The sequence below is a fragment of the Silene latifolia genome, chromosome Y, assembly GCF_048544455.1.
Source record: "Silene latifolia isolate original U9 population chromosome Y, ASM4854445v1, whole genome shotgun sequence".
Classification (NCBI taxonomy): domain Eukaryota; kingdom Viridiplantae; phylum Streptophyta; class Magnoliopsida; order Caryophyllales; family Caryophyllaceae; genus Silene; species Silene latifolia.
The window spans coordinates 185,580,656-185,652,744 of NC_133538.1; the positions used below are offsets into that span (position 1 = coordinate 185,580,656).

Here is a 72,089-nt window from a genome sequence, read left to right on the forward strand (position 1 = left end):
CGGAAATGAATTACAAAAATGAATTACATGTATTTTTGTTAATATTATTGTACCACAAAATCATAACATAATTTTTTAAAAGTACGGGGTACACATTTTTTTTTTCAAAAAACAATAATAACGGCATATGTACTTGGAATATAAAACTCGGCATCTGAACTATCAGCCGCGCACACCGAAATTGGTAGGTGACAATGATAGGTACAATAAAAATGCAAAAACAAATATACATCAAAAAACATTAATTCTGACCCAAATACATACCCGTGCAATTTTGCACGGATTTAAAACTAGTTACTTCTCTAAAATTACAAAAAGTACAATTAATTTCATAGGTACGGTAATTAATTTATTACTTTATGCTCCACTTACCAACTTTTTTATTTGTTTTGTATTGTTGATGGTCTTTCTTACTAATTGTTCCTTCCATGTAATCATTGACTTTCAATATCTTATTTTCATAATCGGGTAACCTCACTTTTCCTCAGTCTAGCTCCAAATCTTAATTAGTCTTTAATAATTCCGATGTCGATTATAGTCTATCTTTAGATTCTAAGGTGTTGTTTGGCCTAGTTTATGTGAAATAGCTTTTACTTTCTAGAATGAATTTTTTCATAAATTATTTTTTGAAAAAGTTGTGGTTGTTTGGCCTAACTTTTGTAAAACTATTTCCACAAACTTTATTTGTTTTTGAGTATATGTATGTTTTTTTGAGCTTATTAAAATTTATAAGTTAGATTTTTTTTTCCGTCAAAACTCAAATTTTACAAAACTTATATGTAATGTTTTTGAGTATTATTGCAATTTTTTAGAGTTTAATGTTTAAGTAAATAAACTCAAAAAATATATGTTAAAACTCAAATTTTTTAAAACAAAACTCAAAAAAATTATTATAATGCTCAGAAACTATGAATTGATGGTAATACATCAGATATATAATCCACTTACTGACTATAAATTGGTTTATGTTTAATGGTTGGTTGGTTTAAACCATCCACGTAAAGGTTAATAATTGAAGACAATGTAACACTATCACATATGGGAGATAATAAAATAAGAAGTGTGTAGAAGGCGGATTTACTAATTCCTATCATACTAGTTTTATACTCGCGCAAAATATTGCACGGATTTACTCATTTAGTATTTTATTTGCAATACGTAACTAAATGAATAAAATGGAAAAAAAGATGCAAAAAAAATAAAAAAAATAATACTCACTCTAATTCTTAAGAAATGCTTCCTTTTTTTCGCTCTATGGTATAAAATTGCTCCATCTATTACATGGAAACCAGCTAAATTTTTTGAAAATGGAATACATTATATAAAATTCTATTATAAAATGGGAGAAACTCATGGTCATAAAAAAAAATCGTTTGGATAAAATATTAAAGAGCACCTATCGCCTCAATTATATATGCTCTAAGGTTGTGGCGGTCAGCTTATGTAGAATTGGCAAACGGCCATGTTTTGGTCAATTTCAGCCAATTTATCGTCACAAATGAGAATTTGTGTTATTTAAGAATAATGATCATTGTCTAACAAAAAAGATTCGAGTCGGGTTATATTGGCTGTCTCAGTTCAGATTACGACTCAAATCTTGTCCTGAGTTCATGTACGACAACTTCATTCATTTGTCACGTCTGTGGGCAAGGATCGGATTATTCAGGTGGGGTTATTTTTGTCACATCTTATCTATATAAATTCAGAAGACAATACTCATTGTACAACGCGCCACGTCATAAATGCATTTTCTTTCTTTCTTTTTTCCGGAAAATCCAGGTTATGGTGGGACCCATGAGTGTGCAACGTATTTAATTATTCAGATATCCGTCTTTTCGAATATGCGCTAAATTCCATGTCGCAACAGATTATATAAAATAATCTTATGGAATACTTCTTCGAATTAATATTATGATAAAATTTTATACATTCCGTGTAAAGAAAATGCATAACATTTACGCAGAATTAATTACAAATGCGAGTAAATGTGATTAAATTACATAATTTTTAAAACAAAATTACACAATAAAATTACATAATTTCAGGAAGGAATTACAGTTATATACGGGATCGAACCTACAACGGAAATGAATTACAAAAATGAATTACATTTATTTTTGTTAATATTATTGTACCACAAATTCACAACATAATTTTTTAAAACTACAGGGTACAAATTTTTATTTTCAAAAAACAATAATGACGGCATATGTACTTGGAATATAAAACTCGGCATCTTAATTATCAGCCGCGCACACCGAAATTGGTAGGTGACAATGATAGGAAACCGAGTTAATACAGTCTTCAACAAGCATTTAAAACTATTTTTAATTATTTTTTTACTCTAAAAAAACAAATAAATAAATTTTATTTTAATTTACAAGTGATTAAAAAAAATTTAGTAAAATTTTTTTAATAAATTTTTTAATAAATAATTAACAATTGTTATAAAAAATATTGTTTAAATAATAAAAACACGATAAGGTAAGTCGAATAAATTAAATAACTTAAATACTTTTTAAAACTAGATAGTACGATGTTGTTGAGCGCTTAGTGAGAGATCTATAATTCTATATGCGGAATATGGTGAAACTCTTATTGATGTTAATCCGTCTGTAACTGGAAATGAACATTTACCCGGTAGTTGTGGTTTTAACGCATCTATTTACGTGGAGAATGTTCATTTCCAGTTAGATCACTGATCACTGATATAAAACAATTAGATAATTACAATAGAAATGTAAAAATAAAATATTTATCAAAAAACATTCATACCGTCCTAAATACAAACCCGTGCAATTTTGCACGGGTTTAAAACTAGTTTATGTTTACATTATACCTATGCTACTGGGAGATTTAGTTATCATAATCCAAATCCAAACAACAAATTTATTTTATATTTATCAATCCATGTGAAACAAAATTAGTAATTAAACAATTACTCAATAAAGATAAATTAGCTATTTCACAAATTCTTATTTAAGATTGGTATATCCGTATTAAACTTATGACGGGTCAAATAATTAGGGAAAAACGACAAATTTATCTTATATGCATATATGAGATTATACTAAACTCGTCCTAATGTTAAGACAGATTAACTGTAACTAATTAACTATACTATCATAACACTTATTATTATGTCACCATAATTATTTGCCCAACTAAATGGGCTAATTCCTACTAAAAAAGAATTAGCCCATGAGAATAAAACCGACTTAGCCTAGCTATACAATATACCTCGTTAAATAATCATTAAATTTAGGGTAATGTTAACGCCACTACCATTTTTGTTATTTTCACTCTATTTATGAGAGAGTGAATAGTAAAATTCAACTTAAATGTTCCTCTAAAAATTCTCCAATTATTATTAGTATAATTCACAATCAGACGCCTTCTCTACCTACCTCGATCCGATTCAACCTCAGAAAAAATTTGTGGATTTCAATTCGTCTTTATTAGAATATTTCATCCGTTATTATTGTTTTCTGTATGTCAAAATCTATTCTTTTTTAGATTTTTTTGATTTTAGTATTTCTAGTTGTAAAATATTTTGTTTTGTGATTTCCATCGTTATTTTTTTTAGTTTTTAGCAATACTAGTTGTTGCTCCGCGCCCTACCGGGCGCGATGCCTCAATTCGGCAAATCGTGTAGATGTCCTCATTAGAAAGCTTAATCATATAAGTCGATATTGTCTCTCAGCTTGCCCAAAACATGTATAGGACAAAGTATGTACTACATATAGGATGCGCCTAAAATCAAGCTTTAATGTTACGTGCTAGAAGGAATGCTATGTGAAAAATCAAACTCCAATATGTGTTATTACATCACCGCCTAAACTACAGCACACACCTTAAGAGAAGTTGAGTGTCATGTTAAAAAAACAAAGATTAACAACTTAGCAAAGAATCACATGTTAAAAGAAATCAAATCAAAATAAAAAAGAAAGAGTTTTTTCTATCATGTGCCTAATGGACATATGTTAAGGTGCTAATTAAGGAACGATTTTCAACAATTTATCATGAGAACTTGAAATATGAAAGGAAAAACTATGTAGCGAACTTGTAAGATTCTTTAGCTACATTAACTTCGGATTTCAAATTTTCAATAAATTTGTTATAACTCCGACGACACCGACTCATGTAGCAGAATAATATACAATGGTGTATTTAAGCATCCAATGAATCGATTAGTACAACTAAACCTAAAGTATTAAACATTTAGTACTACAAAACCATATCAAAATTCACGAAGCTAAAGACCTTGCTATATAGCAGACCATATAATGGGATGAGGCTCCATAGCTAGTTGTGTAGATGATAAGGACTAAAAGCTTGCAAGTGTGGTGCTTCCGCGAGACCCTCCTTGCCCAAGTAAGTTCTTCTAAAGAGTCGCCAACAATGACTTCATATAGCCTGAAAAAACCCAATACATACATGCATATGCTGAGACTTTATTACAAGGAAAAAAAATATGGCTACCTATTATATAAACAAAGAGACATAAATCTACCTAATGTAAGTTACCTTGAAAAAAGTTGTTATTGCATGAGCTAATTCATATTAGTCATTAAATGTTTGACAATACTTAGACAAGTTAGTATGAACTCTTTTAATGCAATATAATGTTTGTTCATGCAACTACAAAAGTGAGAATGCAAACTCTATGACTAAGTGAGAATGCAAACTCTACGAAGTAATCCAGATTTTACCTTATATCAAGAAAATATTATCAGATGCATATATACCCTATATAAAGAAATGCAACCAGACCACGATTAAAAAGCGAGGCAATTGGATTAGCGAAGTGCTTATGTTTTTTTTTTCTCTCTTTTTAAAATATCCCCAAACTATATGAATCACACCTAAAGCATGCTCAAATCAGTAATTGTTAGTAACTTTAATAACAGGTGTTTCTACATTTTGTCCTTCAAAATCATGGCCATGAACAACCGAACGGTTAGCAAGACTTCCTCTTGCGTATTACAAAAAACAGCATTACCCTAGTGACTTCAGAGCAGGAGTACCCTCACCCTCATAATAACAACAACAACAAGAGCACCATTTACTATAGTGACTCAAGGGGGCTCTCGCATATTACAAAGGGTAGTAAGAAGCTACACCCTAAGTACTGCTTCAGGACAATACCACACACAAGCTAACACAAATAAACAGTAAATGAGATTTGAGAAAAGATACAGCTAGAAATTACTTACACAGGGCGTTAAGTAGCTTAAACCAATCTCAGAGAATCGACCTTTGCTAACGCACGTGAAGGCGCTAGAAATTAGAGAATTTGAAAAGTTGATCATGGTAAAGAATTTTTCGATTTTAAGGAACACATCCCTTACATGATATAACAAATAAAAGGATATATATGAAGGTTTCAGTTAAAGACACTTTAAAGTTTATGTCTTTAAGCTGATGGCTATTATTTGAGAAAAATGAGTTAACACCAAGATAAAAGACCAATACTAATGAAAAAATTTTAGTTAAAGGGATTCAACTTTAACAATAATCTAGTAAGTACCCCAACCTACATCACCGTTATGTTTTTTGTTAAGTGTAAATGTTTTGCCTAAAGCTAATAAAACCGATTCTCTGCTATGTCTTCCTCACGTCTCTTGTGGTTCTCTAACCTTTCTTGAAAATATCTTCACCACCTGTTTTCCTCTAATTTCCCCTCCATTTGTGCACCCAATGACACATTAATCATACATTAATACAAAACTCGCACAAATTTAGATCACTTTTACAACAGAAATAACCATCATTTTTTGTACAAAAAATCTACTTTAACAAACTTTCCAATGATATCATAAGTCGCTAGATAATCAATACAACTGCAACTAATTGCTTCAAATGCCTTTCCTATTTTAGCTAACATATTAATGACTTAAATAATAGCGCCCTTGAGTACCCTCATGGTCCGCTTCCTAGTTCCCATGATGGTTAGTATAGCAATTTAAAGTTCAGTATACAAGTGTAGTATGTAGTATGTGATGTGCGTTCATAAACACAAAACATACATGATACGATCTCATATGAGACCAAATTGTCCATAAAATGTGTTACATACGTTCAGCGATTTAGAATTGACTATACTAATGCAATGACAAAGAAGTGAAGGACAACCCATACCTTCAGACTCCACCATTCCTTAATGGATCTACCGAAGAGAACATAAAGCAACACGCCAACAAAAAGTTTAACTGTCCGTCAAAACTTCTATAACCAGTAATTTGTTTAATGTGATTTCTCTAAGAACATTGACTCATTGAGTCATAGAGACATCAACAATCCCATGTCACGCCTATATATACACAAAATTTTCTTGTTTCAAAATATACAAGCTACCAACAAAACACAACTGCCACCAAAAGTTTCTTCTGAAGTTTTTGAAAATTCCGAACAATAACATACCTATCAAGAATGCAAGCTAACGAGAAACAACAATGACCATCCACAATGAGATGACAGAAAAAGAGTCAACAGCATGACAAAAGGCCAAACCCTATCCGCAACAAAGCTAAAGTAAAGGGTGATATCCTATTTCTGATCATCTATCAGCTCACTATTTCAGCTCACAGATGAAAACTTTTGTAGATACCCGTATCCGTCGATATTGGAATTTATAGAAAACCCGACAAACACCCGATGATGTTAGGACACATGTATTCATTAGTTGTCATTGTCATTATTTGGAGCTCGTTTCACGGCGTAGAATGGGCGTAGTCGATGAAGTATTTTATTAATTTAAATGATATTTAAATTAATGTTTTTTTAAAGTGAATTCATTTTATTGTTTTTATTTTCTTAAGTTATTTTATTGAAAATAAAATAGATATTTGATTTGAAAAATCATTCTTAAGTTACTTGATTTGAAAAATCAATTTAAATCGTTTTATAAATCGTATTTGAAGAACTCGATTTTTACGACAATTTTATACGCGATTTTGAGCTCGTTTTCTACTTGATTTGGGCACAATTTTCGAAGCAAACTCGAACCAACTCCTGACCCATAACCCAACCCATCACTCATACTCATAACCAGGCCCTAACCCCGCGCAAACCCGCATCCGTAGCTCCTTATTTTCGAGCCCCAAACAGCCCACACAACCAGTCCATACCCTTTCCCGTGTTCAGCATTGCCAAGCCCCAAACCCGCTCCAAACACCACTTAAACCCGTGCTCATTAACCCTAAACCATACCCTAGTATCCTACCCATATTACCTTAGCTTAACCACCAAGAAACACCCCTCCTAAATCCTACACCAGCTTACGAAAGCTGCTGGACAGCAGCAGCGAAACAAAGCAGCCCGACTGCTTGTTGCTCTCTTTTACCCTACTTTAACTCCCTATAAATACCTCCCCTCTGCCATACTTTCATTGCTCTAAATTCTCCATACATACTACCGTCACTCAACAGCATTACTCTCCAAAAACAAACCCTAATTGCCTCTCAAAACTCTCGACAAAACCGAGACATCCAAACTGAGAAACAGTTTGTGTCTCTCTCGAAATACCATTCGTTTCCCCTTCAAATCTCCTTTAAAATTCGAGTTTCTTGTTCCTAATTAACTATATAATATCCATCTACATCTTAGACAAAGATTCACGAGCCAAATTGACCTTGAGAGTACACGAATCCCTTCGAAAAACAGAGTGTCATACACTCTGTTTTCGCGGCCTTTCCTGTCTGTCCATTTCTGTTTGTGCTCGTTTTTCGTGACCAATAACTCAGAACGAGCGTGTTTTGTTTTAAGATATTTATTCTAATCTCTTTCTAATTTTTAAAACATCTTTTAAATCTAATTTTTACCGTGAAACGAGTGAGAAATTGCAGTTTGAAAGTTGCTGTCCAGATTTACAAAAAACGTGTTGTTGCTTTGTTCCTTCGTCGACGACGGCCTCTCGAGATAAAATCTACGATCGATTACGACCCAAGACAGTGTCAAAGATACATGTAGGTTGAGGGTGCATAAAATCCTCCTCTTCTCCCTTTTATTTCGTTCTTTTTTATGTTTGTTTTTTATTGTTCGTTTTTACATTGTTTATCGTTTTGCATCGTTTGATACCGTTAACTGTGAAACTAGTATAGCCTGAGTATGAGTTAAAGTACCACCATGAACACCCGTGTTGACTTGAGTCGGTAAAGAAATCTGCCACATCGGTCGGTCGTATCCCCCTTCTCATTTACATATCCTCGTGTTCAAGGTAGGACATTAATAAAACGAATTCTAACTTTGTTCCTCGCTTTTGACCCCTCGCTTGTTTCGCTCAATTCGACCTGCCCTAGGATCCTTCGCATGTTAGTTCGACCTCTGATTGTTAACATATGACTCATTTAGACGACATTAGATCATTTTAATAACCTAATTAGACATGTTAGGTGGCATCGACATAGCCTTAAAAATCGATTAACAATTCTATAACCTAATTGAATGCATCTCTCTTTTCACATGTTTTCTCGCTAGTAAAATAGTGCGTGATTAACACCTTCTTATTAACACTCGACGAGTTAATTTAACTAGCGAACTTGACCTAATTGGACCCTTTATTAGGCCGTGTAGAATGCACATTCGCGCGATATCTTCTCAATCGATCAACGTCGTTTCTAACTTGTTTTCTAACTCGTTTTCTAACTCGTTTCGCAATCATTTGATCTAACTAATGAACCTAACCTAGGAACTAGGGTGGCCGTGGCTTGGCCGTGAGGGTGGCCGTGTCTTTTGTCTTTCTTGCTTCGTTTTTTTATATATCGTTTGTTCTTTGTTGTTTTGTAGCTTGTAATTTATAGTTTGTTCATCGAGTTGTAATTTTCAAGTTTGTTTTACTTTTATCGAGTCAAAACCCCTTCAAAAACCTTAGTCTCATTTGGTTAGACGGTTGTGCTCCAATTCATGTAAGAGCGTAGTAAATCGCATGTTGTTTAAAGCGACATGGCCCGATTTATGCTAATGCATGCTTTGGTGTGTGACCTAATGTCTAATTCAATAAGATTAAGCGAAAGCACGCATTACGAGGAGTAACCCAAGGCCGTGAGTTATGTAAACCGTGGGCCACCCCTTTGTGCACGTTTTCCTAGGCTGAATGGCCATGTGTCGTGTATGGTGTCGTATATAGCAATTGTATTTAGATCGAGTTGTATCTCTAATTTCTCGTTGTGTCGGCATGAAATGCCTGGGTTGTAATAGGGTAGATCCCAACGGCTCCCCCATTCCCATCAAGCCTTGTTTGCTTTGTTTTGTATGTTGTTAGATCAATCAACCCACATGCTAAATTCCAACTTTGACAAAGTTAGTTTAGTTGCATCTAAATCGACATAGAAACCTCACATGTTAGGGTTTTAAAACGACGTTTGCATATCATACATCGTAGTAGCTAGGACCTTGTTTGAAATCCGATACTTGACTTAGTAGAGGCTGTTATTGACGGGCGGGGTTAGGTGTCCTTATGGGCTTCTTAACACGTACCCTCACCCCTTACTCAAAATATATGGTTTGTGGATCCGTCTAAATACCATTGGATTACGAGAGTCATTCAAATCGAGTGATATAGGGTACAAGTCTTTTTCTTTAATCACTCGTAATCGATTGGCTTTATGCTTTTCGATGAAAGGTGTAAAGTTGACTTGAACGGTTCCAAGTTCCCATAAAAATTGGTGGCGACTCTAATTTGTCTTAATTCGATTCGAAAGAACCTCGAGTCGATAATGCCTCCTGTGGATCCCGCGGATATGATTCCGCGGGCGTTGTCCTGATTTGGCGACTCACTGGGATAAGAGGAGTAGTTACACTTTGTTTCTAGGGTCTTTTCCTCCGAGGTGAAACTTGAAAAGAAAGTATTGGAAAGTAAAACATTACTCGTAGTGCTAAGATTCATGCATAAACCCTTAAGGACTTTCCCGGGCCGTCCCAGCGCTTCTTTGTGACGCGTGGGGGGCGACGTCCCACTATGCCAGGTGCTTGCACATTGCTTGCTTCCGCTCCGCCTCGTCGTGGTTCTTGAGGGTGAGGATGCTCTTCTAGGTACTCTACCTAAAGGCCCTTGTTCTATTAGACCCGAAAGGATGGAGGGTATAGACCTTCTTATAGAATACTTGCCGTGACTTAGAAATGTCTAGGAGCATACATCCTTATAACATGAGAATGACAATGTGCAAGGTGATTTCCCGAGTCTTTTTTTCAAATTTTCTATGTCATTTTCAAAACCGAACTTTTGAACAACTTACTTTCAAAATAGCATGGTTTTAAAAACGCGGAATGCTGCCCAAGTAGGACTAGATTTTTTCGCCCCAAAATGAGCTTTTATAGCCGGCATGCTGCCCATTTTAAATCTCATTTTCAAATCGATTATCCATTTTTTCAAATTCAATCCAAAATGCCTCTCGAACCTTAACTAAGCATGAAATGCGTCGAGTCGTGTCCAGGTCCAAGCCGTGTTTGGCTAGGCGTGTTTCGTCCTAGGTATCTAGAACACGACCTTGTTGGGTCACCCAAGCTCACCTCTTGGGCTTCGAGTCATGTGGGTCGACCAATTGGTCTAGGATAGTCCACAGAAACGTCCAAGCTAGGCCATTTAGGGCGTTTCACTTAAACCTATGGGCTATGTTGGTCCAATCACGGGTTTAGTCACACCGAGTCCAGTTTAGAATCGAGTTATGATGGTTTGGGTCGTGTCGTTTTGTCGAGTCCAAAACGAATCGAGGTCTAAATCCAACCGTGATTCGAACCTTTTGGTTAGTCAGTCATAAGTCGAGTCTTTGTTTGAGTCAAGTTGGTGTCGTGTCCTTAAGTGTGCAGGGGCTCTTACATTTGAATATTGACTCAGTTCGGGGTTTTCTTGTAGAAAGGCCGCCAAAAACCCGACTTCAAGCAATGTAAGACGCTGTTAACAAACTCACTGAGGCCGTGAACCTCAAGAGGGCCAGAATGGATGTGATCGAATCCAAGCTGGGTGAAGATTCCTACACCCCACCTCTGACTGATCTGGAGAAACGGTTCAAATTCATTGAAGACCGTCTGAAACTCTCCCAGGGGAAGAACATCCACTATGAAAATGCTAGGGCCTACGCCCCAGTTCAGGATAAGTTGCCCACGAACATGGTACTCACTGATATCCCAAAGTTTAAGGGCACAGAAGATCCAGTCCACCATGCTAAGGCCTATAAGGGGTACTTGGCACTGAAGGGAGTACCTGCTGACATGCTCTCTGAAATTTTCGCCCACTCTCTGGATGAACACCCGAAGGCGTGGTTCTACAATCTGGACCTTAAGAACTTCCCCACATTCGAAGATATCACGGTGGAGTTCGTAAGCACTATCTTTGACAATGTCGAGATTCAAACCAATATAAGAACATTAGAGGTTATGACACAGAAAGACAAAGAAGGCTTTACTGAATTCCTTGCAAGATGGCGCGCTGAAAGCGTGAAATTAGCCAAGAAGCCTGATGAAGTGGAAATGGTAGATAAGTTCGTAAAGAATCTATGACCTGTTTACCGTAATGCTCTGAAATACCAGAATTTTGGTTCTTTCAAAGAATTGATAAGAATCGGGATAAAGGTAGAAGATGATGTCATAAGGGCAGAGGCTGAAAAGCCGAAAGGGTACCAAGGGGCCTCATCTTCTAAGACCAAGGCCCCAGCAATGACCCATCTTGATGAAGCCATCAATCTCTTAGAAGGGCAATCGAAGAAGTTGCAACGCCAAGCTCCGAGGGCATTCACCGATATCGGATGCACTTATACATACGCTCTCCAAAGGCTCATAGCCCAAGGAAAGCTGAAGCCTATTGGTCCAACTCCGGACCCACCCACTGAGCAACAAGGTAAATGGTATAAACCAAATGCCTATTGTGCCTTTCATCAAGAGAAAGGCCATGATACTGAAAGGTGTTATCGACTGAAGCACGAAATTCAAGACATGATTGAGAGTGGAACACTCCCGATCCCATCTGTTAAACCCAATAACATCACCAATCCATTTGGCGATCATGCTAACTTTGTTTCTGTTGAAGACAATGTCGATTACTCCCATCTTATCCGCCCATGTCACTTTAAAAGGGTGTTTATCGGGAAAATATTTTTGGATTGCTCTGAATTCTTTCCAAACCCGAAGAATGAAATTCAAGTCGGGAGTCTTGCTCTAGAATATACTCCTCTTATTAACGAAGTTAATAGAAGACAATTCGATTCACCAACCTTCATCACTGGTGTAGATCCTCAAAGGACTACCTCAGGATGGAGGCAGACCATCAAAGGGATCAAGGAGCAGAGCCGAGCATCTAAGCTGACAGCTGAACAAGAGAAAGCTCAAGACCAGATTTGAAAATTATGAGTCGAGATCTGTTTTCTTATCTTAGTTGAGTCGAGTCTAGGACTTTCTTTTCTTGAATTTGAGTCGTTCGTCCGCGATGACCTAGGATATGTCCTATGAATCGTTCCATCGAGTCTGTTAAGCATGTGTCATTCCAATAAAAGTTGCAGTTTCATTTCCAAATATGTCTTGTTTCCAATCCTCAATCATTCCGAAAGATGATAAAATGCACAACACACTCAAAGGCATACCTAGGGTAGAAATATGTCCCGTTTGAAAATGGAAGGTACACTAGGATCCCGTGTTTGATTCCTTTACCTGTTCCATGTCTGGTGGTAGAAAACCTCCATCTGAACCAATGTTTGTGACAAGCTTTTAGATGATTTTATGACGAACCCGGACTAGCTCCTTGTTTCCCCTATCGATGATGGAAGGCAAGCTTTTTCCCCATAAAATCATTTCCTCTCGAAGAGAGAAGAAACCAACCCATTCTAACAAGGAATTGTTCGTTCTGACCCAAATTAGTTGGCGAAGCCATGTTTTCAAGGTGTATTCATTTGTGACTAGGAGAATGAGTAGAAAACTTTTTTTTTTCAAAAAGAATGAAAAAATGAGAAAAAGAGAAAACTTGGAAAAATGAAAAAAATGAAAAAAATGAAAAAATGAAAAAAGAAAAGTGATGAAAAAAAAGGAAAAAAGATGTTGACGTCATTGCAGAACGCTTTTGGTTGAATGTCGAAGTTACGGAAGCCAGAAGTCAAGTCAAGTACCCATAGTTGAAGTTCAATGGGCGAAGCCCAAAAGCTTAAGTAGTAACCTCTTTACCCTCTAAGTCCTTCCCGAGACGATTCAAAGGGATAGTCGGGAATTTTGAGAATTATTCCGCTTGTATTGTTACACCCAGCCTTTAGGGTCCAGACATGGAAATTTGAACCCACATCATTTTTCAACCCATTTGCACTCGTGGTTCATCAAACCCGAGACACCCATTCCAACCACATCAGCAGCCATAGCCCTTGGCCTTAGCACCACAAAACAAACCTTCAGAATGATGGTTAACCATTCCAACTTGTTATTACTAAGCTCCACATCCCAAAAGATCCATGCCTTTTACACCTAACCCCAAACACGAGATTTAACGGTACTTTACAGTCTAGAATGGGATATGACATGATACCTTAGGTGAAACCTTCGAGTGTGTACACACAATCAAAATGCAATGTTTATGCACCATGATCGAACTACGTCGGATTTGATTTCGCTCCATGCGAATACGTAGGCAGTCCTTCTGAACAAAGGATTCAATCCACTCATCAACCAAGTTGTCATCTTGTCGGTTTCTTACGGGTCTTAACCAAGTCCAAATGAAGCCACCTTTGTTTGAGTCGGTCTTAGCACTCGATGTAGGCTAGGATAAGGATATAGGTTCGGATGAATAGTATCAAGTCTCAGAATGAGCTTTATCTAATGGTTTAGGCAAAGATGCTGAGTCACATAGATGTGGGTTTGTGTTGGGAACAGAAAATATGAAAAACCCGCTGAAAAGAAAGAAGGCGTGGAAGAAAACTAGTAAAAGCCCGCTGAAAAGAAAGAAGGCGGTGGCAAGAAATGATGAAAACTCGCTGAAAAGAAAGGAGGCGAGGAGAAGAGTGACGTAATGTTCCCAACAAGAGTGATGTGTGATGTCCAATTGTTCTCATAAAATAAGTATGTGTTTAGTGTCTGGGCGAAGCCAACGTTGTTGCTCCGTGAGTTTAATCCACCTTGTCAATGGCAAGTGATCTTGATTCCCATATGCCCTCGGGAGCACACCCATGCCATACGATATCTCCTTCCCAAGCCGACGACCTTGTGATTCCCATTTGCCATCTTTTGGCGCCGGAATGGCCAATTTACATTTCTACCCTCAACAAGTCAATAATTGAATTTAAACTCGTGCACACTTACGGTTTTATTTCCCTTTTTGTTTTACGGTAGCGGGCTACGCCCACGTTTGTTTACGGGTCATACAGAGTGTCTGAGTCGTATTTCCTGCTCACCTATCAAGGTTCGATTTCAAAATGCCATATTTTTCAGAATTCCGAAATTTCAAAATTTTTTTGCAAATTATGGATAGATGATCCGAGTAGTGGAATCTTTTCGGGTCGATGACCCCAATCTTTCAAAATTCAAAATTTCAAATTCAATTTTTGAAGGGTCGATGGCCCAACATCAAAGTGATGTCAAATTCAAAATTTGTGTCGATGGCCCAATTATTCAAAATTTTCGACATGTTCAGGTTTCGGGTCGATGACGCAGTCTTTCAAATTCAATTTTCGGGTCGATGACCAATCTTTCAAATGATCCAATTTTAAGATCGATGATCCAAATGTGCTTATGTGATGATTATTGCTAGTACGTTTTTGTGTTTCAAATGTAGCAGGATATGCTTCAACTGGGGGCTCTAATGTCTTCGACTTTAGAGCCATTGCAAACTGGGGGCTCTGAAGCCGTAGGCTTCAGAGACCATTATCAAGATGTAAAGGATGACATCCACCAAGAATTCAATTCAATACAAGAGTGTGAAATGGAAGAATTCCGTAGCTGAAAGCAAATGATGAAAGCGGCGGCAACCTCCTTGGTAAGTCCCGTCCCATTTGGGCACCTGCCAGCAGATGATAAGCTTTGGGCAAGTGTCAACAGATGATGAATTTTGGACAAACGCCAGCAGATGATAAACTTTGGGCATGTGTCAGCAGTTGTCGAACTACGACGCGGGTTTGATTCCGTCAGAAACGGATACTTAGGCGCCCGAGGATAAGGCTCAACCCACCATATATGCAATTTATGGGTCGACGACCAATGATGACAATTTGACGCAACAGAAGCAAGAGTTAATCCCCGACGAAGTTTCAGGTATGATCTCTTCTTATGGCTTGCGAGCTTATATACGCAAGTCTAATGGACTATAAACGACCCGCGGAATCCTCAGGTCGAGAGAGACCTGGGGTATACTTTGACTTTCGCCTTGTCCATGCCTCAGTCAAAGTGGGGGCTGTGTAGATACTCGTATCCGTCGATATTGGAATTTATAGAAAACCCGAAAAACACCCGATGATGATAGGACACATGTATTCATTAGTTGTCATTGTCATTATTTGGAGATCGTTTCACGGCGTAGAATGGACGTAGTCGATGAAGTATTTTATTAATTTAAATGATATTTAAATTAATGTTTTTTTAAAGTGAATTCATTTTATTGTTTTTATTTTCCTAAGTTATTTTATTGAAAATAAAATAGATATTTTATTTGAAAAATCATTCTTAAGTTACTTGATTTGAAAAATCAATTTAAATCGTTTTATAAATCGTATTTGAAGAACTCGATTTTTACGACAATTTTATACGCGATTTTGAGCTCGTTTTCTACTTGATTTGGGCACGATTTTCGAAGCAAACTCGAACCAACTTGATACCTGTCGAAGTGAGTACCAAAAATAATATTTATAAATTCCGAACTACAACTAGCAAGCGGTAGTATGGGTCGATCCGCAGGGAAGTAGGGAGATAATAGTTGCTATATATTTCAGTCTGTTGGGTAACAGTTGTGGGGGTTTTGATGTGAATAAATTCTAAGACTAAAAACATAAATTAAATAAATAAATAAAAGTCTGAAAAGATGTAAACTATGATAAAAGAAATGCTAAGACGGTCGGTTCACTATAGCTGCGATGGCACAAAATCCTAGGTAAGTCCGAAATACAGTCGTGTAGGATGGGTAAAACAAGTCCTCTCGGTCCAAGTTAACTAGTAGCTCCCTTCGGCCTATGCTACCAGTCCCTAAGTCTCACTAATGCTAGCTCTCGCCCCGATTAGTGATTCCTAAAGCCTAAATTACATTATATCTCAATCTCAGCAATTTAGACGTCTCAACTCGTTAATTAATGCCCTTCCCTATCTTTTGATCTACGGGTTGGTCAAAACTAAGCATCTAACAAGTCACCTCTCGGTCTCATTGTTAAATATTGCACTTAACGAATTATACGGTGCTAATCAGACACGAATTCAGTCGATCGACCAGCTACCCCAGTCGATCGACCAACCATTCGATCGGTCGACTAGTTAAGCCGATCGATCGACCAAGCCCTAATGCGGGGTTACCTATTCTACTGCCATCTACGCCATAGATCCCCTACATCTTAGCAAGGTGATTTAGCTGCTCATACTGAAGGTAATAACAACGATAAAATTGACTAATAAAACAGACGAATTCATGATTGAGATAGCTAAATAAACGAGTAACATAAAACAATAATTTGGCTTCGGGTGATCTAACCTAGCAATTCTATACTACGAACGAAAGCAATAAAACGGAATATAAGAACAGAAGAATACCGTATAGAACAGGAAGGAAAGATCAAAACCGAATGCATGAGTAAACTTTATTGGCGGAAATAATCTAAACTAACGAATGTTGAATTGTTTCTAAGAACTGAATGATAAAAACTGGATCCTTATTCTGAAAACTAAGGTTATGTTATATAGGAATAAACCAGCGTAACCTCTATTCCTAAACCTAATCACAATGGGCTTTGTAATTCTCGATCTTTTAACTTGCGCACAGCTCGTGGGGTGGTCGATCGACAACTTGGACCAGTCGATCGACCACATACGCTGTACAGAATTCCATTCTGACGATTCCTGCAGCGCGCACCGATCTTAAAACAGCAGCCATTTCTTCGTTACTTGGTCAAATTAGGCGTTCTACGCGGCGTTGGAAAACTAAGAGGATAAGCTTTCACCTCCAATTAGAATCACTCGATTATCAGCTCTATAACTCGAGATATTGCTATCTGAAGCAGGCTGCAATGTCGAGAAGCATTCTGACAGTCTATAGACCATGTAGGTCAGTCTATAGACCACTGTAGCTGGTAGTTCGCTTCTAAACTCTCGCAAATATGTCTTTCAGGCCTTGAAATGCGCACCAAGTTTGCTTCCCGAGTCTTTACTCCGTGTCAAATGCAATGCTAAACACCTAGGCACGGATTTGGCTCATTTTCCGCTGAAATCTTCATATTTCTGCAATATCACACAAAAAGGAAGAAATACACGAAACAAGGGAAATAGTAGCCTAAAATACTCAATTGAGCTCTGAAATGCGTGTGAAATGAGGTGCAAAACATCATATATTAGACACGCATCAAACTTCCCCAAACCAAACCCTTGCTTGTCCCCAAGCAAGAACTAGACTCGATCCTAAAACCTAATGGAACGAGTTCAATCTCAGAGCGAAATGAAAACTGTCAAGCCTAAACCAATTTAATGCAATAACCAACAATCAATTAGCAATGTGAATCATGCAAACGAGTTATAAAGTCGTTAAAAACTGCTGAACCGTCAACTGTAGAGACTTATCAAATTGGACTCTCACGGGTCGCTCAAATCACTCAAATAAGCATAAGGTGAATAATGTATAGATAGAAAGAATTCATTTTGTAGTGACACTCACCTAACTACGACCTATAAGAACATGCCTGCAGTCTAATATGAAAATAATCTCTACAACCGTACATATGCATTCAACCAAACAAATGACCATGACACATGCCGAGGTAAATATGGATATGTGAGGTAATGGGTAAGAAGAGGCAAAAATGAATTTGGATAAGAGGAGTCAAAGCCAAGCTAGTAACTACATGTCCAAATTATAACAACATCCAACTTCTTGCTCCAGATAAATCAATACAAAACGGTGCTAATGAGTAGCACTAATCTCACAATTTCCACAAAAAGATCAACTCCCCAAATGATAATAATAAAGCATGGGAGCAAAAATCACCATTTGATAAAGACTTTGAATTATGCGATTTTGATTTTTTTTCTTTTCTTTTCTTTTCTTCCTTCTTTTCATTTTTTTTCTTTTTCTTTTTTCATTTCTATTTTCTCTTCCTTTCTTTCCTCCTTTCAACATTCCACCAACCTTCTCATACAGAGCAATATAACCAAGATGCAATAAACACATTCCCACAACTACCAATACTAGCTCGGATAGGGTAGGCTAAATAATGGTATGTAGCTTATGGGACGAAAAGGCAAATTTGGCTATGTGAGGCTTATGGGTAAAATGAGAAAAGGGGACCTCTACCACATGTGTCAACAAACCACAAACCGAATGCATATGGGTATTAAGCAGATTAAGTTCATATTTATGCATATTAATGTAACATGTCTCATAAGGAGTAACTACTCACATTCCTAAATAAACTGGTCATAGATGACACCAGTTATAAGCTCTAAACCTCAGAATATAATGTAGTTTGCCAAAATTCTAAGTCAAGTTATCAAGTTCAGCAAGATATTAACGAAAACTCGTAAACTATGCAAATGATTCTACTAATAACATGTCAATTAGCAAGGCTTAGGCATAAACAGATGCAAATGCAATGTCATCATTGAAATACTACCGTTCCGACTCAACCTACATGCTAAAATAAACGTGCATTTTTTGAAATTTTTGAATTTTTTTTTTTGAATTTTTCTGTATATATATATAGGAAATGAAATAACAAATGCAAGCCGAAAACGTAAACGTAAAACAGAAATGCAATAAAAACAATGCAAATGCGACGCAAAACCCTCAACTTCCCCAAACCAAATCACACAATGTCCCCATTGTGCAAAGTCATGTAATGAGATAAAAGGAGAAATGGGAATTTGGGATAAATTAACTAAATTTGACATAAAGAAAGACTTGGAAACTCACAAGACTTTAAGCGCAGCAAAAGGAAACCTCCCCAAACCAGCGTGAGCTAGGAGGTTTCAGAGAGCATTGATGCTACCAAAGGTACCTGAAAAGACAAACAATACCACGCGTAAAACGAGAAAACAATTATAAAACGCAAAATTATGTGTAAAAATGAGAAAACGGAAGAAATCAGAAATTAAGCGGAGAATAAAGTGAAGGGAATACTCCCTTAACTCCGCAAATCGATCAAACACAGCAGGAGAATGATCGATAACAGGTACAGCAGCGGACAGCAGTCGATCGACCACCTTACCCAGTCGATCGACCAAGATGACGGGAACAGAAGCTCCTGGAACTGTAGCGCTCGTCGATCGACCAACATGGCGATCGATCGATCGAAATATTCTTTGTAACTTTCGGATTTCTTCGAATTAGCTCATTAACTTGAGCTAATATCGTCTATAAACCTGCATACACACATAATAACGCGCCCAAAATTGCGCAAAACCCAAAGTAATAGTCTAAAGGTCTTAAAATCCTAAACAAACTTATTAAAGCGAAGCCTCGCGCACACGAAAAACGATAAATAGTCTAAGAGTAATAAAATAGTCTTTAAAAGGGTCTAAGAAACGCATAGATCAACGGAAACTGCGGAAATCTCCGACCAAGGCTTCGTCTACATGAAGTAGCTTCCGCGGTGCTGCTCATCTCCAGCTGGACTCCACTCTACTCCGATGGGATACTCAATGGATCATCTCTAGCATCTTCCCAAGCATGGCCATCATCTTCTAGCTCCTCACACTCAAGATCGACTTGAAATTTTGATTGGTTCCTTCTTCTTGGGTTCCTCATCCGGCTCCTCGTCGTTGCATAGATCGACATCCCGGACCGCCTCTCGAACAATGGGCTCCTTCTTCTGCCGGAGCATTGAGCGGCTCCTCCTTCCCCAAACCATTTCCTGCAATATCCAAAACAGAAGAATCTTCCTCCAATTTTCTCCCAATCTGGGGCGGAGGTGTCATAACAGGAATAGGTACAGGCAAGGGAGTAGGAGTGTCAGTAATGACAACATAAGACTTACGAGTAGAAATCGCATTACAAGTCACAGGACACATAGAATCTTTCTTCCTATAAGTCTGGGCAAAACTAATGGACTGCTTCCCTACTTTAAAGGTCAATGTCCCCGAGCCAACATCTATAATCGCACCGAGTGTGCGAAATGGTCTACCCAAAATGATAGGAATATGAGCATCCTTGGGTATATCCAGTAAAACGAAGTCAACAGGGAAGAAAAACTTTCCTATTTGCACAAGAATGTCTTCTAAGACTCCTATAGGCTGGACCGCAGAACGATGTACTGTCATGCTAGTAACTGCAAACCTAATCAATTTCAATTTTCTAGATAGACTCAAAGGCATAACGCTAATGCTGGCTCCTAGGTCACATAATGTCTTCTCAATTGAGAAGGTACCAATATTACAAGGGACTGAAAAGCTACCCGGGTCAGCTAACTTGTGTGGAGCAGTGCGAGTCAAATAATAGCTAGATTCTTCAGTTAAATTAACAGACTCAACCCTATCAAGTTTCCGCTTCTTATTTAAAAGCTGTTTCATGAATTTCATGTAAGCGGGAACTTGATTTACCAACTCAAGAAAAGGTACTTGCACATTAAGACCATGAATGACATTTTTAAATTTTTCAAAGTATACCTCATCTTTCATTGGTACCAGCCTCTCTGGATATGAGGCTTGCAAAAGTAACTTAGCCCTCTCCTCTAGGTCTCTCATACCGGCATCGGTGGACATAGGCTGAAAATCCACCACTTTATCCTTGTTATAGCTCGAACCTTCTTCAGTCCGCCTCAGGAATGAACCATTGACTGACGTAGGGTCATACTTTGGAATCGGAACGGACCCATCAACATCTGGATCTTGCCTCGATAATTTCGGAGCCCTCATACCCCAAAATAAGTAGTCCCTCAAATTATCTGGCATTGGAGGACGGAATGGTTTGTCATCAGCTGCTTCCTCAGTCGATCGACCATGTTGGTCAGTCGATCGACTGGTTTCAACAGTACCAGAAGCTATGTCATTTCGCGGACTGGTCGATCGACTAGGTGATGTGGTCGATCGACCGTGTTTACTGCTGATCGTCTTTTTCTCGCCCTTTTTCTTCTTCCCTTTTTCAGCAGGTTTCTTGGGTCCATCGAGAGCAGAACCGCTCCTCAGCGTCATTGCATGTACGGTCTCAATACGCTGATTCAGAGAGTGGAATTGACTCGGTATCTCAGCTGCATTCTTATCTAATGTAGCAATTTGAGATATCAGCTTCGTGATTAAGGCCTGATTCGCCGCATTGCTTTTTTGTACCTCCAACATAAGCACCTACACTAGACTCGTTAACTCTGCAACTTCGTTTTTCAACTCTTGCTGTGACGGAGTGGATGGTGGTGGGGCTTCATAAGGAGGCACATATGGTTGATGCGGTGAAGTAGGAGCGCAATTATACGAATTGTCGAGCTGAAGTTGATGAAAAGCAAACATCTTCTCCTTAGGGTGCCTGCATGCCTCAGATGTGTGTCCCGCTCCGCCGCATCTCCCACAAAATAGCACCTGCTGCTCCTGAGAATGGAACATGAGTGGACTCTCCTGAAGTACTGCAAATAAACAACACTAAAGAAGAAGATAAGAACTGCCTCAAGGTACTCAGTCTTCCCTTGAGGCGAAAAACAGACTAAAATGAAAAACAACTAAAACTAGCGCTGCCTCCCCGGCAACGGCGCCAAAATTTGATACCTGTCGAAGTGAGTACCAAAAATAATATTTATAAATTCCGAACTACAACTAGCAAGCGGTAGTAAGGGTCGATCCGCAGGGAGGTAGGGAGATAATAGTTGCTATATATTTCAGTCTGTTGGGTAACAGTTGTGGGGGTTTTGATGTGAACAAATTCTAAAACTAATAACATAAATTAAATAAATAAATAAATAAAAGTCGCAAAAGATGTAAACTATGATAAAAGAAATGCTAAGACGGTCGGTTCACTATAGCTGCGATGGAGCAAAATCCTAGGTAAGTCCGAAATACAGTCGTGTAGGATAGGTAAAACAAGTCCTCTCGGTCCAAGTTAACTAGTAGCTCCCTTCGGCCTATGCTACCAGTCCCTAAGTCTCACTAATGCTAGCTCTTGCCCCGATTAGTGATTCCTAAAGCCTAAATTACATTATCTCTCGATCTCAGCAATTTAGTCGTCTCAACTCGTTAATTAATGCCCTTCCCTATCTTTCGATCTACGGGTTGGTTAAAACTAAGCATCTAACAAGTCTCCTCTTGGTCTCATTGTTAAATATTGCACTTAACGAATTATACGGTGCTAATCAGACACAAAGTCAGTCGATCGACCAGCTACCCCAGTCGATCGACCAACCGGCTCAGTCGGTCGACTAGTTAAGCCAGTCGATCGACCAAGCCCTAATGCGGGGTTACCTATTCTACTGTCATCTACGCCATAGATCCCATACATCTTAGCAAGGTGATTTAGCTGCTCATACTGAAGGTAATAACAACGATAAAATTGACTAATAAAACAGCTGAATTCATGATTGAGATAGCTAAATAAACGAGTAACATAAAACAATAATTTGGCTTCGGATGATCTAACCTAGCAATTCTATACTGCGAACGAAAGCAATAAAACGGAATATAAGAACAGAAGAATACCGTATAGAACAGGAAGGAAAGATCAAAACCGAATGCAAGAGTAAACTTTATTGGCGAAACTAATCTAAACTAACGAATGTTGAATTGTTTCTAAGAACTGAATGATAAAAACTGGATCCTTATGCTGAAAACTAAGGTTATGTTATACAGGAATAATCCTGCGTAACCTCTATTCCTAAACCTAATCATAATGGGCTTTGGAATTCTCGATCTTTTAACTTGCGCACAGCTCGTGGGGTGGTCGATCGACCACTTGGACCAGTCGATCGACCACATGCGCTGTACAGAATTGCACTCTGACGATTCCTACAGCGCGAACCGATCTTAAAACAGCTGCCATTTCTTCGTTACTTGGTCAAATCAGGCGTTCTATGCGGCGTTGGAAAGCTAAGAGGATAAGCTTTCACCTTCAATTAGAATCACTCGATTATCAGCTCTAGAACTCGATATATTGCTATCTGAAGCAGGCTGCAATGTCGAGAAGCATTCTGACAGTCTATAGACCATGTAGGTCAGTCTATAGACCACTGTAGCTGGTAGTTCGCTTCTAAACTCTCGCAAATATGACTTTCAGGCCTTGAAATGCGCACCAAGTTCGCTTCCCGAGTCTTTACTCCGTGTCAAATGCAATGCTAAACACCTAGGGACGGATTTGGCTCATTTTCCGCTGAAATCTTCATATTTCTGTAATATCACACAAAAAGGAAGAAATACACGAAACAAGGGAAATAGTAGCCTAAACTACTCAATTGAGCTCTGAAATGCGTGTGAAATGAGGTGCAAAACATCATATATTAGACACGCATAACAACTCCTGACCCATAACCCAACCCATCACTCATCCTCATAACCAGGCCCTAATCCCGCGCAAACTCGCGTCCGTACCTCCTTATTTTCGAGCCCCAAACAGCCCACACAACCACTCCATACCCTTTCCCGTGTTCAGCATTGCCAAGCCCGAAACCCGCTCCAAACACCACTTAAACCCGTGCCCATTAACCCTAAACCATACCCTAGTATCCTAACCATATTACCTTAGCTTAACCACCAAGAAAAACCCCTCCTAAACCCTACACCAGCTCACGAAAGCTGCTGGACAGCAGCAGGGAAACAAAGCAGCCCGAGTGCTTGTTGCTCTCTTTTACCCTACTTTAACTCCCTATAAATACCTCCCCTCTGCCATACTTTCATTGCTCTAAGTTCTCCATACATACTACCATCACTCACCAGCATTAATCTCCAAAAACAAATCCTAATTGCCTCTCAAAACTCTCGACAAAACCGAGACATCCAAACTGAGAAACAGTTTGTGTCTCTCTCGAAATACCATTCGTTTCCCTTTTAAATCTCCTTTAAAATTCGATTTTCTTGTTCCTAATTAACCATATAACATCCATCTACATCTTAGACAAATATTCACGAGCCAAATTGACCTTGAGAGTACACGAATCCCCTCGAAAAACAGAGTGTCATACACTCTGTTTTCGCGGCTTTTCCTGTCTGTCCAGTTCTGTTTGTGCTCGTTTTTCGTGCCCAATAACTCAAAACGAGCGTGTTTTGTTTTAAGATATTTATTCTACTCTCTTTCTAGTTTTTAAAACATCTTTTAAATCTAATTTTCACCATGAAACGAGTGAGAAATTGCAGTTTGAAAGTTGCTGTCCAGATTTACAAAAAACGTGTTGTTGCTTTGTTCCTTCGTCGACGACGGCCTCTCGAGATAAAATCTACGATCGATTACAACCCAAGACTGTGTCAACGATACATGTAGGTTGAGGGTGCATCAAATCCTCCTATTCTCCCTTTTATTTCGTTCTTTTTTAGTTTGTTTTTTATTGTTTGTTTTTACATTGTTTATCGTTTTGCATCGTTTGATACCGTTAACTGTGAAACTAGTATAGCCTGAGTATGAGTTAAAGTACCACCATGAACACCCACGTTTACTTGAGTCGGGAATGCAATCCGCCACATAGGTCGGTCGTATCCCCCTTCTCATTTACATATCCTCGTGTTCAAGGTAGGACATTAATAAAACAAATTCTAACTTTGTTCCTCGCTTTTGACCCCTCGCTTGTTTCGCTCAATTCGACCTGCCCTAGGACCCTTCGCATGTTAGTTCGACCTCTGATTGTTAACATATGACTCATTTAGACGGCATTATATCGTTTTAATAACCTAATTAGACATGTTAGGTGGCATCGACATAGCCTTAAAAATCGATTAACAATTCTATAACCTAATTGAATGCATCTCTCTTTTCACATGTTTTCTTGCTAGTATAAGAGTGCGTGATTAGCACCTTCTTATTAACACTCGACGAGTTAATTTAACTAGCGAACTTGATCTAATTAGACCCTTTATTAGGCCTTGTAGAATGCACATTCGTGCGATATCTTCTCAATCGATCAACGTCGTTTCTAACTTGTTTTCTAACTCGTTTTCTAACTCGTTTCGCAATCATTTAATCTAACTAATGAACCTAACCTAGGAACTAGGGTGGCCGTGGCTTGGCCGTGAGGGTTGCCGTGTCTTTTGTCTTTCTTGCTTCGTTTTTTTATATATCGTTTGTTCTTTGTTGTTTTGTAGCTTTTAATTTATAGTTTGTTCATCGAGTTGTAATTTTCAAGTTTGTTTTACTTTTATCGAGTCAAAACCCCTTTAAAAACCTTAGTCTCATTTGGTTAGACGGTTGTGCTCCAATTCATGTAAGAGCGTAGTAAATCGCATGTTGTTTAAAGCGACATGGCCCGATTTATGCTAATGCATGCTTTGGTGTGTGACCTAATGTCTAATTCGATAAGCTTAAGTGAAAGCACGCATTACGAGGAGTGACCCAAGGCCGTGAGTTATGTAAACCGTGGGCCACCCCTTTGTGCACGTTTTCCTAGGCCGAATGGCCATGTGTCGTGCATGGTGTCGTATATAGCAATTGTATTTCGATCGAGTTGTATCTCTAATTTCTCGTTGTGTCGGCATGAAATGCCAGGGTTGTAATAGGCTAGATCCCAACGGCTCCTCGATTCCCATCAAGCCTTGTTTGCTTTGTTTTGTATGTTGTTAGATCAATCAACCCACATGCTAAATTACAACTTTGACAAAGTTAGTTTTGTTGCATCTAAATCGACATAGAAACCTCACATGTTAGGGTTTTAAAACGACGTTTGCATATCATACATCGTAGTAGCTACGACCTTGTTTGAAATCCGATACTTGACTTAGTAGAGGCTGTTATTGACGGGCGGGGTTAGGTGTCCTTATGGGCTTCCTAACACGTACCCTCACCCCTTACTCAAAATCTATGGTTTGTGGATCCGTCTAAATACCATTGGATTACGAGAGTCATTCAAATCGAGTGATATAGGGTACAAGTCTTTATCTTTAATCACTCGAAATCGATTGGCTTTATGCTTTTCGATGAAAGGTGTAAAGTTGACTTGAACGGTTCCAAGTTCCCATAAAACTTGGTGGCGACTCTAATTTGTCTTAATTCGATTCGAAAGAACCTCGAGTCAATAATGCCTAGTGTGGATCCCGCGGACGCAGTTCCCGCGGGCGTTGTCCACAACTTCCATTCAAAAAAGCTTTATTTACAGTACAATTCCACTATATCCTAGAGTACAAATCTCCTTTTCAATAGCTACATGCAGAAATAAATCTCAAAACAACCAAATACTCCCTCAGTCTCAATCATTTGCTTACCTTTTCTATTCTCTTCTCTTCTCTGTGAGAAGTACTTTAATCAAAGGTAAACAAATAATTGAGATGAATGGGAGTAATTAGGCCCTAGAAGTATGTTATATAGGATGGACCTGGTTTTCAATTTGTCCTTGGCATCAGTCGTGGCTTCTCCACTCAGTAATCCTGACTTTCCCTTCTCTCTTATTCTCCTTCTTTAGCTTCCTTCCAACACCTCCACCTTTTTCCTTTAATCTTGCTTAGCTACCCTAATTTTCCTATCTCACATCTCCACCTTTTAGCTTGAAGAATAAAGGGTCACCGATATGGCGGTGTCTGACTCGTTTGTAGAACAATATAGAATGCGAATATGGTAGATGATTGAGGTTTTTTGACGAAAAGTAGTGTAATGAGTCAAATGTGGAAAATGCTAAAAGGTAGAGAATGCAAATATGGTAGAGAATGCCGCCCTCTTTTTCCTATCTCACATCTCAACCAGTATAAAAGTTTTTTGACGAAAAGTAATATAGTGAGTAAAATATGTATTGTGAAAATCAATTATGTCATTTTTGAGCTCGGTTATTGTAATTTGCTACTTTTTTTAATTATAACTCGTCAATTAATTTTGTTACACCATGAATAAATTAAGCATTCTATGCCTCTTTAGTGTGATGGGTATACAATGGCGTATGACCAGTTAGCTGAAAAATTACTTATTCAGGATTCCATAGTTGAAAACTTAAAAAGCTCATCGTCTCACCAAATCTCGCACAAACCAACCCCTCAAAAAATACGCAACCATCATCTTTCTAAATCCACAAATTTCTCAACACGCCACCCTTTCTGCCTCAAGAACTAAGCTAAAGAAGCCCTAAAACCCAAATGTAAAAACATCCAGTAATCAGTCATTCAGCAGCATAAATCGAAAAGGGACATGTAGATGATACCTACGTACGGAAAATGAGTAACTGTAGCTTATAATTATATCTTCGGCCCCCTCGACAATGGCAACCCTCGGCTATATGCATGTTTTGGCCTTTCACAGAAAAAATAAGCACATATCAAATCCAATTAGAATCAGGCCCATCAACATCATAATCATAATTTCTAAAATAAGGGAACAATTGTAAAAGTCAAAAGCATAAAACCAACCTCAAGTCATTGCTGCCATGCATTGCCTAGCTCGTCGTGGGGCACACTATAGTCCTAAAACCGCAACATATAAACAAAAAGGAAAATACTGAGAAAATAGAGAACATAGGTAATTAATCAACAAGAAATTAAAAAACATATGAAATAGCTAAAACCTACATTTCTAAATATCAAACAATTAAGAAAAACATATTTTAAAAAAAACCAAATAAAAAAACAAAAGAACAAACCTAAGTCTACAGATCATCAAATCAAACCCTCCTTTTACTGATGCCTCAACCGTTATCCTAACGCACGAAACAAGATCACAACAACCCAATCAACACTCAACAATATATAAAACGCAATACAAGATCATAATTATATAGTACAACGAAAACCAAACAATAAACAAATACCTGTAAATAAATACGATGTGAGGCTCGTTAGCATGTGACCAAAACCTGAACCAAAACCTGATGAACCCAAAACCAAAGCCTGATGAACCCAAAACCAAAAAGCACTGGGAAAGTACAGATATAATAAAATAAAAATAACCTTAGAAAGGTGATAGACAACAACCGTGTTTCCCGTAAAAGAGGAAGTGTAAGGGACTGGTGTCGGAGAAATAGAATTGTCGGAGAAATAGAATGAAATAATTCAAAAAACTAAAAGGAGATGGAATAACCTGGTGATAATTATCCCTCAAATGAACTAATTTGTCCCAATATAAACTGAAATTATAGTTCTTAATACAAACTTCTTTGTACTTGCAAAATTAATCGGCAATCTCTGGACATTTGCTCCCTCTATCACCAACGAAAATCTGAAAAGGCACAAAAAAGAGTAGATTTGATTACTAACAATTTATCAAGTCTGACAATGAAGAATAAATCGAAAAATTGGGGTATCACGTAGCTTACCGACAAAAATGAGAACCATATCATATGGCAGATTTGATTAACCTCTAACATCCTTGAGAACATCTCAACTCCCTCTCACCTGATACAAAACCAAATAGAAATAAGAGGCACAAGCAACATGGATGGGAGTAATAGGACTGACTTGATAAATTATTTAGCTGTATTAAGATATGCAAATGAATGACATCCTATACACCAACTTACTACCTTAAACTCGTCAATTAACATTTCCCTTACACCAGCTTAATAAGTGAACTTCCGACTTAATATACAAACTCAAAGACATGTTGTATTAGTTTAACCTCAAACGGTCTTTAAATCTAATAATTAGGCAGCCAAATAAAGACATGGGGCATCAACAACATGACATTCACAATCTTTAAAAAAAAAATAAAGAGAAACCCCCAATTATGAGCGTGAATCTGAAATTTTCATTAACAAATCGATCCACCCACATCAAAATAAACAAAACACAGTTCATAATCCCAACAAGTACTATCAGCCTTTCAATCGCTCGACAATATCAGCTTTTCTATCCCTCGACAATTCCAACCTTAAAGGACCTAAAGCGGAAACAATACCTTTATCATATCCTCTACATTAAGTAACAATAATAACAATCACTTGCAATTGACATACCACCTGAAAGTTAAAACCATATTAAAAAAATAAAATTAAAAACCGATGGAAGAACTCTGAAAGCAACACAAATAAGGTAACCCATGGAAGAACTCTAAAAGGAAAGAAGAAACAAAGCAACTTAAATTACAAACCCAAAAAACAACCTCGACCAAAACAGTTGAAAGCAGACCAGTGAGACAGAGTCAAAGAAACCATAAGATTCATGATAGAATACAGTACCTTCTAGCTCGCGCTCTCTAAAGCGTAGGGATTAGATGTAAACGATGTCGAGGTAGTCTTGACCACGGCAAAGTAAAGCAGACTAAAGGATCGAATACACCAGCACCCCAGAACAGACAGCGTAACAGTCAGATTCCCCACATATCAATAGGCGGCGAGAACCTGGACACCATGAGCACCTGAACACACGAACACACGAGGACAGTTGTAAGTTTTATTTTCAAGGAAAAAAATTCAAAAGTAATAAGAAAGCAAGTTTAAAGATCGCATACATCAACGTCCCTACCCAGCCAGTTAGGGATGTCCATAGCCACTAAAAGCCATTGGTACACCACGTAAACCTATAGGACTCTAAACACAACTACAATACAATCATAAACAGAACTATTGGCATTCAAGCACACCTAAATCAACACCCGTACATTTCCAGAGCCAATCCGTAGACAACACATAATGCATAGACACTCAACCCATGATCTAGCTAAACTAAGGGGACACTAAACCTCAAGTGCTAAATCGTGACAGGACGGTATAATACAAGTGAGAGTTTTGGGTTATCTGAACTCTAGACCGACCTAAGTAACCGCTAACAACGGATTAGTTGCCTCTAACTCTAATAACACGCATCGATGTTTGCAAACTACGTTGAATAAGCCCCGTTGGTGCTGGCGTCATCTGTTATGAGAAAAAGTCTGACAAACCAACACAGCTCACAGAAATTGATTAAAGCTGACCTAATCTGTAGGCAATAACAATCACAATAATGCCCCATAGTCATAGAAAGTCCAGAAGAATATGAAAGCTTCAGTTTAAAGATGCCAATAACCATAAGACTCATGATAGAATACAGTACTTTCCAACGCGCGCTCTGCTTAAAACATAGGGATTAGATGTAAACAACGTCGAGGAAGTCTTGACTACGGCAAAGTAAAGCAGACTAAAGGATCGAATACACCAGCACCCCATTACAGACAGCGTATCAGTCAGATGTCCCACATATCAATAGGCGGCGAGTATCTGGACACCATGAGCACCAGAACACACGAACACACAAGGACAGCTGTAAGTTTGTTTTCCAGTAAAAGAATTCAAAAGTAAAAAGGAAGCGCTTAAAAGATCGCATACATAAACGGCCCTATACAGTCCATTAGGAATACGCACACACCATAGGTCTATAGCTACCAAATGCCTTGACACCGCTAGTTCCTGAGCATACAATAACAGATCAGAACGATCCATTAATACCAGCCTAAGATAAAAAGACAAATGCGCCTAGATGCAATGTATATGAGCAGAACAGGCAGACACGAGGCCTAGGCTCTAAAGCAACCATGTACAATAAAAATTCTCCTAGTGATGAACATCTCTAAAATCTGTTTGGCCCGGTGGCATAGCAAAATTTCAGGCCGACCCAATGGTCATCCCAAAAAGAACCATCACAACAAGTATTGATCACACATGGCTACAAAGCCGGAATTTGACTCTTAACCGATAGTTTTACTAGCGGCAACAATAAGAACAACTCAAGTAATACCAACAAATGCTTCCGTTAACAAAAACGACAATAATAACACCACCACTAATAATAACGATACAAATAGTGATATTAATCACATTAATTACAACAGTAATAATCCTAGAAATAATCGAAAACAAACACAATAATAGTACCAGCACTATTCGCACCCAAAATAACCACGACAATGATATCAACAAAAGGACGCCAGCGTCGCTGCTGCAGACAAAGAACAAAACCCCAAATCCAAGATCGTAACTAACAATTCCCAATTTATAGTAAAAATTACGGATCCAGAGCTCAAAGAGCACTTCCACCAACATGTTAACCACCTAACAATCAGTTATTAAAACGACAGAGAAACAGATAAGTCTAAAAAAATCAACAAATAATATTTAAGATTAGAAGAAAATACCTAGGTGTTGATCAGAGATCTGGATCGCAGCCGAGAAACAAGAGCCGAATGGGAATTAGGAGAATGGAACAAAAGAAAGCAGAGATTAACTGTTGAAACAGGTGTTGAAGATCGAAAACGATTAAGCTTTGATTGACGCTTGACGAGATGAGATGAGATGAGATTGATATTGAGAAGAGGGTTGTTGATGTCGATGTTGTGAAGGAGACTGAGAGTGAGCAGCAAAATTAAAAGAAGGAATGAAAACAATGAACAAAGATATTAGGTTAAGTTAGAAGGGAAGGATGTGATTGAAAGGGAGAAATCAACGGTTGACGGTGGCCAGGAACTATTCATCGCTACAGTAGATGAAGTTCTCTCTTTTTAAAGAGTAAGGATAAATCCACTGTGGTCCATGAAATTTATTAAGGTTATATTATTTAAATTTGTAAGCTTTTCTAATTGATTCTAACTTGATTTCATGTGTATTATGATTTCGGTTGATTTTTTTTTTACAATTTTTTTTATTTATTTAAGCAAACTACGTTTGAAAGTGAAACAAAAGCAATTTAACTTCCCGATTTTAAGTTTTTGAACTGTAATTTTTATTTTTTGGGTATGTAATTTTTTGTAAGTTGTTTTAATTTGGTTATTTTTTATGCTAATTTTCATTTTAATTATTAAATCAAGGAATTTATAATTCAAGTAACCATCTTGAAATATGGAAATGAAAACATCTTGGAATCTGGAATTGAAAACATAATCATAATAATTGTTATGTGATCATGATTGTATCATTATATGTTAAATTCAACAACGGGCCTGGGCCGCACCCAAACAGATGAGAAAGAGTCCACATACAACTGGCCCAAGAGGGTTCCACTCTAAAACCAATTGGCGATAGAGGGAGTAGCCCCTTGCCTTATAAAGTGGTAATACTTCTCCTATTTTATCAATGTGGGACAACCCTCACATGTGGGAACTATAGGTTTCTTCACACTCCCCCGCACATGTGAGGCCCAACTATTCACACAGACTAGACAAATTCATTCAACTGAAAAACTTTGCTCGTCCAGCTGCAAACATGGCCCAGTATTAACTCAGACCGGACAAATTCAACTGAGCAATTTTGTTCGTCCGACTGCAAACTTTGGCTCATGAAACCCAGGTCGTTAGCCATGGGCTCTGATACCATAATGACACAAAAATAACAAGAAGAAGAAGAAATGTTTTGTGAATAAGTGTTTGATGTGTATTACGATGCTCTCAGTTTATATACATAATACAGTAGCTAGCTATTAGGAAAACCTAGCTAATTAGTTCCTAATTAGAGGACTTAAATGAAGGAACAAAATATTTTCATAATATGTTAGTTATTTGGTCAAAGATAGCAACCAAATAATATTCTAAAATAAGCTAAATAATCTGCTTAACACCCTCCCTCAAGTTGGAGCATGGAGGTTTGAAATGCCCAACTTGGCCAAAATCGTATGGAATTGAGATCGTCCGAGAGCCTTTGTGAGAATATCAGCGAGCTGACACTTGGTATTGATGTACGAAGGAGCAAGAGTTCCCTTGATAATCTCGTCACGAATGAAATGACAGTCAATTTCAATGTGCTTCGTACGTTCATGGAAGACGGGATTATTGGCAATATGCAATGCAGCTTGACTATCACAATGCAGCGGAACAGGTTTCGAATGATCGATACCTAAGCTGCGAAGGAGCCCTTTGAGCCAAAGAATTTTACAAGTAGCGGAAGCCATAGCACGATACTCCGATTCAGCTGAAGATAAAGACACGGTAGCTTGTTGTTTAGTCTTCCAAGAAATCGGAGACCCACCAAGAAAGATGTAGTAAGCGGTAAGGGATCGACGATTGGTAGGACTCTTTCCCCAATCAGCATCACAATAAGCAGTCAATTCTAAAGGAGCATTAGCACGTAAGAGAATACCTTATCCCGGTTGGTCCTTTAAATATCGAAGGACACGAAGGACGGCATCCCAGTGACATTGAGAGGGAGCCTTCATAAACCGAGAAAGAAGGTGAACAGAATAGCTAATCTCTGGTCGGGTGAGTGTAAGATAAATAAGCTTGCCCACTAGACGACGATATTGAGTAGGATCAGAAAATAACGGTGTCAAAGAAGATTCCAAATTATGTTTTCGTCCATAGGAACAGTAGTCGGTTTACAACCGAGGAGACCCGTCTCACTTAGCAAGTCAAGAGTGTACTTGCGTTGACATAAGAATATGCCAGTAGAATTTCGTGCTACCTCAAGACCCAAAAAATACTTGAGCTTACCCAAATCCTTCATGCGAAAACATTGATTTAAGTATGCTTTAAATTTATTAATAGCCTCACCATCATTTCCAGCAATAACTAAATCATCTACATAGACGAGAATGTTAATGACAACATCTCCTTTCCGATAGATAAACAAAGAATGATCTGATGGACTAAAAGAAAACCCATAAGAACATAAGGCTTGAGCAAGTTTAGCATACCAACAACGAGGCGCTTGACGAAGACCATATAAAGATTTACGAAGACGACAAACCTTGCCTTGTAAACCGTGGCCGAAACCAAGGGAAGTCGCATATAGACTTCCTCATCCAAATCTCCATGAAGAAAGGCGTTATGAACGTCCATTTGATGTAATTCCCAATTATTAATAGCTGCAATAGTAAGAAAAGCTCGAACAGTAACCATTTTAACAGTCGGTGCAAAAGTTTCGACAAAATCAACTCCTTCTATTTGATGATTACCAAAAGTGACAAGACGAGCTTTAAAACGTTCAATAGACCCATCAGAATTATGTTTTATTTTATAAACCCACATACCGATAAATGAGACCCATCATATCATATAATATAATCATATCATATATATAATCATATAATATAATCGAATTAGTATTGAAATCGGAAATTAATTCTGAAATATGCTGAAATGAGGAGAGAGTAATTAAATCTTTTGACTAAAAAACGTGGGTCCCTTTCTCTCCCGAATTTCCAGTAGCCAATAGGAAGCCTTAAAATGTTATGGCTATTATAATAAAGGGATTTAACTCCCTAATCCTATCAATTATAAAACTCTATAAGGATAAATGAGAATTATGTATATATAGTTATATACCATGCAAAATCCTATATTATGTAAGTCATGTGTTACGTGTCTTTTACAAAGGTTGGAGTCTCTAAAGGGTTAAGGATCTCTAAAATTCAACAAATAATATGAGTCGTAGGAAGAATCCTTCTGGTTCTAAAATTTGATCTTTTATCAGTTATTCCCTCCGTTTCAATCATTTATTAACATTTATATTATTTCATAAAAGTTTTGGAAAGACGGTCTCTCACTAAGAGATTAAATAATAAAGAGTGACCAATATTGAAAGGGATATAGAAGTTGTGCGCGCGTGAAGAAGAAGAGTTGTATTATATTCCATGCATAATGCTCGTATGAAACACCGTTAAAATTCTTAATACTTTTAACGTGCAAATATAGTTATACAATAATACCTTATAGAACTTCATCGGTAATTGCATATATACAATATATATTGTTATAAAATAATACTCCCTTCGTCTTAACAGATTCTTTACATTTGGTTTTTCACAACTGTCGAAACGCATTCATGACTATATTTTCTCTTATAGATTGTCGAGAATATTAAAGATTCTCTTGAGTTATGAATAATGTCCAAATATAAATGTAAAGAATCTGTTGAGACGGAGGGAGTACTTATAGAAGTTCTATTTCTTATATAGAACTTTGAAGATCGATTAAGGAATCACATATTGGGAAGTATTTGTGAAAAAGCACTCTCTCATCTGATCGTGCGCTAAAACCAGTGAATTAACAAAATTATAACGTGTATTCATATCCTCATACTTAGCCATATACATTTATATTATTTATCAATAAATCTTTGTGCTATCGAAAGTTGTATTATTAGTACAAAAAAAAATAGGAAGTGGAAGTAAGAGTATCAATACTTGACTACTTGTATAAAAGTATCAATGCTTATGCGTGCTTTATTCATTTTTGGGTGCAAATAAACGTATCAATCCTGCAAAAAATGGACGAAATCAAAGTCATTAATTTAAACAAACTCACAAAGTTAGATCGTTATAACATCATCGGGTAATTCATATAGTATACTGTCTAATACACAAACGAAAAGTAAGCATTTTTCGTTGACAATACCGTTGATGATTGCACCTTGGCAAACCATAGTTATTGACATCTTCATCTTATCAAACGAACAAAAGAAATCAGTTAGTAAAAACACCATACACCGTCTACTATATATCATAATGTGAAACTAAAAATTGATAAACAAATTGACAATTAACAATAATAATTTGATATCGAGGGAAGGGAAATCTATTGTGGCTTAGAACGTAATAAGTGTTTACATATATAAATAGAATTTGTATCCTACTCAAATAGATAGTGTTTAGTTGTGTATAATTCTCTTATTAAAAATACATGTATCTTTAAGTTTAGTTTTTTTTTCTTATATATTTATTTAGCATTATTTATTAAACTGAGTTGTTTTGGCAATGTTGGAGACTCTATAAACGCTCGGAAATAACTTTCTTTATTAATATAGAGACTAGATTTAATGCCCGTGCGATGCACGGGCCAATTTGTAGTGTCCTATAATCTTCTTAGATTTTATAATAAACTGAACTGAATGAGCTGAATGAAACTGGGCTGGATTTAAATACGTTGAGATAAATAGAGCTGAAAGAAACCAAGCTGAATTAAAGTGAGCTGAATTGTACTGAGCTGAAATTAACCGAACATGACCTTAATGGTTTAAACAGATTATGAGTATGAGTCTTATTTGATAGTCTAATTAACCCATTCAAATTCTAGGCGTAATCAGATTTGAGGAAAAAATAAAACAATTTCTTGCATGAATTATCTTTTAAATATAAAAATAAGGTATTTATAACAACCCGACCCGCCACCGTTATAATACAACCCCAATAAGATGGGATGTGTACCTTTGGGCCATTATTTGTCCTCACTTAAGCCCAAAAGTACAAAGCCTTGTTACTAAGTGGAGGGTGGAATCCTTTATAAACATATCATAAGCTCCTTACTTTCCTGTTGTGGGACAAATCTCCTCTCAAACTCTTGGGTTGTTATAGTATTACACTTGTGGTGTGGGGCATGCAGGCTTTCTTCATCAATACTCCCCTAGCAGAACATATCCGGGTGATACCTTGCATATTATGACAATAATGTATTGTAAATATGTAATACCTCTCACATTCCTATTTCATACAATCATACGGTGTAAGTTTAGATGTATTCACAAAAGATTTAAATAATGTTTAAATAAAAAGGAATTGTGAAAACTCTTAATTTAAGACTGCTTTAAGTAAAATCTACTGGTAATACTTACATTTATTAGGAAATTTATTTTTGTAATAACCCGTACTTTGGGAAACTTAATTAATAATTATTCTAGTATACGTTTTTAATAAAATTGTTACTCGGAGATACTATTCAGTTATTTAGTTGTGAGACGGAATAATGGTAACAATACTGATAAAGGTAAGTGTATCGTTAATAGTTATATATTCTTTTATTATTATTATTATTATTATTATTATTATTATTATTATTATTATTATTATTATTATTATTATTATTATTATTATTATTATTATTATTATTATTATGGTTCTTACGGTGAGTTGTGAGTTTGGAAAATAACAGCCATTGATTTAAGGGGAACCAACGCTTGAGATTGCAACTGAAAAGAACAAAAAAAAGCCTGACATAGTATATGTCTTTCTTCCCCATAATTCTATCTTCATTCTCCCTCCACCTCCAAAACCAAAAAAAAACCCAGATTTGGGTAAAAAAACAAATAAAAAAAACGATTCTTCAATCATCAATCAAATACAAAATTAAAAAAAAATTTCTTCAATCAAATACAAAATTAAATTCCAATCATCAACCATGTCTTTCTACAACTCGTCGTCGACTTGGTTGATATCAGTCGGTAAATATAAAAAATGAATCCCCAGAATTTCACCAAAAAATGTCACAGTAGCATGATATCTCTTTAATTGATTGAATCAATTTCAGTCTTGTAATTCTTGATTTTGATAAATTGAGGTTCTATTGTAGCAATGATAGTATTCTATTGTCGTGTTGCGTTGTTGCTCTGACCTGCTCGATGCCAACCTCCGTAATCGATGGTTCCTCAACACTTTTCTCCTTCTCACTTTCACTTTCATCTTCACCAAATTCGAGTCAATTCCACCGTTAATAGTCATCGGCGCCGTTGTTGACGCAATGGCCATAGATTTCAAGGCAATCGATAAAGCCTCGCCGCAATAGACCTTGTCGGTGTCAATTCCGATGCATCTCGGTCTGTCGGGGTTAATCGGAGACGATAATCATAAGTTTCTTGGCATAATTGAGGATCTGGATGATAACCAGATGTTCTACACCACTCTTGTGAGTCATTAGTATGAATGAGATATTGATCGGGATACGAAGGCATATGGTTGAGATAGACGGGCGGATCCGAGAGCAGATCGCAAAAGAGCTCCGTCCCCATCATGAAACTAAAGAATGGCAGCGGATTCGATAACGGAGCTTCGATCTCGGTAATCAATTTCGGTCTTCCTTTTCCTCCACCCCACTCCCCCTCCACCACACTCCCACCCTCTCGATGCATTGTGACACGATTTACATACAAAAGAAATGTCCCGCTCATTATTTTAATAATTTAAGTTGCGAGTCTTTTGTTCAATGGAAATGAAGATTTTGGAAATAGCATATTTGACATTTATATAATTATTTCCTTAATGCTGCAGCTTTCAAATTCAGTAATGAGAACAAACTCATCAGCCAGGCGTGCGGTTGGGTCAAGCAGTCGTGATGCAGTGTTTGCAGGGAGTGAAGCCGATACCTCTCATCCTGGAATAGGTGACCCTACTCTTCATAAAGTTACAAGCGGTCATCGGAGTTCACCATTTGTGTCGTCTGGGCATCCACACACTTATTCTGGTAGAGTTCCATCGAATGAACCTAACCTACAATCTACTATCAGGAAAATTGAGAGCCTAAATGTCAACAACTAAGAGAGGTTAGACTGATGAGTGGTGACTAATTGACTACCATCACTGCTTTGAATTGATATGGTAAAAACCACAATCTCAGTTCCTTCTAGAGTGGAGTGGTGTGTGTTGGATTGGAATGTTAATGCTAAGTTTTATGAGATGATTGGTGCTGATGTTATGAAGGAATGGTGGATTTAAGATATAATTTGCACCTTGCTCCATATTAAATTATACAATAACACCAGAATAACAGCACAATAACATGAGGTAAAAAAAAGAGTAAAAAAATCAAAGTGACACCGGAATAACATCACAATAATAGCAGAATAACAGTAGAATAACAACACAATAACACGTGGTAAAAAAAAGAAAAAAAAAATCAAAGTCGTAAAAAAAAATCAAAGTGACCGGAAAAACATCACAATAATATCAGAATAACAGTAGAATAACATCACAATAACACGTGGTAAAAAAAAAATCAAAGTCGTAAAAAAAATCAAAGCGGCACCGGAGTAACATCACAATAACACCAGAATAACAACACAATAACATGCGGTAAAAAAAAAGAGTAAAAAAATCAAAGTAGTAAAAAAATCAAAGTGACACCGGAATAACATCACAATAACAGCAGAATAACAGTAGAATAACATCACAATAACACATGGTAAAAAAAAAAGAAAAAAAAATCAAAGTCGTAAAAAAGATCAAAGTAACAGCAAAATAACAGCACAATAACACGTGGTAAAAAAAAAAGAGAAAAAAAATCAAAGTCGTAAATAAATCAAAGTAACAGCAGAATAACATCACAATAACAATAACAGCACAATAACATGTGGTAAAAAAAAAAGAAAAAAAAATTAAAGTAGAAAAAAAATCCAAGTAAAAAAAAAGTACAATAACAGCATAATAACACGAGGTAAAAAAAATAAGAGAAAAAAAAATTCAAGTAAAAAAAATCTGGTACAAAAAGAAAAAGAAAAAAAAGTAACATAATGAGAAAGTTAGAGAAAAACATAAGAGAAATAAAAATCAAAGTTGTAAAAAAAAAAGCATAATAACACGAGGCAAAAAAATGAGATAAAAAAAATTAAAGTAAAAAAAAAAAAAGAGTTGCACTAGAAAAAAGAGAATAAGTAAATAAACAATGATTTTATATGACAAGTAAGATTAGATCTTGACCATTCATCTCTAATATAATCTAATGGCTGAGATTTCCAAGCACAAAACTCACAACTCACCATAAGAAACAAAACTCACAAAAACCTATATATATATATATATATATATATATATATGATATGATATATATATATAGGGGCGAGATCCCGTACGAACTAGAGTTCGGTACGAACCGTACGAACTAATTTAAAAAAGGAAACTAAACCTATCGCATTTAACTCTCCCTTATCTTTTATGTTTATCCACACCCCAAGCTAAATTTCCATCCACCACCACCACTACCCATCGTAGCTTCCCATACGACAGCCATAGATAGTGTTATCCTTCGTCGTGCACGCAGACCAAGCTAGCAAGCTGCCGCTCTTCTTTTGTCGCTTCTATTGCTGGCACCCAAGTTATGGATTTTTCGATCACTTCTATTAGTTGCAGTTTTCGAAAAAAAATTAGCCATTGGATCGATTGGTACTAAAAATAAAGTCACGATGACGATAAACATCGCTGCATTTCCGTTTCAAGTAAGATCTTCTATTTGGGACTAATTGTAATTTCTTGCATTATTTTGTTAACCTAATAAGAATTGGGGGCTTTCTTTGTTTGTTTTGATTGATTCAATCAAGCTATATATCTGGTATGACATTTGTTTGTTCTTGTTCTCTGGTTGATGTAATCATGTCATTTTTATCCAAAATGCTTGGATTTTGTTTCTTACTTAATGTTTAACAGTCCTCGCCGCACATTGCAATAGTTCTTCATCAATTTTTCTATTGAATTATTTGATTTTAGTTATTTAGACCGTTTTGTTTATTCGTATTCATGTTAGATCAGTTGTTTCAGGTTGTTGAATGAACTTATTGATGTTGTTTGATGATAAATAGAACATAATTGATATTGTGCTTTATGTATGATTTTAAATCAACTAGATTTGATAAATACGATAACTTTAATTGGGGTTTATTGATTTTGAGTAAGACTTGATGTGAACTGAGACTTTGTTTCCTGCTAGAAAATGCAACATGAATAATATCCGAGGGAAGCCAATCTACTTCCTCAATTGATTTTTACACCGACATTTGTAGTAGTACATTTTCCAATGCTCTTCTAACGGGTGAAAAATAGAGTGGTCGGAGTGTGTTAATCATTTCACAAGGAACAAAAATGAAGATATGAATCCTTTTGGATATGTACAGTTTGAGTTCAGGGAGTTCCTTCACAATATGTGTATAGGCGGTATATTTGGGTGGGAGTGAGTCAATATATATCTACTAACTCGAAACTATACTCCTGGAGTCATGGGATTGTTGGTTGATTATTTTGTTTGTATATATGGATCCAATACTTGCTATTCTTCAATGCATCATTCCTTCTCTGGCGGAACAACTGCATTTCGAAGTACGATTGTCTCCTTACCTGCAATTCATCGAAACTCCCCGTAAGTTACAAAACTGAAGGTCTCACATGTGAGACCACCCCATTAAGTGGTAATCCATGACATATGAGTGGTAAAAAAATAGATAGCTGATTTGTAATAACTCAAAATTCTGCAAGTTCGTGAGATTACGATTAATCTTGTTCTTTGATATAGGTTATCTCTAGATTTTGAGAAATCTCGTTCATTTGGTAATTTTATCTTATTTCGCAGAAACTTTGGTCTATCCAACCTTTACCAACCATGTATGTTCTCCATTAAATATTCTGATAGAGTATTATTTGTCGAAATTGAACCGTCTTCAGTAATTTGGTAATAATTTGTGACTGATGAAGTGGTTTTGGACATGTTATTGCTAGAATACTATGGTTGGTTGCAAGGCATGTCATGGTAATAACTGTGAATATTGAATGAGTTTTGGGTTCGGAGTTTTGTTCAGATGAGCTAGTTGAGAGGGGAGAAGGATTAGTGCAAGTTAAAAGAAATCTATTGTGACGTGTGTGTTCATTTGCTTTATGAATCGGAATGTCGCATTCTCTACATAGTATTACCATGTCTTCTCTGCAGAATAGGAATGCACTTATTTCCTGTAGATTTATACACTCACAAATGTTAAGATCATGTCACACATGAAAAAATCATCGTAGTATTATCGCCATGGTAAAAGTCTAATGCATAATTTTACGTATTTTACATCTTGTCGTAGATGTTAGTAAGTTTAGTTTGCAAAGACGTTTTAGATATTCGGAGTTTTGCTACATATCTAGCAATTGAAAGGTATGTATCTTGTAACTTAAAGGAGTGTATCTAACTAACTTAAACGAGTGTATCTAACTACAAAAAAAAAGTATTTATCGAGTAATTTAAAGGAGTGTATCTAGCAACTTAAAATATTGTATCTAGTAATTTGAAGGAGTGTATCTAGCTACTTAAAGGTATGTATCTAGGAAGTGTATCTAGCTAGCTAAAGGTATGTATCTAGTAATTTAAAAAAGTGTATCTAGCAACTTAAAGAAAAGTATCTAGTAATTGAAAGTAGTGTATCTAGTAATTGAAAGTAGTGTATCTAGTTAGCTAAAGATATGTATCTAGTAATTTAAAGAAGTGTATCTAACAACTTAAAATAATGTATCTAGTAATTTGAAGGAGTGTATCTAGCTACTTAAAGGTATGTATCTAGTAACTTAAAGAACTGTATCTAGTAATTTAAAGAAGTATATCTAGCAACTTAAAGAAAAGTATCTAGTAATTGATCAAAGTAGTGTATCTAGCTAGCTAAAGATATGTATCTAGTAATTTAAAAAAGTGTATCTAACAACTTAAATAGATCAAACGAGGGGGTCGGATGTCCTAAATTTACTACGGAAAATGGTTGGTAGCTAGCACAAATAACCTCATTATAAGAAAACTGAAACAATTAAGTTTAAGAAATTCAGTAGAAACAAAATAGTACTTCCTCCGTTCGGTTAGATTCCATACGTTTTCTATTTCGGGATGTTGGTTTTGATTCATTGATAGTAAGACTAATCAAGAAAAGAGAACATACAGAGAGCAATAAGGCAATTTCAAGAGCTTTTTCTTCAGAAAAGGTAACAAAAGTTGTCCTAGATTGGCCTGCTTCACTGTATGTACATACAGTAAACAATGAACATAAAAGGTAAACTACCCATTAATCAAAATATGATTATTTAAACCAACCCAACTTAATTGAATTGCACTTAAACTAATTTAGAAAGAAAGCAGTAATAGTCAATATTACCCTCTGATCTGAATGTGTTGTATATCACCAGAAAATGAGAAAAAATCATGAATTTCTCTTTCACTTGCTAGATCTGATAAGTTACCCACTTTAATTGTTTTTACTGCAGGTGGAAGCTACGAAATGAATATGTCGTTGCGTTTCTACTTGTCTTTAACTGATGCTTTGGGAGTTTATCCTTCATTTTTTCCTTCATCATGTTGCTGCCATACGACTAGCAAGCAGCAAATGTCGGAGATTGTGAGAAGTCGGAGATTGTGAGAACAAGGGATTTCCTTTGCTATGAGACTATGTATTAGTAGTTCAATGGTAAACACATAATTGTAGGTCAAAATTTTACGTAGTTAGTTAGGTCTCGATTATTTGGATTTTTCGCTTATAGTCTGTACTAGCTCAACATTGTTATAAATTATGAATAATATACCTTTCCAATGTTTGTCCTTGTCATTTTTCATTATCTAGCAACTTAAAAGGAGTTTATCTATCGAGCTAGAGGTAAATGTATCGAAAAAATTAAAGGAGTGTATATGTTGTAGCTATAAATTTAAATTTAAAGGAGTGTATCTAACTAGGTAGAAGTGTGTATCTGAAAACTTAAACGAGTGTATCTAACTAACTAAAGGTATGTATCTAGCAACTTAAAGGAGTGTATCTAATGACTTAATGGATCAAACGAACGGTATAGGTATCCAAAATTTATTGTTGGCAAGAATGCCTGGTTTTAGTCCTTAAGTGATCTTTGATAAAGGCTATGCATCTTTTTCAGCCAAAAAAGGCATTTTTGTATTTCATATTTCGGCGTCTCGCTTCCTTGTTTACCTTTCACGTTTGGATAAATGGCCCTCACCTATTTTCTTGTATTTGTATCAAAAGAAAAGGTAAACAAATGACTAAGAGTAGTCGATCTATCTTATGTTATGTTATCAAAAATGTATATACACTGTGAATTGATGTATCTTGTAATGGTGCCAAATATTGATTTGCATAATCATTTTCTTTGTAGATCCAAACATTTTGATGCGGTTGTTAGATATTATCACAATCCAAACATTCAACATTATACGATGACCCATCATTCAAATCAACAAAAATTAAAATGTTACTTGTAATAAAAAACAAAATGAATACTAGCAAAATATGTATGAGATTAAGCCACATCCATGAAGACAATGACGACTCATCTGCTTGCCGTATACACAAGTCAATACTGTGAGATACACATATCATTACTGTAGATACATCCATGAAGACAATGACGACTCATCTGCTTGCCGTATACACAAGTCAGTACTGTGAAATACACATATCATTACTGTAGATACATAAATCATACATGTATCTGGTAGTATTCATACATGTATCTGGTGACAGTACTTCATGTATCCACCCAAAGGCCTGAACTATAAACTCCCATCATAACCACGCAGATTACCACCACCATAACCACGCAGATTACCACCACCTCCTACCACCACTAACTAACATCTACTAATCGTCGTCGGAGCTCCGGCATAGCTTCACCAGACAACCAACATAACTACCAACGACGCCGTCCTTGATGACGCTTTTTCCCAACAACGTGTCGCCTGCGCTTTCTGGAAATCAGTCGACCAACCTCATCATGCTTAGCTTCGCATCACGAAGCCACCGGAACTCAGTCGACCACCTCCATAAACACAACCTTTCTTCTCTCATAATCATCGCAGATCTACTCTTTGTTTAAAAACTTTGGGTTTAAATCATAGATCTACGAAAAAACGAGATTTAATAAAATGGAACGCAATAATGATCATGTCGATTCAAATCGAGTTGATTATGAACAAGATCGAATCCAGTTCTGTGGACGTAATGGTGGTGCGGCCACCGGACTGGAGACGAGTCGAAGAGAATAAAAACGCGACGAAGAGGAAGTGTGTATACGGGCCGCCGACAACAGAGGTTTTAGGGTGTTACGTTGGCAAGGTTGATGTCGGAGCTCTGGTGGTGTTATGGTGGTGGTCCGGTGAGTAAGGATGGGAGAGATATAATAAGTTGGTATTTGGGTTTGAGGGATACGAGAATATCTGACTAATAAAGGAGTGAATAACAGCCTTTCATAGACTTGATCTAAGGGCTCAAGAGGAGTTCGTATGGTTCGCACCGTAATTTGGTTCGCACAGGATCCTGATTCTATATATATATATATATATATATATGTATATATATATATATATATATATATAAACTCTTCTCTCTCATAACCTTATTTTCCTATGCAGTATAATTAATAGGAAAAATTATAGTTTACCACCTAATATTTACCATATTTTACAATTTACCACCATTATTTGGTTTATTACAAATAAACACCTACATTCCATGGTATACATCCCATTTCCCACCTTATTTCACTCCCGATAATCGTTTTACTTAATTCCCGACTCATTAAGTAAATAAATAATGTAATGACCAAAATACCCTTATTATGTTCCCTCAACCTCCTTCACATCACAAGCTTTCAAAGTAGCAATGACCACCCCCCACTACAAAGAAAAGCTTCCATAGCGACGGAAAACTCCGTCGCAAATATGTCAATCCCGTCGCAAATACAAAACTTGCGACGGATTTATTCCGTCGCTTTTATTTCGTCGCAAAATTTAGTTTTGCGACGGGAATTCCGTTGCAAAGTAAAATCTGCGACGGATCAAAGCGTCGCATAGACCCGTCGCAAAAGATGGACTTGCGACGGAAATTCCGTCGCAATTCACTGTTCATGGGAGGCCACGTAGGCACAATGGTCAACCAGGAGACAAGGGGAGGGAGCGGCGGCAGGCGGCAGCAAAAAAGGGGAAAGGGGAAAGGAGAAGAAAGGGGAAAGAAGAAGAAAGGGGAAAAGGGAAAGGAGAAAGGAGAAATAGGAGGAGTGATTTGGGGAGTAGGGTGGTGGTAGGAGTGGTGGTGGTGGGATTGAGGGAGACGGGTTTTAGGGAATTTTGGGGTAAATAATTGAAGAGTGATAATGAGGGAGACGGGATCCGCTGCTGCCCGTATAAAGAAAACCTGCGACGGACTTTCCATCGCAAGATTAAAATAATAATAAATCCTGCGACGGAATTTCCGTCGCAGGAATAAAATAATAATTTTTCTCCAGCGTGTTAAGAGATGTACAGGTGGACACTAAAAAAATCCTGCGACGGAAATTCCGTCGCAGGAAAAATATTATTTTAATACAGCGACGGAATTTCCGTCGCAGGATTTATTATTATTTTAATATTGCGACGGAAATTCCGTCGCAGACCTTCCCGCCATGTCAGAAAATTTGGCGGTCTGGGAAAATATGCTGCAACGGAAAGTCCGTCGCAAGTCCGTCGCACATTCTGAGGATCCGTCGCAGGTTTAAATTTACTACGGGTTAATCTTCCGTCGCAATGTGTCCGTCGCATCAAAACGTTTTTTTTTTGTAGTGCCCTCACTATTTCTCTACCAATAAACAACAACCACCCTCCCTCCCACCATGATGTATGTCCATCCCAACACCATCAACCACCGCCTAAAGCAACAAATTCAACTGCATTTTCGATTTTGTTTCTCTCTCTTTCTCTCTCTCTCTCCCTCTCTCCACTGTCAAAAGCCATCATCTCCAGCACAACGTCACCCAAATGTTGCCCAATCTCCGTAGCAGCATTGTTGAAGATTGCTTGGGATGGCTTTGGTTTATTAGTTTAAGTGAGCAATAGTATCGGCTTCTTAGTCTAGTTCTCACCTTTTTGTAATTCACAAGTTTTATGCATTGGTTAATTTCCAATAGTTTAGTGGCGGTGGCCTCATTTCTGGCATCATTGTGTGATAAGTAGTTAAATACGAGGTGGTGGGTGACAGTAAAAGTGGTTTTCATCCGTGGTGGCCAGATTTATGGGTGAGGATGGGGTGATACGTGATGGGTGGGTACAGTGTTTGTGGGTGATTGGCGGTGTTTGGGTGGAAATAAGTGGTAGACTGTGGCTTATGGTTACTTTTATTTTGTGAGAGTGGGGGCTTGGGGTCTGAGGGTATATAAGAAGGGTACTTTAGACATATTGTAGTTTGTTTAATTAATGAATCGAGAATTAAGTAAAATAATGACGGGAATGAAATACGGCGGGAGATGGAATATATACAATGAAATGTAGGTGGTTACTTGTTATAAACAAAATAGGTGGTGGTAAATTGTAAAGGGTTATTAATGAGAATAATCCAAATTATTGGGGTACTTCTCAAAATAATCCAAAATATAATTTAACTACCAATAAAACCAACAATTACACCTCTTAACTTTTAATAGAACTAGGCTTTTCTTAACCTATAGTAGCAGGTAACAAGGTCACCCCTTTATCATTCTAGATGATCTTCATCACCTTCCTCTTCCCTACACTAAAAAATCCTAAAAAAAAAAAAAAAAAAAAAAACCACTACAAATTACCAAAAAAATAAATCGTCAAAACCTAATTGAACAATAATGTGGTGATGACGGGAGCATTAGAATTAACCTATTCATCAACAATAATTCACCTATCCATCAACAATAATTCATCAACAATAATGTGGTGATGACGGAGCATTAATTCGACCACCACCACTGATACACCACCTGCTTCTTTGGTCGACCCTTTTTTATTCTCGCACCGAAATTCCTCCTGTGATCCACCCTACAACAAATCCACCTTCTCATCCACCCTAAATCAGTCACCATCTTCTCCCTTTACCAACCAATCACTCTCATGGTGGTGCGATGGTAGAGGATGGAGACAGATACATAAGTGCGGAGTGCGGCGGTGATTGATAACAAGGAGTTTGTTAGATTAAGATTGAGCTGTTCTCACATGACTGGGGTTAGGATAATCTTCGGTTGCCAGCGACCATGGTGGTGCGGTGGTGGTTGCCAGTGGTGAGGTTTAGTGGTGGGCTCTAGGTGTGAATGATGAAGAAGAGAGAGAGTATTAAAATTAATGGAATCTAATAAATGACCGTAGAAGAAAAAGAAGAGGGGTTAGGGCTTGGGAGGAATTAAAACTTTTTTACCGGCTTAACAATTAGGCGGTCTACCTATTCTAATACTCCCTCCTATTCAGAATAACTTTCCCATTTATCATTTTTGTCTATTCACATAACTGTCCCATATGCCATATTTGGACATGTTTTTTTTACTTTCCTACGCTTGACTCTTTTCTTTATTTACCACCCCAACCACCCCTAAACCATCATATTCAATACTTTCATTATTTAACTCTTATATTCTTACCCCTATACAATAATTTTCATTATTTTAACTCTATTCCTTAATTTTCGTGTCATTGTCCAAATGAGACAGTTATTCCGAATAGGAGGGAGTATGAGAGAAGGAGTATAAAAGTTGGGTATATTAATAGTTAAAATAAAGTTTAGAGTATTTTAAGAAGCATCGCAATAGTTTAGAGCATTTCCAATGGTTTGACTTAGGGACTTGCTTGCAATTTCATAAAATTGCAAGCTAGTAGCTCAACCATTGGAGTTGGCCATGTAGACTAGCTTTGCCCAAAATTTTTTAAGCTAGTAGCTCCATGGAGCTACTTGCTTAAATAGACCCACAATTGTAATTTAACCAATAGAAAAATAGTGATCCTATTAATAAAGTTTTAATTTTTTTTTTTGGAAATTTGGAAATTGAATAAATAAATAGAAGAGTTTATTAAGTGGGTCCAGTTAAGCTAGTAATAAGTTGGCTAAACCATTGGAGTAAATTCTAGCTTAAAATGGTTGTAGTTTAAAAAAATGATATGGCAAAGGTAAGCTAATGTCAACTAGCTTACTATTGTAGATGCTCTTAGAGTATTGTCATTAAATAACCCAATTGTAAAATACAATAAATACTAGGTGGTAAGTTGTAATATCCCTAATTTGTATTCAAAAGTGTTTTTACTCCTTTCTCTCTCAAATGTTCATCATTTCTACTCCGTACGTACTGATTTCTTTCGATTTTTCGTTGTTTCCAAACAAATTCACAGGTAATAATATGTCTAATTTCTTAATATCAGTTTCAATTGCTTATTTTTCGCAATTTCCGTTTGAATTTTTTGTTTTATTCCACTTCTACTTGCTGTACAATTAAATTGAAATCAATTTGTGATTTCTTCAATTTTAGTGCGATTTCTTCAATTTTTCTTCAATATTCCTCATTCATCTCAATTAATGTAGGTTTTTATTATTTAATTTAATGATTGAAGTGGTTAGTTTTTGCTCGTTTTTTTTGTTGTTGTTCATGGGGTTATTACAATTGATTTTGATCCAGTATTCTAGGGATTTTATAATTGATTTTGATCTTTCTTGGTTCAACATTGTATTTATCTAATTCGTTAGTGCGATTATTTGTGTGTTTCAATTTGGCGTTCCTTTTATCGATTTTATGTACTTAAGTTTGTTATTTTACTAGTTTGAAGGTTAGATTCAAATTGTTTTATGCATTTGTAGCTTCAATTCGATTTTCAGTAGTATTTAATTGTAGTTACTTACATTTTGTTAGAAGATTTCTGTAGCTGCGATACCGCTATTGATTCCGTTGCTGCTTATGCTAATTATGAATTCATTGATATTGCTTCCGGTGATTTTACCCGAAAAGGCTACAAGCACGGGGTATACAAGGGTCTTGGTACACAGGCCACTGAGAGCACTCCAAGTGGAGTTTGGTAGGGACCATATGGAATCCTTTTCAAATGAGTTTTTAAAGGGATAAATTTGAAAAATTTGAATTTCAAATTCAAAAAGAGACAACCTATTAATTGCTACACTTTCCAAAGATCATTAGCAATATTAATCTAATTTTTTTTATACTAATCTCTATACTAATTATTTTTTGTTTCTTATATTTATTTTATGTTCTTATTTATTTTAACCTCATTTCTCTAACTAAAAAAAATCGTTTCTCTCACTTAAAAAAATCAGTATATTTTTTTTCCCCAAATCTAATAATTCATAAAAAAAATCAGTATATTTTTTTCTTCAAATCTAATAATCCATAAAAAAAATCAGTATATTTTTTTTCCCAAATCTAATAATTCCTTAAAAAAATAAGTATATTTTGTTTCCAAATCTAATAATCATATTTAATTATTAAAATCTCATACTATATTTCAATTGTATCGACACCACCATCATCTTTCAAATATGAGTTTTAATCAATCTTGTTCTTGCGATTCACATTGTTATCATAACTTGGTTCCAATCCGTCAACTCGTGAAGAAAAATGGACCTAACAAAGGAAGTTTTTTTATCGTTGTCCCTTATGGAAGGTATATTTATGTTTATAGCTCAAAATAATATAATTAGTATAATATCTATGTTTATTGCTCTAATTAATTTTTAATGCATCTTTAGACTGAAGATTGTGGTTACTTCGTATGAGATGAATGCGTGGAGGTTGATCGGAACATGAACAGGTTGATTGATCTAAACAACTCTTTGGAGGATAGGTTACGGCAATTGACATCGGAAAATATTAAATTGAAATCTCGGAAGTTACGTGCTACTAAATCGGAAAAAGTTAGCTCGCTTGTTATTGTATTATTCATGGGTTGTATTTGTATTATTATTATCAATTTGTATTGTGATAATACTACATAAATAAGAGAAGAAGCTTTAATTTGTTATTGATTGTTGATCTAAATTTGTATTTTGGCGATAGTTGTCCATTATTCGTTGTCGATCAAAAATAATTTCGGTCTCGGTTTGTTATGCTTGATTATTAAGGTTTTAAAAACTTAAAATGAATCAATTGCAAAAAGAAAAACATTTAATTTGTAATGTGTTAACTTTGCAAATTGCAAATGACATCTACTTACCTGACACCAAGTAAATGAATGGATGAAAATGGCCCAATTGAGGAAGTAAATTGGTCGACAAGAAAGAATGGATGAAAATGGCCCAATTGAGGAAGTAAATGGGTCGATTTAAAAGTAATCGATGAAAATGGCCCAATTGAGGAAGTAATAATGGGTCTAGTTACCGAAAGCCCAAGTAAGTTAGTTGATAAATAGAATGAGCCCAAATTGTTATATAAGACCTATATTTTGATTGGCTTTTCCCTATCGGGCCACATTCCTAATGGTCCTGGTTTTAACATAGAAACATGGAAAATGAATATTAATGGCCCAAGTGAATAATGGTCATCTCTACCAAGTTAAATTGCATAATTATTTGTAGCAGCATAAGATCTCGTTGTGGCGTTTGTTACTCGCTTGACCGTGTTCTCCTCATGTGCCGGATTTATTTTGGATTAAAATTAGTCATCACACATTGATAAAATTACGGGTATTTTTTTAACGAAGGACGTAAGATAGTAATTGATGGGGCATATTCTGCACCCGCTGACCGAGTCAACATATTGAGCAAGGTCAAGGATCAAAAGACAGCAAGTCAACATGTTAGACCGCCTAACCGACGCACTGTCGTTTCGATCACTGGGTCTCGGCCAGGCAACTAGCCACCGGGAGACATATCCGCGTACTCATATCCAAGACCCTCGGCATTGAGTCAGGCCCGCCGGCCCTCGCCATGGGTCCCTCGGCCGAGGGTAGAACAAACTTTCCACCTGCTACGCCACTTGGCCCACTTGGCCACTACGTGACAAAAGGTGAAAGTCTATAAATACTCCACTTCTCTCATTGAGAAGGGGATCCACAATCTAACCTAAAACTCACTATTCATCTGGTATAAACTCCCTTATCTCTCTACAATATACTTTGTCAAGTAACACACAACTTAATCCCTTTAAGTTTACTGACTTGAGCGTCGGAGTGAGTACGCTCGGTGCAAAGCCGAGCCCTCAGTTTGTTCATCGTTTCAGGAGAGACCAAAAGAAAGAGTCGAGACAAGGAAAGGCATCATTTCACCAAGCTTACGTGGTAAACAAATCTGCTCTGAAATTACACCCGGAACAATTGGCGCCGTCTGTGGGAAGAGGAATAGAAGCTAGTCAAATCCCTTACAAAAAAAAAACATAAAACAAAACCCACCCAACAAGCTAAGAAAATGTCAAAGCAACAAGAAATAATTGTGATCGACTTAAACGCATTCTATCGATGACATAGTCCACAATTCCGAGATTGGGCGATCCCCCACGGTCGGGTAATTCAACCGGCGTACGGGATGCCAATAATACAGAAACACCCATCGCTTCACCGCCAAGTCACTATCATGGGACATGTGGTCGATGCAAAGAAATCGAAGCTTACTCCCGGACTGATGGGTAATACGCCGATCACCCTGCGTCGCAACGACGGGCGACGCAAAGACACCCGCAGTGACCAGGGCCCATAAAGTGACCCCGAACAACTTGTCCGGGGCAATGCAAGGAGTGGAGCATACTAGGACGCCGGCGGTGCCCGTGGTGTCAGTGGCCGACCAAAGTCCTTCCCCCACGCGAGGGAGGACAGTGTCGCCGCGGCATCAAAGAGGCCACCCCCGAAGAAATGAAGATTAAGTCCGACTCTCCAAAGTCGGACAACAAGAAGCCCTTCCCGTCACGGGGAGAGAAGCCGGACTAGGGCCACGAGGAGCCGATCGCCACGTGCTACTCGGCACGTGGTCAGACAGCCCCTCAGCACCTATGTCCTCGAGGTTCCGGTGCCGACTAAACTAAAGCTGCCACCCCTATCCTACAAAGGGGATAGCAACCCAACCGACCACGCCGAGGCTTTCGAGTCTTACATGTCGGTGTGGGAGCAACCTGATGAGGTTTGGTGCCGAATCTTCCCAACAACCCTTCATGGGATGGCCCAAAGTTGGTACAAGGGGCTACCCAATGGCTCGGTATATTACTACGCCGACCTAAGAGACAACTTCATAACCCAGTACTCTTGCAACAAGAGAAGGGCCGTGGAGACATCCGATCTCCTCACTATCCGACAGGGGGAGAACGAGTCCCTCCGGAGCTACGTGAAGAGGTTCGACGCGAAAGCTCAACAGATCCGTGAGCTGAATGCCGAGCCGAGCGGCGCCTTCGCACCGATGAAGGGCCTCCCGAAAGGCGAGCTCAAAGATGAGCCGATCAAGTGCGGGGACCTCAACCTCGGACTCCGCCGAAGGATGGCCGACCAAGCCATAAAGGTGGAGGACTACCACAAGACCTCGGGTCACCCCACGGTGAACTGGGCACTCGGGGAAGGAGGAGCCGCCGAGACAACGAGGATGAAGGACGCCGTGACAACAATAGGCCACGGCCGGAAAGATCCAACAGGAAGCAAAACTCGGCGGGCGCCGGGGGGAGTTCGGGACCATACACCCATAAGCGATGCAATGGTCCCCCCCCTCCGGTCAAATAACCGGCAGAGGACTTCGCCCGAGCAAGAGCGAAGGGCAGAAGTGGACAAGACCCCCCAAGATGAAGAGGGAAGGCGACGCAAGCCAATTTTGCGATTACCACGGCCAGCCCGGCCATAAGACCGACGACTGTCGGCAACTTAAGAACGCCATTGAGGAGCTGATCCAAAAGGGGGCCCTCAGCAAGTACGTAGCTGGGAACCCAGAATCCAGCTCCGGCGGGGAGAAGAGAAAATCAGTATTCCACAGGATGGGAGTGATCCAGGTTGTCATCGGAGGGAACGAGAACGGTGGGTCGGCTAATGGGCACAAACGGCACCTAAATGAGCTTTACCAAGCCATCAACTTTGTGCCCACCACAGCGATCCCCGCTCACACCGTCCTCGATATAACCATCGGAAGGAAAGACTACGAAGGAGTCGTAGCCCCACACAGCGACCCGCTGGTGGTCCACCTGGACATCGCCAACCACTTGGTCAAGAGGTGCCTAATTGATACAGGTGCCTATACAAACATCATGTTCAGGGAATGCTTTCTCAATCTCGGTCTGAAGATTGAGGACCTGAGCCCCTGCACCAACCCACTGTACAGCTTCTCCGGGGCCGGCCTGGTACCCCTGGGGTCTATCAGACTGCCGGTGATGTTTGGACAAGCCGATGCGGCCAAGAATGTTTTATCTGAGTTCGTGGTCATTGATGGTTCGTCTGCCTACAACGTCCTCATAGGCCGAGTCACTTAAGCGAGGCCGATGCTGTAATGTCCATCCGGGCCCTGACATTGATGTATGTCTCGGACCGGGGGGAGGCGCAAAAGCTCGTCTCAAAGGACGAAAGGGACGAGATTGTCAATGTCCAAGTATTTGCCAGAGGGTGCAACATGCAGTCCCTCAAAGTGGCGAAAAAGTCAGAGAAAGGGAAGAGCCCATCCTTACGACATGAGGGTGATCCGATGAGCACCAATCACGTCGGCGTGGTCGTAGGTGCCGAGACCGAGCATATAGAGATTGACCCGGGGCGCACCATAACTATCGGTGTCGGCCTGGAGCCAAAGTTCAGAGCCAATCTCCTAGACCTGCTGAGGAAGAACAAAGACGTCTTCGCGTACTCAGCCGCCGAGATGCCAGGCGTGAGCCGAGAGGTTATCGTTCACAAGCTGAACGTACTCCCGGCCGCCGCCCTGTGAAGCAGAAGATGAGGAACTCCTCGGCCGAGAAGGATGATGCCATCAAGGCCGAGGTAGATAAGTTATTAGAGGCGGGCTTTATCATGCCTTGTACTTACCCTGAGTGGCTAGCAAATGTTGTAATGGTGAAGAAGTCATCAGGGGGGTGGAGGATGTGTGTTGATTTTACAAATCTTAATAAAGCATGCCCCAAAGATTGCTATCCCTTGCCTCGAATAGATAGCTTAATAGACGCAACGACAGGCTACTCTATGCTGAGCCTGCTCGACGCCTTTTCAGGGTACCATCAGGTATTCATGGCCGAAGAAGACATGCTTAAGTGCGCATTCATCACCATACACGGCACGTATATGTACAAAATGATGCCGTTCGGTTTGAAAAACGCTGGCGCAACTTACACTAAGCTGGTGGACAAAGTGTTTCAAGACCAAAAAGGGCGAAATATCGAGGCTTACGTCGACGATGCTATTATAAAAAGCAAGTCTGACGGCGAGCACTTGGCCGACTTGAGCGAAACATTTTGTTCGCTAAGAAAATACAAGATGAAGCTTAACCCAATGAAATGCAACTTCGGTGTCCGGGCCGGCAAGTTCCTCGGCGTGCTTGTCGTCTGGGGAATTGATGCCAATCCAGAGAAAATCAAAGCAATTCTAGACCCTGGGAGCCGAGGAATCGAAAAGAGGTTATGATCTTGACCGGGAGGATGGCGGCTCTCGCCCGCTTCATTTCTCGGTCAGCCGACAAGAGCACCCCATTCTTCAAAGTGTTGAAGGGGAATAAAGACTTTTCTTTGGGAGGAACAGAGCACGCCTTTCAGCAACCGAAAGCTCATCTACAAACTCTCCCGACCCCCGTCCGCACCGACGCCTGGGGAAACTCTATATCTATACTTAGCATTACCTCGGCCATGGTCGGTCGTAATCGTCGAGAGAAGAAAACAAGAAGAACACCCAATCTACTTTATCACCATACATGTTGCCCGCCGAAAGAAACTACCCACGATTGAAAAATGCCTTTCTTTGTCGTCGTTGCCGCAAGGAAACTAAAACCTTACTTCGACGCGCATCCCGTAACGGTCTTAACCGACCAGCCATTGGAGAAAGCATTGGAAAAATTTGAACAATCCGCAGCTCATCAAATGGGCAAGAGAGCTATTCGGCTTCGGCATTCAATACAAGCCGAGGCCCTCGATAAAGGGGCAGGCACTTGCAGACTTCCTTGCCGAGTGCACTTACCAAGAAGAATCACACCCCGGTGTATGGGAAGTATACACCGAAGGGTCCTCCACGACGAACAGCTCAGGAGCCGGCATCCTTATCATCAGCCCAAACGGGGACGAATTTGAGTACGCCTTGAAGTTTACCTTCTCGGCCTCAAACAACGAATCCGAATACGAGGCGGTGATAACCGGAGTCGAGTTAGCTAGAGCCGCCGGGACAGAACACATTGTGTTGAAAACAGACTCACTATTGGTTACTAACCAAATCAGAGGAGAGTTTGAGGCTCGAGACGACGGGATGGTAAGATACCTGGAAAAGGTAAAAGCTGACATAGCAAAATTGAAATCTTTCCAAATCCAATGCATCCCCAGGTCCGAGAACAACCGAGCCGACGCTCTCTCAAAACTTGCCAGTTCAACCATCAAGAATGTCAGTCGAACCGTGCTGGTGGATATCAGGAATGCTAAAAGCATCACTGAGATCGTTGGCATGGTTGGCGACATAGAAGCCGAGACGACGTGGATGACTCTGATAAAGAAATATAAACTTACAAAAGAGTTGCCGGAGAACCGCAGTCTCTCCCAGAAGATAAAAAGGATCGCCGCAAGGTACCTGGTGTTCGAAGGAGAACTATACAGAAGGTTTGTGATAAGACCACTTTTGAAATATGTCGGCCCAGCCGACGCGGAGCTCATTCTGACAGAGATTCACGAAGGCATCTGCGGACACCACATGGGGGCAAGAACGCTAGCCCACAAAGCTCTTCGAGCCGGCTACTTCTGGCCCACCATGCTAGAAGATTCCAGAACTAAGACCAAAAAGTGCAAGAACTGTCAGATGCACGCTCCGGTGATACATGCACCTTCCCGAGACCTGCAGCCAGTACTCAGTCCGTTACCATTTGTACAATGGGGGATGGATTTACTGGGGCCATTTCCGACGGCCTCCGGAGGAAGAAAGTACCTAATTCTCGTCGTTGACAACTTCACCAAATGGGTCGAAGCTGTCGCAGTACCGGCCAAGACCACGGCGGCCGTAAGAAAGGTAATCTGGGAGAACATCATAACTCGTTTTGGGTTACCCCAAGTCATGGTATTTGACCACGGCCGAGAGTTTTGGAGTGACTTGGTGATGAACTGGCTAGAAGAGCTCGGTATCAAGTTCGCATACTCCTCCGTCTGCCACCCTCGGAGTAACGGGCAGGCGGAGGCAGCTAACAAGACAATTTTGAACGGTTTGAAAAAGAAGGTGGAAGATCTAAAGGGAAGATGGGCTGATAAACTACCCGGCGTCCTATGGTCACTACGAACCACGGAGAAAGAAGCAACGGATACGTCCATTCCACCTTGTCTATGGGTCCGAGGCCGTCCCGCCAATTGAAGCAACGTGCCGACATTCAGAACGCAAACCTTTAACCCAGTCCAAAATGAGGAAGGCCTGAAAGCCTCCCTAGACCTGGTTGAATAAAGTCGAGATACGGCACGGCTCAACTTGGCCGTTTACCAAAACAGAATGAGAAGAACATACAACCGAAGGGTCCACAAAAGGGACTTAAAAGTAGGAGATCTAGTCCTAAGAAAGTCGGCCGCCACCAACAAAGGAAACATCCATGGCAAAATGACGGCCAACTGGGAAGGACCCTACAAGGTGGTTGAAGAAATGAGGCCGGGTACATACCGGCTAACCGACATGGAGGGAGTGCCTCTAATGAGCCACTGGAACACAGACAACCTCAGAAATTATTTCATATAGCGGTGGAGGTGTCCGAGACCGATGTGGGCACCCCAACGTATGATTATATCTAATAAAGAGTGTTCCGAGTTTTCCATCTAATAAGGAGTGGTCCAAAATAAAATATTTACGACGGCAGACAGAGCCAAAACCTCGATCACCTCGACTAATTAAGACCGAGAGTGACGGGGGGACGAGCCGATATGCCCAGATATTTGCAACAGCAGTCAGAGCGTGAACTCGATTGCCTCGGCAAATGCCGGGAGTGACGAGGGAACCACGACCTGCCCTCGGCTAATTAAGACCGAGCTTAAGAGCGTATAAGTACAGTTGAGACGCAAATCTGACACCTCGGCTAATTAAGACCAAGCGTGAACGATGAAGCGATCAATATAGTCTATAGATACAAACGCTGTCGCGCCGTAACCCCGATTCCCTCGGCCAAGGCCGGAAAGCAGCGAGGACACAACGACCGATACGCTAACATGTTCACAGCGGAACGCAAATCTGACCGCCTCGGGCGGTGGAGGAAGCAACCGACAAGCCAACATGTTTAAAAACGTTAAGTACAGTTGAGATACGCATTCTAACTGCCCGCAAAGCCGAAGGTAGAAACAGAAAAGAAGCGCTCAATTAATAACGTAAGAAGACAACTCAGACAAAAATGAGAAAAAGACCTCGGCCAAGCCAGAGGCAAAGTAAACAAACTCTTATTAAAAAAATGTTTACAGGTTACAAGTAAGAAGTCGACGGCCGTCTCCATAGGGATAGCCTAAACACTACCTACCAAAGTTTACAAAAAAAAGAAGGAACAACAAAAGGGTACAGACATAAGACATGAAGTGCCAAAAGATGGCAGGGAGGAAAGGCTTAATAATTGGCCCCCGAACAGCTGAAGCTATCCGAGATGCCGGGTGAACCTGGTGACGACCGCCCGTCTCCCTATGCGTTCTTTGCTCGCCACCGGCGACATCGCAAGAAGATCATCTTTGGTAGGCGACCCGGAAGATGTCTCAGCGACTTCACCTCGCCGCCCTAGCCCTCTCAGCTTCCTCCTTGGCCGCCTTCGCCTTTTCAGCATGGGCCGCCTTCTCCGCGGCCTCCTCTTCCTCCTTCTTCACCCTTGCCTCCTCCGCAGCCTTCTCCTCCGCGGCCTTCGCCTTAGCATCAAGCTTGTCATCAAACAGCTCGTCAAATCTCTGCCACGGGAAGGAGCCTTCAGGAAAGAGCTCTCCGATCACTTCCCTGGCGGCTTCTTCGGCCAGGTCCCGGTATTGGGCGCACATGTTAGGGAGGAGGACGCTTTGGAGCGTCTCAATGTCCAACTCCCTCTGGGTGATAATAGCCCTCGTGTTCCGAAACACCTTCGCCTGGGCCCTAAACAGGGACTTCCATTCGTCCCTCTTCTTAGCAGTGAAGTCAAATGCTTTCTGAAGCTGGTCACGCTCCTCCAAAGATCTTAGCGGCATCGCCTCCCGCCTCAATCTTGGCTCTCTCAAGAAGGACCGCCTTTTCGGCGTCCTCCCTAAGTTTTCGCTCGGCAAGGACCGCCTTTTCGGCCTCAACCTTGACCCTCTCGGCTTCCTTCTTCGCAGTTAGCCGAGCTCAAGCTCGAGCCGGCGTGACAAGCGGCGCCTTCGCCATGACCTTTTCCCTGCTCCATAATATGAGCACCGCCATATCACCCACTTCCCAAAGATCTTCTTAATCGGGGGGGGAAGGCTTCGGGAGGAGGAGACGACGGCGGCATCTTTAGCACCCGTCGCGTGTGTCGCTTCTCAATACGCTGTTCGTGAGGACCGGTAGATGGCGGTTGATCTGATCTACAAAAATTCGGACAAAGCATCCATGTCAACGTTCATTGACATGCCGAGAGCCCTCGTCATCGCACGCCTAAAGAACCAGCTAAATCCGAACCACAAAGTTAGATCTCGTACTGTGCTTGGCCTTCTTGGCGGGAGGACCCATTTCTTTGTCGGCCTCAGTAGCGAGCCGCGCGGCCAGCCAGATCTCTTTCCTCTTGCGTAAGAGAGGAGATTCCTCCGCCAAGGTGACCTCCTCATCGGTAATATCGACGATCACCACCGTCTCCTTTTGGATTGCAGGGATTGGAGGTTGAATCGAAGTTGACGCTGCCGCCGCCGAAGACGTTGCTTTTCGCTTCGGCGCGGCACGCACGGTAACCTTCGCCGGGGCCGCCGTCACATCTAGGGCCTTCAACCGCCGATCCATGAGGTCGTTTGGCGCCGTCCTGCGATCACGTGTATCGGCCTTCGGATGCAACTCAACAACGTTCTTGTCCTTGTCAAGTCCCATCTTCTTGAGGATTTCCTCGCACGCATCCGGCCAAAACGGTCCGTAAAAAAAGAAACGAAGCAAGAGTTAAATAAAAGAAATAAATCAAGGTTCAAAAACAGAAACATTAAAAGCAGAGATGGGCCTCACACCGACCCCACTCACCCTGTGCTAGGGCCGGTATGAGACCGACGTGGCAGAGCGGCTCATCTTGAAGAATGATCTGCGTCGGGGGCATCCATCCCTTCGGCGACCCATCCTTCTCAGTCTCAAACAGCTTCATTGCCCGCCGTTCGTCCGCATTAAGATGGACCTTCAAGGCGTCCATCTTAAGCTTATGCCGGGAGACATATTTCTCACGCTCCCCTTTGCTCTCGCACCGCAAATTGACGCGGTGCTGGAAGGACCGAGGCAGTGGATAATCCCCTGGAACCTCAACATATACCCACCGTGCCTTCCAGTCCTTGCAGGAAGTAAGCTTGGGGACGGTGATATAACTTGGCTCGGTCTCGTATGCTATACCACCCTTGCCACCTTGAACATTCCGAAGGTGATGAAGCGGCGGAATAGGTTCACCGTTGGGGCCTCCCCTTAAACCGGCATAGCCACACAAAGCCAACAATCGTCCTGATGGCCAACGGATACAGCTGTGCCACAGCGACGTTCATTGCTTTAATTATGGCAGCAACGTATGCATTGAGAGGAAACCGGAGCCCATACTCCAGGTGTCTCATATATACGCCGATACAACCCGGGGGAGGGCAACAGACGGCCTGCCCCTCTTTAGGAATAACAATCCTATACTCCCTGCCAAAGGAGAAATGATGTTCGAAAAAGTCAGGACCAGAGCAACTGGCGAACTTGTTGGTCCAAGCACGATCAGGGCCGATCTTACAGGCGTCGCCGTGATCCAAGAGATGCGGCCTCTCCTCATCAGAATGAGTCCTTTCCTCATCATCACCATCATCATCACCGTCATCATCACCATCATCATCACCATCATCATCATCCGAGAAACCATCCAAATACTGATCATCAACCAAAGGAGAAGGAGACCTAGGGCTCCCGGACCTTATCGGGATGGCGGCCAGTGCCTCCTCCTCATCAAGGCGCGACGGGGAACCCCCCGGCGTAGGATTACTAGGTTCGGCATCAGCAGAAGACATGTTCACAACAAAAACTTAACAATTAAAAGTTGGAAAATTTGTTTGTTTACCTTGGGAAGAGTGTTACGCCGAGTAACGCTTCAAAGATTAGAGAGAAGTTTCGTCAGAGAAAACTAAGCGAAAAGAAGAAAATTTTTTGAGAGAATGAATTTGGAAGGCCAAATTCAGGGGCTAACTGCCCTATTTATAGGGCAAAGCCCACTCAATCTGACCAATCAGGGCAAAGCCCATGAAGCGTCAACCAATCAACACCGAGACACGTGTCAAGCATGCATCCACGGAATGTCAATTGTCACAACAGTTACCAATCTTCTTTGACACGCTACTTGGCGGAATGCCAATCGACGTATCTTATTCAAAACGCTCCTTGTTATCTACTTGCCAAACGGCCAGCTGATCAACCAAGCTTGGCAGCACCGGCCGGGGGTAATCAAAGCATCCGGCACTCTCAACCTTGGACCCGCCGGCCAGCGACACCTTCTTTTCCACATTTTATGTCCATTACACATCCATGTGGAGGGGGGATATGGTACGGCCTGAATGTAAGTCGGGGAAGAGGAAGCCGGGGAAGAAAATGCAACTTGCACAGAATACGCTCAACACTCATCGAAGGTCCATACCACGGCATAGACTACGCTGGGGGCAAATTGATGGGGCATATTCTGCACCCGCTGACCGAGTCAACATATTGAGCTAGGTCAAGGATCAAAAGACAGCAAGTCAACATGTTAGACCGCCTAACCGACGCAGCCTGTCGGCCGATCACTTGGGTCTCGGCTAGGCAACTAGCCAGCCGGGAGACATATCCGCGTACTCATATCCAAGACCCCTCGGCATGGAGTCAACAAGGCCCGCCGGCCTGCCATGGGTCCCTCGGCCGAGGGTAGAACAGACTTTCCACCTGCTACGCCACTTGGCCCACTTGGCCACTACGTGACAAAAGGTGAAAGTCTATAAATACTCCACTTCTCTCATTGAGAAGGGGACCCACAATCTAACCTAAAACTCACTATTCATCTCGTATAAACTCCCTTATCTCTCTACAATATACTTTGTCAAGTAACACACAACTTAATCCCTTTAAGTTTACTGACTTGAGCGTCGGAGTGAGTATGCTCGGTGCAAAGCCGAGCCCTCAGTTTGTTCATCGTTTCAGGAGAGACCGAAAGGAAGAGTCGAGACAAGGAAAGACATCATTTCACCAAGCTTACGTGGTAAACAAATCTGCTCTGGAATTACACCTGGAACAGTAATTAAAAAAAATAACAGGAATTTGAAAAGGAAAATGGGTAGTTGATAATCATAGATCCATTGGAAAATATAAACCAACCTTTTAATCCTTACAAAATACGTACTATATAAACCATATTTAACCTAACTAAAAACCAAGAAGTTCAAGTTGATGAAGCTCCAACTCAATTTTCTGGATTTCAATCACCCCTTGTTCACGATTAGCTTTCACTTCATGTATAAGAGCTTCCATATTTTCCTGCACGTCGTTCATCCCTCTACTTATTGCCCGCTGCCTTATCACCTCCGCTCGGTCTATTAGATCGGCCAACTGAGTGTCAATCTCTCGCAACCGAGCGAGTTTGATTCTGCGATTGATAGTGTATTGTACTAATATAGGAATGAACTGTCTAACCTGTTGGGAAATGTGTCCTCAACAACAGTGCGATCATATGATTTAAATATCATTATTAAATCTCATTTTAAAGAATACATTTGGGAAGTATTTTTACTGTCAACTGGTCCACACATATCGGTAATGATTGGCTGACTAGAGTTTGACATTACTGTCGTACGACGGTGGTGATCAGTTGATCCCCTAGGTCATACCTATAGGGCAACACTCTTAATTGATTATTTAATTAATCGTATAATGTTGCGAGTTAATTAAATTACTTGAAAATTGACGGACGATTTTGGAAGTAAAATTTACGTGTCTCATAAAGATGAGATACTGATTCGAGTCATCGAATTGTATCTTTACTCAGATGAAATTATTGTTTAAGGAAACAATTGAAATTGAATGAATAAATTATAAATACAAGTTGTTGTGATTTATAATTGGTAAAATATTTTGGTACAAGTAATTGTGAATTACTAAGTCAATTTTGTATATGACGTATTTTTATTAATACGTTGATTTTTAATATGTTAAAAATACATAACAAATTTATGTGACATATGACATGTAACATATTGACAAATTGACAATTGTAATATGGAATCCATATTATCAATAGTACCAAACATAGAAGAGAATAAAACTCCTCATATTCCTTCATGTTACACGGTTCAAATAAGGAGGAATTCCAAGAGTTTTTCTTCTTACTTTTGCCTATTATTTGCTTATATAATCTAGCCATCATTCATTCATTAAAGTAGCTGAAACTTTAAGAAGTTTAAGGCATGAAAACTCTTCCTATCCTCTTGACAAAACCGTGACATTAGTTGTTATGGTGACCAAAATTTTTGGTTCAATTTTCATGCAAAATTAGTATTATCTAGTCTTCATAATATTAGTTTTAATTAAGAGAAAGCTTTGGGTATAAAGCCTTGGGAGAGATCCTATACTTGGGTCTTGGGTTATTTGTTCTTCCATTTAAGGGATAGCTCAAGAACAAAAGAGAAGGAGAACTCTTTTGTGCCCATATATACCGATATTGCAATGTAAGAATAATGTTTCTTCCTCTCTTTGTTTTAATGTTTGCATGCATAAGATCATTAGTTAATTTTATGACAAATTAATTTATGCATATATGAATATGTTAGTAAGGGTTTAGAACCACCTTTCCTTCAATTGGTATCAGAGCAATGGTTGTTTGCATGCAAATCGGTTATAGTTTTTCCGAGTTATACGATTAACATATAAAACTTGTGAATTTGTGTTATTATGATATATCACGAAATTAATTCATGCATGATAAGTTTCTGGTCCTAAAATGATTTTTAGGATTTTTGGTTAATTTACTGATTTTACTGTTCATAATATATAATATTGGCATTAAAATGTGATTTTTGTGATAAAAATGCCATTTTTGGACGAAAATTAGCTAAACTTCGAATTTTCCAGTTCTTTTTGGATATGTTTTCACATATATTATTATTAGATGATCTGGAAAGTTTCATAATTTTATGAGTTGTTATGCTCGAAAAATGAATTTTTTATTATTAAATTTGGATTTAAGAGAAAAATAGGTTAATATGAGATAAATTTCGATTCTGGTCATATAAATTTAGTATGGTGTCACATGCAATTTTACAAGATGTGTGAAATAATTGGCTATATTGAAGTCTTTATGCATGATTTATGGATTTTTGAAGAAAAATAGCATAAATAGTGACATTTTTAGTGAAAAATTGCTAAAACATACTCCATGACTAAGGAAAAACGTAACATGTTGCTCTTTATTATCTTTTTCAGATCTAAAATTGAAAAGTTGATGAAAATAATTTTTCTCATGATTTTATGATTATTTTGTTTAAATCGATAAAACCGCAACATTGTTTTTCCGGATAAATTTCGAAATTTTTAACCTAAGTTTTTGAACATTATGAGTGTCATGGTATTTTTCCAGAATGTTCATGAGTTTAAATTTCAAATTTTGAATTTATTTGAAATTTTATGATTTATTTGAAGTTTATAGCATTTTATTATAATTTTAAGTCCATTATGAACAAATATGAGTTAATTATGGTCAAATTATTAGTGAAGACTAAATTTTGAGTCCTAAACAGTTAGGGTAATTAACTTATGCATAAATATGAATTTATGTATTTTTGGTGATTGTAAAATGTTGAATCACGCAAATCCGTAAAAACCGAGTAATATATGATATTGACAAATTTAAAGGCGATTTAGCATAAAATTGGGCATGTTCATACATATTATAATGCTGCATATTTCAATTGTTGAATGTCTTTTATTTATATAATTTTTGAATTATGTAATTTTGCTTAGTATGGCCTTAGATTTTTAATTGGTATTACCCGAAATGTATGGGAATATCGATTCGGTTGTAATTTTATTGTGATCTCGTATCACCGTCTTGTAATTTAATAGATTTATTTTATTATAGTTACAAATGTATAATAGGAATTATGTAATTTATTATGTAATTTTAATTCATTTCGGAGTTCCCAAAGACGGATTTCTTCAAGATGACGATACATAAAGACGGTGTTACCTCGAGATGCGTGCCACAACCAAAGTTCAAGGGACCAATGGAGTTGGTTTCGGAATATGTAATAGTTAAACAGTTTTCTATTTCTAGGAAGGCCATACTAGGATTTTATTTTTATGTTTTGCATTTTATTATATGTCGCATGCATCGCTAAATCGCCATAACTAAAACATGCATTGTCATCTAATCGAGTTTATCGACCGTGTCAATTAGAATTATCGTAGTTCACCGCTTTAGTTCACTTAAAACGTGATAGATAATAAATTGACATGACCTCTCGCTAAAACAATCAATTGAGATATAGCCTTACCAAATAGTAGAAACCATGAAAACCTATTTCGTGAGGGAGTGCACTCGGCCATACTGAGGTACAAACCTTGTTACGTAGGGGAAGTGGGTGATAAATGTCAATCCACCGAATTCATATTGATGAAGGGTATTTCGGCACACCGTGCCCTAAGTTGATGTGGGTTTGGATCATGGACACATTTATTCGAAATTTGGATTGAACTCAACAAAAGTTATTGATAAGGGTTTCATCGGCTACCCCGTGCCCTTGTCATGTGTTTTGGGCTAAAGATAAATGTTAATGTAATTTTATCGACCGAGAGTTCTAAAAGTAGAATCGATTAAAAGGTTAATCCACCGAGTTATATTGATAAGGGTTTCATCGGCTACCCCGTGCCCAAGTTGATATGAATTTGGATCTCGGAATCATTTTTATCTAGTTGGGTAGAGGTCACTAGAAAAATGCATAAAACTTGTTATCTACAAGTATTATTAAAACGATAAGTGTTAAGTTTTCCACTATTCCGTTATTATATTGTTCTATTTCTTTACCACAATTCATATACGATATCATTTCGATTTTTCAAAATCTCCATTAAAACATCGTAACTAGAGACAAATTTGATTTTTGCTTCTAAAACCTCAAATGAACCATTGCTAAGGATCTCTTGCAAAGAGTATAGATTAAAGTTATCTATTATCAAACAGGTTTTTGATTCTAGACAAACACATCTACTTGCAAATGGATTGTTTTTCATGTACTTAAAAGAATTAAGTACCTTGAAATGATTGTTTTGGTAATTAGTTTTGTCAAGAATTCGTAATTGACCAAAATAATGCAACCACCTCAATGAGAGTTTTTAAGACTAAAACGAACAAATGAAGAGTGTTCTTCATGAATTCAATTTTGCTTCTCAAAGCAAAGACTCATTGAAATAAGTGGGAGCATTCTCTTAAACCGTTAAGATGAGAACGAGGTTCATGAAGTAAAGATTATAATGGTATTGATACAAGGTAATGTTAAAAGTAAAGTTGTTGAGAATGACGATACTAAACCTATCAATCCCGACCGATAAAGTTTCCATTGTCTCAAATGTTGGACACGAGAATGGAAACTATCCCAAATTATTGAAGAATCAACAAGTTAGTTGTGGGACATCTAATGGGATCTTCTTCTTTAAATGTTTATTTGATTAAACATAAATTTTGCTAGTACCACTTCGTCGATATTAGAAACAAAGTGGTGGTTTTCATCATTATGTTTGATACATAGGATGATTAGAATATGACGACTAGCAACAATGAAGTCGAGAGATAGAGTCATTGTGTACAAAATCTAGTTTTTGGGTTTGGAGTTGTACTTAATTATGACTATTAAGTACATGAACTCTAAATAAGAATACAACTTGTTAAGATACAAAAGAGGTTTCACTTTTGTGACCCTATACACCACGATTTGATGTATGGCTAGCCCATTATCAAGGTGATTATATTCTAAACCAAACTAGAATGATATATCATGAAGATGGTGCAAGACTCAAATTGGTAACCCAAGATTAAACCTTAAATTTTGGAATGATGAACGCAAAGAGTTATCGAGCACTCTTGAAACCATTAGATTGTTAATGGTATATGCGTATCTTGTATTCAAAGCAAGATGTCCCGTGCCTTTTGGTTGAAAAGGAGATCGAGGTTATAAATCATTGATCCAAAATAGGTTGATCATTTTCTTTTACCAACGATTTAAGTTGATGAGGTAAATAGAAAAATCTTTTGAAGAAGTTCAAAGAATTCAAGGAATCACGATTTAGTCGTGATGGGATTATCAAAGTGATGACTTTGATATAAGCCAAAGGAAATGTGATATAGTATCACAAGTTAATCTCTCTTAGCACACATTATGGAGTAATGTGTGGTTGGATAAGAAATCAAACGCTATTCGATATGCTTTAGACTTCAATCAAGTTACTTTGAGTTACTTGATTCTTTTGGGGATTTTATCATTTTTGTCTAAATAATTATTCCACTAAATAGAACATATGAGATATGAAATGGTAAGGGTACCATGTTTGTAAGTTTTCACAAGAAACAAATGCTCATTTTTCCCTATGATAATCACGAGTACACCGGGTTTGTGGCTCGTGAAGTCGTTTTTTCTAAAAATACAAGTTTATTTCTAGAAGACAGAGTGGAAAAAATTATTCAAGAGCCACAAAGAATGTTATGTCGCAAGAAACATGTCTTTCTTGGCTACATGAGACGTGTTGTGAATGTTATGTCGCAAGAAACATGTCTTTCTTGGCTACATGAGACGTGTTGTGTAAGACGTTGTTTCTGTAAAACCTAGGAGGTTAAATTCGTCACTTGTTAAAGATGATGAATTCAAGCTACTTTTAAGAAAGAAAAGAGCTTATAACTTACAAAAGAAATTGTTTGATTCAAGTTGATTACTTCTAGAAAGTAATGAACATATGACTTACATAAGAGTGTTTAAGTCACAACTCAATACAAGGCTTAGAGCCATGAAAATCCGAAACAAAAAGGCTTGATTAGTGACAAAGGGTTTTGCACTAATAAAGAGAGATTTCAAAGCAAGATTGGTTGCAAAGAGTTTTGCACTGGTTGAAATGCTTAAGTCTATTTGGATCTTCTTAGGGATTATGTTTCATTATGAGGATATGAATACAGCAAGTGAATCTAAAACCCGCTTCTTCAATAGAAGGAATGTATTCAATACATGTCATGAGTTTTATAGATTCTTGCAATCCTAAGATAATGTGAAACTTAAGAGAGGGTCTTAAGTAGGACATCAATGAGTTAGAATCAATGTTTTCATCATGTTATAAAACTTTTCTCGATAAGACGAGAAGTTGTTTTTATACATGGAGTTTAGTGGGAGTTACGAAAATTTTATTTAGTCCGATATGTGGATGACATATTGATCATTGAGAATGATTTAAGACTTTTGGAGTATTATAATACATCTTTTATATCCAGATTTATGAAGATAAATCTACATGATATTAGCGTCAATAAGAAGTCTTATGTTGATAAGATTCATGACTAGTTCAATTAAATTGAACATATTTGATTGATTCCATTTGCTTCATTTGCGGATCAATTAAATGAGTAATGATGTATAACACTTCATATACTTTGAGTATGATGAATTGTTTTCAAAATCGAATTTAAGAAATCTTTATCAAATAAGCCATGAAGATTACCCTTAAGTGCTTACAGAAGTATTAAGGAAGTAAAGCAAAGTGTTTATGATGCAATTTTGTGTAAGGGTGTTACACAAGTGACAATTGACAATTGAGATTGCGCATGGTTTCTGACAAAACCATAATCAAAACACATCAGGATGGTTAAGATACCATTGTGGTTATGATATTTAAGAAGTAGATTTTCTAGAATCGTTCTAGGCAATAAAGAACAATGAGAGATATTTATAACGAAATTTAGTACACTCGCAATCATGAGATGTGCAAGAAGGATGAGTCCCGCACACTGTGAAAACAGTGGGAGCTATTCTAAGGCTAGAGGGCCTATGTCTTGATTGGATCTCGACACGTACTCAGAAAGTTTTGTAATGCAAATGTATACATTACAAAGGAAAACGAGTATGTAGTAGGGTTGAGTAAGGTACAAGAAGTTGATAAAACCTACTAACCAAAGCTTTATCAAAGGCTAAACATGATGAGTCATGTCATTTCAATTGAATTGAAATGAACAACTACGTACAAGATCAAATTAGATTATAGAATATGAAATAGTAATCAGGCATTGACTATTCATATGTGATAATCGCATTTGTCGTTTGGAGTTTTTCTTTAAAAACTCCTTTTATACTTTGTTACATCCAAACGGGTTGTAGAGACAATTGAACCCCGTTAAAGTGAACACGGATTAACATAGTATTCGCCCATAGTCACTTGTATGAGGTGACGTCTCGAAGTGACTAGAGTGTGATGCGATTGATGGCAAGTTCAAGTGCCATACAGTCATGTGAGATGACTAGTCGATCACATAGGCAGACTGTTAAGAACATTTTGTCGGGCCTAATGACCGCTTATAGAGTTCTGGCAAATTTATATAGCCTGGTCGTGGCGAGAGCTGCTATAGTATTCAAATGAGTCGATTCTTTTGACTAAAGACTATTCTCCTAAGATAGCTCGTTTCGATTAACTTTGATTTGTGTTACTACGACCTTCGTAAATGGGGTCAAATGGGCATATTTTGGGTTATGATGGCTGTGGCTAGTCGAAGGGAATGAGTGCGATAGGAATTGTCCACCCCTTTGTCAGGGTTATAACAATATCTCAGGGCCACTCGAGGAGTAATGAACTGGAAATGCGTGGCCACGCTCGGAATGTATCCATGGTGGATAAATCCGGTCAATCAGTTATTCTCCAGATCGAGGAAACCACTCTCGATATGATCACTTGCAAGTACGACCTGAAAGACACCTTGCATTGAGTGGGAGATAGTAATAGGACAAGAGAATTGGTGACGCACACTTGTCGAGGACAAGTGGGAGATTGTTGGGAAATGTGTCCTCAACAACAGTGCGATCATATGATTTAAATATCATTATTAAATCTCATTTTAAAGAATACATTTGGGAAGTATTTTTCGTCACAACTGGTCCACACATATCGGTAATGATTGGTCGACTAGAGTTTGACATTACCGTCATTTGACGACGGTGGTGATCAGTTGATCCCCTAGGTCATACCTATAGGGCAACACTCTTAATTGATTATTTAATTAATCGTATAATGTTGCGAGTTAATTAAATTACTTGAAAATTGACGGACGATTTTGGAAGTAAAATTTACGTGTCTCATAAAGATGAGATACGGTCTGAGTCATCGAATTGTATCTTTACTCAGATGAAATTATTGTTTAAGGAAACAATTGAAATTGAATGAATAAATTATAAATACAAGTTGTTGTGATTTATAATTGGTAAAATATTTTGGTACAAGTAATTGTGAATTACTAAGTCAATTTTGTATATGACGTATTTTTATTAATACGTTGATTTTTAATATGTTAAAAATACATAACAAATTTATGTGACATATGACATGTAACATATTGACAAATTGACAATTGTAATATGGAATCCATATTATCAATAGTACCAAACATAGAAGAGAATAAAACTCCTCATATTCCTTCATGTTACACGGTTCAAATAAGGAGGAATTCCAAGAGTTTTTCTTCTTACTTTTGCCTATTATTTGCTTATATAATCTAGCCATCATTCATTCATTAAAGTAGCTGAAACTTTAAGAAGTTTAAGGCATGAAAACTCTTCCTATCCTCTTGACAAAACCGTGACATTAGTTGTTATGGTGACCAAAATTTTTGGTTCAATTTTCATGCAAAATTAGTATTATCTAGTCTTCATAATATTAGTTTTAATTAAGAGAAAGCTTTGGGTATAAAGCCTTGGGAGAGATCCTATACTTGGGTCTTGGGTTATTTGTTCTTCCATTTAAGGGATAGCTCAAGAACAAAAGAGAAGGAGAACTCTTTTGTGCCCATATATACCGATATTGCAATGTAAGAATAATGTTTCTTCCTCTCTTTGTTTTAATGTTTGCATGCATAAGATCATTAGTTAATTTTATGACAAATTAATTTATGCATATATGAATATGTTAGTAAGGGTTTAGAACCACCTTTCCTTCATAACCATCTGAAATTCATACTAGTTAATTAAATTAAAAATAAAACGTTATGTAAAAGGAAAATTGGATGACAACTACCATTCATATCCCATCGCCAATATGGACATAAACCGTTTATATTCAATCAAAAAATAGTTATGATTGACGAGTTATTAAATTGATTGTCACATACATGCAAAAATCGTTTACGGTTTTAAACTTATACAAACGATTTCATTTAAAAGAAAGAATGGTTAAATATCTTGATGAAATGAGCAGTAAAAAAGAAAGAATGGTTAAAATACCTTGATGAATGATCAAACAATTAGTAACAAGAGTTGTGAACAAGTTTGGAGTCCTCCTTACAAGTATATATGAGATCTAGGGTTTGTGTTGTAAAGGGAGTTTTATTTTTGTAGATGAATGTAAAATACTGCCATATTCCTTTTATAATGGGGAGAAAGACAATTTTTTAATTTTTGTAATTAGTGATGTTTAAAACCGTCTATATTTAATTAAAAAAATTAAAGCGTTATGTAAAAAGAAACAAATATAACAACCTTTCATATCACATAAACCGTTTATATTCAATTAAAATATAATTATGATTGAGGACTTATTAAATTGATTGTCGCATACATGCAAAAATTGTAAACTATACAAACGATTTAATTTAAAGGAATGAATGGTTAAATACCTTGATGAATGAATTAGTAACACAAGAGTTGTGAACAAGTTTGGAGTCCTCCTTACAAGTATATATGAGATCTAAAGGTAGTTTTATTTTTGTAGATGAATGTAAAATAGTGCCATTTTCCTTTTATAATGGGGAGAAAGACAAATTTTTTTATTTTTCTTATTAGTGATGATGTGTTTAAATCCTGTCAATTGGAAGTCAAATAAACATGCATGCATGCTAGATTTCCTGCGTTTGTTGTTTGCTTACACGACACACATAATCAAATCAAATCAATTGTAATTCTTTTTGTGTTGTGTTTAGTCAAATCAAAATAATCAAATCAATCCACATTTTTAACTATTAATAGATATTCATATGTTATATCGAAACCAAAGAAAATCAATGATAATAAAACTGATTCTAATGGAAAATATTAAAAACCCACATTTAAAACTTACATACTTAATATAAGTGACATCATGCATGCCCACTAAATTAAATAGAACTTAAACGAGAAATAGAGGCTCTTAGGGGGGCATTCTCTTCCATGATTTTGATCTTCACCTCCTTTGCTAGTTTGAGGTCTCGTAAAGCGGATGCAATATCCGCCCGCATCTTCTCCAA

General features: G+C 38.2%; 1 long non-coding RNA gene and 1 pseudogene across 1 annotated transcript; one reads left to right on the forward strand and one right to left on the reverse strand.

Moving 5' to 3' along the window:
* Window positions 1-39,805: 39,805 nt before the first annotated feature.
* On the reverse strand, window positions 39,806-41,589 carry LOC141629606 (B-box zinc finger protein 20-like; annotated as a pseudogene).
* Window positions 41,590-48,614: 7,025 nt separating this feature from the next.
* Window positions 48,615-50,379, forward strand: LOC141631425 (uncharacterized). The gene is made up of 3 exons (XR_012537628.1): window positions 48,615-48,724; window positions 49,336-50,005; window positions 50,091-50,379. It is a non-coding gene; the product is annotated as an uncharacterized LOC141631425 (long non-coding RNA).
* The last annotated feature ends 21,710 nt before the right edge of the window (window positions 50,380-72,089 follow it).